This window comes from Muntiacus reevesi, chromosome 2 (assembly GCF_963930625.1).
Source record: "Muntiacus reevesi chromosome 2, mMunRee1.1, whole genome shotgun sequence".
In the NCBI taxonomy this organism is placed as follows: Eukaryota; Metazoa; Chordata; class Mammalia; order Artiodactyla; family Cervidae; genus Muntiacus; species Muntiacus reevesi.
In genome coordinates this window covers 90,786,978-90,847,925 of record NC_089250.1, presented here as the reverse complement: position 1 = coordinate 90,847,925, position 60,948 = coordinate 90,786,978, and the positions used below count along the sequence as shown (strand labels likewise).

The window sequence follows — 60,948 nt, the reverse complement described above, 5'->3', positions numbered from 1 at the left end:
GGGCGGGGGCTGGGTCTTGCCTCAGGTAGCCAAGCCGAAGGGGACCTTTGAGACCTCGGCTGCCAAAGACGTCTTGGGGACCCCACGGGGCTCTGCCAGCCCCAGGGCACCGCGTCCAGCTGGGGCCCGGGCCCAAGGCTGACGCCCCGTCCCTTGGGGCAGCTGCTTCTTCCGCCTGGCCTCTGTCTGAGGTGGGTCAGGGACTGTGCCACTGTGTCTGGCTCGGATCGGATGCCATCCTCCTCCGGTGTCTGCCTCCCGTTTTCTGTCCGTCAGTCGCTGTGTCTCCCTCCCTCTCTCTGTCTCTGTGTGTGTGTGTGTGTGTGTGTGGTGTTGGATCACAGGGTGGGAAGCTGTGTGTGTGTGTGTGTGTGTGTGTGTGTGTGTGTGTGTGTCTGGTGTTGGATCACAGGGTGGGAAGCTGTGTGTGTGTGTGTGTGTGTGTGTGTGGTGTTGGATCACAGTGCGGGAAACTGCGTTGCCTAGAACAGAGTTTAGTTATAAATGAAGGAGATGTAGAGCCAGAATGGGCTTCCCAGGTGGTGCTAGCAGTAAAGAACCTGTCTGCCAACGCAGGGGATGAAGGAGATGTGGGTTTGATACCTGGGTTGGGAAGATCCCCTGGAGAACGACATGACAACCTACTTCAGTATGCTTGCCTCGAGGATGCTACAGTAAGCGGAGCCTGGCGGGCTACAGCCCATGGGGTCACAAACAGTCAGACAGGACTGAATCAACGTGGCACAGAAGCATGCACACGGAGGCAGAGTATGAAGGATCTTGATTCTGGGCAGAAAGTTAATATCTCATTGTGGATTCTTAGGCAGAGAAGCAGCAGCAAGGCAGTCACAGCCTTGTGAGAGAAGAACAGGTAAGACAGAGGGTTAAATTTAGAGGCGGTTTGTAAGTGGGCAGTGACAGCAATGGTGAAAGTCATATAACGTCCACTTGTAAACTCCTTGACTCCAGACTCCACAAAACCGGGTCCTACTTTGCACGTATTATGGGAAGCACTTGAAGACAACAAGGACTTGGTGCTTACCAAGCTAGTGGAGGACGGAATTGCTATTGCCTTTCCAAGAGCATTAGTGCCTGTGCAGACACAGGTTCCTTCACTTTCGAGGGAAAGGTTCTGCAACAAAAGGGATCCATTGAAAAGCAAGGAAATATTGTCACTCAGAGATTCTCCTATCATCAACCAAGTAACATTAGGATGAGGCCCACCCCTGGAATAAGAACAGATATGACCGGAAAGCCGTCAAGCCGTAGCCTATCTTCCAGCCAACAGGGCCTTTGGCCAGCCAGCCAGCCAGTCAGTCAGTCAGTCAGCGGCCATGGCGGGTAGCAGCGTGCCACCTTTTGGATCGCCACGGCCATAGCCCCTCTGCGGGAGGATGACCGGGGCCCCGACTCCCAACGCAGACCTGGGTTGCCTCCAAGAGGCCGGAGGCCCACTCCGCATTCGGATTGCAAGAAATGAGATGACCGTCCGGTATGTCCACATAAACACCTATACATGAATGCTAATAGCAGTTTTACTCAGAGTAGCCCCAAACCAGAAAAAAACCAGATGTGTTTCAATGGGTAAATATTGAAACAAACTGTGGTACAACCAATACTATTGAATAGTACTAGACAATGAAAATGAAACTCCCAGTGATGCATTCAACAATTTAGGTAAGTCTCCAGAAAATGACGGTGAAAAAAATCCAATCTAGAAAACATCCTATGTTGTTCAAGTGCATTTCTATCGCATTCTTGAAGTGATCAGTTATAGAAATGCAGGCGAGTTAATTGTTAACGAGGAGCTGGGAGTGGGACGGAAGTAGGTGTTGCTATGTTAGTGCTTGCGAAGGTGCTCTGTGGTGACGGATTATATCAATGTTAATAGTCCAGCTGTGATGTTACACTACAGTTCTGGCTTAGGTGACCAATCTTATTTCCTACCTCAGAGAGAAAACAGAATCTACTGGTCTAAGATCCTGCAGGCTCCCCATCATCCAATTTGTAAGTCCATCTCTACAGACACTGCTGGTTCTCCTCCTCCCGTGGCATGGCAGGAGCTTTCCACCTGTACTGTGCCTGACTGTCTCTTTAGGGAGCTGGATCCACTGACCCAGACTTTCTCACTGCTCTACCTTTATCATTTCCTTCCTGTAGCAAACAAACATTCTCAACGTGGCCTCATCAGTGGTGCCCCAGTGTCTTGAAAAAGACATTTCAAACCTCCACCCATGGCATACAGGATTCACCAGAAACTAAACTATTCCTTTCTACTCCCATCTCTTATCACTACTGTCCTTGATCTAGTTCTTCACTTGTAACCAATAATTTACATTCTTTGAATGGAACTTGCACTGTGTTTTTCTTTCCTTTATATAATGACTCTGTATATCTCATTTCTTCTCTCTTGAAGGCCTTGGCCGTGACTCTCCCCTGGAACACATTACCTTTCTTCCATCTCAAGACTCCTATTATAAGACTCTCCCTAATTCTCCCCTTCCTATTGATCCATTCTGGGCGAGGCAGGCCTCATTTATGTTCTCAAATCATATTTAGGGTTTGTTTCATTGTTCCCCAAACATCTTTTACGTGTTTTTCTCCCCTACCCCACCGTGAGATCTTTGAACATAAGGACTCTGACCTGTCTGTCTCTATATTCACAAGTCTTAGCATGATGTAAACCTTCAAGAACTCATTTATTCAACATACATTATGGTAATGTCTGCTGAGTAAATAAATGAATGAAAGCTTTGGTAAAATTTCATCCAAATACAGGTAATAAAAAAACCCAGAGAGTTCCTAATATTGGCTTCACTTAAAAACCCAACCACAAGACTTTAAACAAGAGAACATTAAGAACTACTGTCCAAGTTTTCTATTCCAGGATGCTCCCAGGAGATGGAGGCGACTCCTGAGATGATGCTAGCTCTATTGCCTCTGCTGCAGTATGATGACTTCATCATATTTAAGTGGATTTTCTGCAACAAAGCCTCATACTCAACCTAGCAACTTCCTTACAACTCTCCTTTGAGCCACAGTTTTTAAATTACTGAAATAAAGGATAAAATACCTGTTATAATATATTCTTGAGGTGAGAATAGGCCTCCTGTGGGGTCAATTTCAGTTCCACTATCAAGCGATCTATCTTACTGATCACTAAAACCAGATGGATGTTTTCAAGCCAGGCTTGCTGCAGAACTGGCTGTGTCTGATTAAAACTGAAAAGAAAACGTAAAGTTCATGATTTAAATTAAAGCACATTAGAAAATCCTGATTAACAAGTAGTTTATTTTCATGCTCCTTTATCACATACAACTCAGACCATGCCAATCAGACACAGGTATTCATTAGACTATGTTATGAATATAGAAGCAAAGAACTGCAGGCAGGAAATTGTTCTTGCCTTTATGGAACAGACAATTTATTTAAGAAGGATAAATTAAAAAATTGTGTATAACATAGAAGCAAAGAACTGCAGGCAGGAAATTGTTCTTGCCTTTATGGAACAGGCAATTTATTTAAGAAGGATAAATTAAAAAATTGTGTATAAGATAGTTAGAGTTTTGTGAAATTAAACACACACAAGAACACACAGAGTTTGTTGAATAATCATTTAAAAAAAAACCCACTCATGCTGTAACACACAGGTGGAAAAACAGAGTATGTCCCCAGAAGCTCCTTGTGTACACTTTCCTGATCATAAACCACTTCTTAGCATTAACCACTATTTAGCTACTCTGAAGTCACGTCTGTTAATTTAACCTGTCAGGACACCCAGCACACTACACAGACTAAGGTTTAGCTTCTCTAGATGCAGGACCTGTGTGCTTACAGTCAGTCAGAGAAGTTACAGAATAAGTACAGCACGTCTTTCTGGAATGATCAGATTTTCTCCATTTCTACAAGAAAACCTCATTTCATTGTGCTCTGCTTTACTGTGCATCATAGATGTTGCTTTTTTTCCTTTTTTTTTTTTTAAACAAACTGAAGGTTTGTGCAACTCTACATCAAGCAAGTCTATTGGCGTTCCAATAGCATTTGTTCACTTTTTGTTGTTCTGTCAGATTTCCATAATTCTCATGATACTTTACAGTTTTCATAATTAATACAGTTGTTGTGATCTGCCATCAGTGATCTTTGATGTTACTATTACAACTCAATGAAGGGTCAGAAATGGTTAAGTATTTTTTGGCAATAGAGTATTGTTTTAATCAAGGTATGTACATTTTTGTAGACATAATGTTATGGCATACTTAAGAGACTTCAGTATATATAAACATAACTTGGTTCACTGGGGAACCAAACAAATTCACGTGACCAGCTTTACTGCAATATTCACTTTACCACAGTGGCTCAGGACCAAACCTGAAATATCTCCGAGGTATGCCTGAAATGTAAGCATTTTACTCTTCCTTTTAAAAATCATTAAAACAAACAATGGTACGATAAGAAGTAGGACACAAAGGTGACAACATTTTTAAAGAAAAACCATAAGGTTTCAAAAAAAATTATTTTAAAACTGAGATTAGAAAGCCACTCTGAGCTTCACGCTGATCAGAGCTGTATGTTCACTCCGGCCTTAGGGAGAACTGTTTGAACTTTGGTGGGAAAGGTAAGAAAGTGCAGATGAAGAATCTGGAAGAGGAAGAGAGGGGAGGAAGGGAGAGAGTGTGTGTGTAAGGGTGAGGGGGCCCACAGACTGAGGAACCAACAGAAGAGACTTTCCCACATAGGGGAGAAGTAGCTCAGAATTTCCCTGTCAGCAATCCCTCACAGTTGAGAGTCTCTTTCACTGGAGGAAAGCCCCCAGGTCCCCCTACATGCCTCTCTCATTTCCACTGAGTCCGTCTCCCAGAGAATACCACAGACATGTCAAAGTACCTGAAAGTCATTCTCTCTAATATCCCTTCAGAACTCGGGTGACTTAACTCCACCACAGACTGGGAACACTATGGAACGTGAAATGGAAAACAAGCTTTCTGGTGTCACAGAAACGTCTAAAGTGCCACATCATCATTGATGGTCAGTGCCCCCTCTCCCCCTGCCTTCTCTTAACTAGTTAAACATTTCCAGGCTACCTGCGGGCAGACGCCTTCCACAGCGTCCACTATGATGATGCACCCGTCACAGATGTGAACAGCCATGGACACTTCTGAGGAGAAACCCACGTGGCCTGGAGAGTCTATTAGGTTAATCAGGTACTCCTCATTGCCTGAAATGAGATTTGAAAACACATATCGAGTAGTGCAGGTATGCAACCCTCCTCCTCAGGCAATTGAGAGCAGGAGAGCTTCTAAGAAATGACTGAAGAAAAGCTCTGTCACATAAAACAGAAGCTAGGAGGTTCTCGAAATCATTCAGCATTTTCATAGCCCAACCCTTCATTTCATTTTAGCTTTCATGCTAAAGCTCCCAAAAGGGAAGACATTTACCCAAGGTCACAAAAGCAGTCACAAGTCAGAAACGTACCCAGGTCTATCTATCAGCTTAGTCACTTCTTGTAAAGGTCACAGGTGCCTCTAGACTTTGAAACTGGGGAAACAACACTTGTCTGTTCATGTGGCTCAGAATCAGAATCAGAAACCCTGGAGCAAGAAAAGACTGATGTTCACTGCCTGGAACCCATGTAAATGTCCAAAGCCTCTACAGTCTACTTGGAAATTCTCTATGTTCATATGACCCTAGACAGAAAGTCAGAGATCAAGGACCAACTATGTTTCACTCAATTTCACACTGCTAATATGTGCCATCATCGTAAAGTGCAGGGCCTGCTGTCAGAGTCACTGAAAGAGGAATAGTGGTACACTTTTGTCTGAGGCTTACACACAAATACACACAATTGAAGATGAGAGGCTTGAACATGCTTAAAAGTCAACAGCACCAGGACACAGGAAGTAAGTCCAGAGCACAAGCCTTTCACAGTGACTGCAGGCAAGCAAAGATACTAACTATATTACACTGTGAAGGGTAGTAGCAAATAGCTGAGAGAATTTTCCTTTTTTCTGTAAAACAGAATGGACAAATGTCTGCTGAGATTGTGGGGGAGGGACTGAGAGGTGGACTCGAAGAGAAAAGAGGATTTAAGAGAGCTCCAGTGGGAGAGAATGAGCAGGGTCTGACAGAGGACACACGGAAGCCTGCCAGTAGCCCAACGACCAGCCGAGAGCCCAGTCCAAAATGTGTGGGGAAATGTGTGGGGAAAATGTGTGGAGTCAGCTCTACCAAGGGTTAGAGTTCTACTGGGAGGACAGGAGGCCAAGACAGCAGATACACTGAGGGCCTCAGCGAGACTGTCAGGAAAAGACAAGTCTGGATAGTAGGAGGCAGAGATGAAATGAAGGATGCCGGTGGGGTGCAAGAGACTGAAGGTCTTCCTGAAGTCAAGTGGGTCCCTCGTTACACAGGTGAGAGAGCTGGAAAAGTAAAGATCGTGGAGAAGGGAGTATTTAGATGGGAAATATCAGAGGACCCGTAAGGGGTGATATTAAAATGCAGAAAGCAGCCATGTTAGTGGGTGGGTGAAGTAGAGGGGTACACATCACTACTGTTGAGAAGCCAAGCTCAAGCTGTTGGAAAAGGTCACTTTTCAGACACAGGAAAAGCCACCTTGGTGGATTTGAGTAAAAAGGAAAATGATGAACCAGTTGCCAAAGTCACTAATGAATGGCAAGCGGGGACTGTAACTGGAAGCTGAGGTGGTGAGAAGGAGTGGAGAATAACTGGATACACTAAGAGTCTCGAAGGAGATGGAGTTTTAAAGCAACGGTGGAAGAACTAAACTCTAAACCAGAACCAGGGCACAAGGAGAAGGGTGATCCCATGTTCTCACCCAGGGACAGACAGAGTACGACAGAATAAACAGCACTCACTCAAAAGGAGGACAAGAGAGCAATGACTAGAAAACAGTCAGGCAGGGGGAGGAGGGAAAACTGAGGATGGAGGGACACATGTTTACCTTGGGAAGTTTTCAGAGAAAGGTGTGGGCAGGAAGGGAATAGTGAGGGTTTGAGTGCAAGTATGAGAAACACAGGGACAAGATGACTGAGAGGCTAGATCACGTGACCTCCATTTTGGGCAGTGACCAAAGACAACAGAGATGGGGGTGATGCCACAAGAGATGCCCTTAAGGAGCCAGAGCAACCCCTGGTGGACAGCAGAGAATTTCACTGAAGGGGGAATCAGTGGTGGCCTGGACTGAATGACTTTTGAGAGACTCCTGGTTCAAATAAACAGGCTGGAAATGTATTAATAATTACTTGGTTCCCAGGACCCCTGAAGTAGGAAATGGCTACCCACTCCATTATTCTTTCCTGGAAAATCTCATGGACAGAGGAGCCTGGAGTGTTACAATCCATGGGATCACAGAGAGTCGGACACAACTGAGCACGCATTCATTATGCACGACTACTGCCACATGCTAACTACTCTGTCTCTGGGAAGGTCTCTTAATCTCTCTGAACTCCACTTTGCACACATGTAAAATGAGGAGAATCTCCATTTCCCAGTATTGCCATGAGGGTTAAACAAAATCACGCAGATGAGACATGCAGCTCAGAATCAAACCATGGTGCACCCATCTTCTCAGATCTTGCATCATCTAAAAGCTTCACAAAGTAAAGCATTCATTATCTTTAGAGGAAAAAAATCTGACCTTTAGTCAAACTAGGCACAATGGAATCCCATCCTCCAAGCCTGGTCCCAAGGGAAAAGGACAGTGATCAGAAACACGAGTGAATGCATATGTGTCTGGAAGCGACAGTAGCTACTGGTATGTGCTGGCCTCGTGTGCATCTGGATGGCGTGAGTCAAGTGTCCCCAGGGCTCAGGCTTTGAGATGAAGACCAGAGGGCCACAGAGCTGAGACCCTCTACTCGCCCATAACCGCAGACCCCTATGGAGGTGTTCGCCTGGTGGCACAGATGGTAAAGAATCTGCCTGCAATGTGGGAGACGCAGGTTTGATCCCCAGGTCAGGAAGATCCCCTAGAGGAAGAAATGGCAACCCACAAAAGTATTCTTGCCTGCAGAATTCCCATGAACAGAGGGGCCTGGCAGGCTACAGTCCATGGGGTCACAAGGAGTCAGACACAACTTAGCGACTAACACTTTCACTTCCTGGAGGTGTTTACAGAGGGGTGAACTTACAAGTGGACCTGTCTGCAGACAGCCTCCACATTTGGAGCACATCTAAGCTACAGTATGGCTGCCTCTTGGGTAAATACCCCCTGAACCAGGCTGTCAACTAGCACATATGCCTGAAGTACAAACTGAAAGGCTGTTAGTGAAAGCCCACTACAGTTTGCTCTATACTGTACTTTACCATTTTTTAATAATTGCCAGTTTTTTAAAAAACTAGATTAGTTTACCAAAAATCTTGATGCCTTTTCTTGAAAACAAAACAAAACAAAACAGAAAAATACAGGGCATCTGTCAGTTGGAGCTAAAAACCACTAGCCACCACCCAGGTAGAGGGGTGTTTCACGGGTGGACTGAGTCTACTCTCTGGCTCACAGCAGTCCCATCCAGACTGCCTCATTCATGTAGAGGTGCTGACGCCAGCACCACACCAAGAACTAATGATACAATACTTAATAATCAAGTGAAACTCCTGTTGGAATAAGTAGTTAACTCTTTGGGCGGGGGGGGGGGGCGGGGGCGGTGGTGGTGGTGGTGGGGATTTAAGTTAGATACCTACCTCACAACTTGCAAATACACACATACACATGCACAGTTATGACAGGATTCAATGTGAAAAAACAGAATAACTGGGGGTAAAACTAGAGCAATTTTTATTTCAATCTTGTGTTTTACTGTAAATTTTCTACAAGTAAAGCTTGTACATTTTTAAAAAATTTGTAAAAAGATGAATCAGAATGAAACCTTCATTTGAGAAGTTCTGTGATAGCAATTATTTGTTCACAGGTATAAAGAATGGCTACAGAGTAGAAGTGACAATAGGCCTTTTGAGACTATTCAAAGAACAGTCCATGAACTTTTAAACTCTTCAAGTTCATAAAAATAAGGAGAGATAGGAAAAAAACTGACCACAGAGCCATTTGCTGGATCACAGAATTAGGATATACTCTTTAAAATATGAGAGGTAGTTTTTTAAAAATTAAGGCGTTACTTTAAATACATTGGGAATTCATGTACCTAAGAGCTTCAAAACTGATTTAGTTCAAAACCGTTTTAAAGACTGACCTCAGAGAGAAGAGTCAGGCCCCAGACAGCACAACCCTTGGTGTTAGTGTCAGAGACAAGACACTGAAGGATAAACCACAGGCCAGGCCGTCAGGGAGATGAAATACATCTTTATTACTTTCTTCTACTTATCAAAATTCACATGCTGTGTAAAATTTCCAAACAGTACAAAATAAATATTTTGAAAACTGTGAGTTTTCACATAATCCAGCCCCTGATAATTATGGTTAAGGTTTTGGTATACAGCCTTCCAGACACCTTCATCTACATACTTAATATATTCTTATCATCAAAACACATTTGTGTCTTATAAGTATTTACTTTGCAACTTGCTTTTTGTCTCTGACTTTATCTTTTCTATATAATCACACAGTTGTTGGAACAGCTGCACAGCACTTCACAGCATGCATGTGTCAGTCTACTTAACGATTTTCCAAAGACAGACACTAAAGCATTCTTTTCATTGATACAGACATTAGGGTGAATATCAATGAACATCTATCTCACATGCTCGTATGACTATGTCTGTCGGACAAACTCCTAAAAGTATTACTGTCAGAGTGGCATCCTAATCTGCGGATTAAAGCTACAGTGACCATGGCAACGCAGAGTCAAGTAAATAAGACTCCAGAGCTAACAGGCAAGCCAGAAGACAGAACGAGGACCCAGTGAGGAAATGGGATCATAAGACTGAGCCAGGACCCTGTGACTCCAGACGTTCCCAGAGAAGATATCGCCACAAGCACCTGGGTGGACAGGGGCAGGTGTGAACTGCAAGTGCTTCTGCCCTCAAGCCAGTCAGAGGTCCCCATCTGCACCCAAGTCTGGACAGCCTGACTCTGATCTGAAAATTGATCATCTGGAAAGGCCAGAACGAAGTTTGTGGAAGGTAAAGCAAAAAAACCTGAGGCGTGAAACTGATTTGGAAAGAGAAACGAAGACACAAAAGATAGGAAACCACTGTTCTGTAGAACGCAGACCGACGTACCTTCCACGTAATGCAGGGAGATGGCACTGGATTTCATAGTGATCCGTCGGACCTGTTCGTCTTCTTTGCTGTCCATGTACCTCAACTGCAAAATCGCAACCTTAACGTTAAAACGAACTGATGTGGACTTTTGTTTTAAAAATTAAAATTTTTAGGCTTATTATTGCTGTGAAGTTGTTCATTAGGTCCCACTATTATCACTTTTTAAATCTCTGCAGCATTTTTCTTGCCTAGTATCATGTATTTCTTTCTCCTTTCCTTTTTCCTTGATCAGTTTCTAGATATTTATCAGTTGTAATGCAAGATAATCATACAATGTCTACATTGCTAGTAATTCTTTTTAAATTAACAGACTTTCTTTTTAGAGCAATTTTAAGTTTCTAGAATAATTGGAAAGTAAAGAGGTTCCTAAGTACTTCTACACACAGTTCCCTCCCTGTTATTTACATCTTACATTGTGTGCAGTCCTGGTACATGTTATAATCAATGAACCAATATCAAAACATTACTATCAATTAAGGTCTATAGTTTACATTAGGATTCACTCTTTAAATGTATAATGACGTGTCCATCATTATTGTATCATATTTGTTAGTTGTATGAATCTTTAGAAGAACAAATTTGGCTTGATATTTTCTACTTCATTAATTTATGCCTTATTATTTCATCTATTTATAGTAGAGTTATTGTACTTGTTCTAACTTCTCAAGTAGAAAAAATAAAAGCACTTTATTACTTTATTCCACCCAGTTTTTTAAGCCTCCTCTAGACAGTATCTTGGGCCAATTTCCCAGGGACCCAACCTGCCTCAAAGGCCCCAATCTTCCTTTACTATCTCAGGTCTACTTTTCAAATTCAATTTTGCTTCTCCATCTCCTCTTCTCTGTATTACCAATCACTGGATAAATCCTGCTGACTATATCTTAAATTCACTGAAGGAAGGAATATCTTTATTTTTCTACTACAAATAAATCATTCTAAGTCCTTTTAATTCACAGCTAGAAACAAAGGTCTCTTTCATTTCATTTCCTAAAACACGATTTTGCTCACGACCCTCATATTTCAGAAGCCTTCTTTTGGTACTCAGGTTAGCCTTCAAGATCGTCATAATCTGATACAGTTTTTTTTACCAGCACAGTTTTCTTTCTCAGTAATTGCTAGGCAAATGTTCCACTCAAATCAAGTGCAACCCACAAATTAGACTTTATCCACATTATTTCCTGCTGTGAAGCATCTATTCCACCTGTGAAATCTTCCACAATTGTGCGAGGTTATCATCTGACTTGCTGCAAAAACTCATTCTTGCACTTATATAATGGACTGCCAGTCTCTTAGATGCATGAACTATGCTCTGAACTTTTGGGATCTTTATGAACACAACAAATGCTTCATCACATTGTAGATTTACTAATACTTACTGAAATGCAAGTATATATCAAATATAATAACATACCTTGCCTGCCAGGTGGCTGGAGAATATTACATTGCTAGATACAAGACAGGCAGCCAGAGTAGTTTTTCCTGTTCAAGTAACAATATTAATTTAAATAGACTTCTTTTCTTAAAGGGGGAGGTAGGTAGATTGCATCCACATATTTAACACTTAACCATAAGAACTGCTTTACCAAGTACTTCCTATTTACCTACAGTACGTGAAAGAAGACACAATGAGCATTTTAACTAAGCTTTTGAACAATGCACTGTCTGGAAGGGCAAAGATACTAGAACTCCACAGTGCTATAATCTGTATCTCCAACCCTGTGGATCAACCTTACTTTAAAAGCTGTCCAATAACTTTTTTTTTTTATTGTGGCATACTTTACACAGGGGCTTCCCTCGTGGTTCAGTGGTAAAGAGTCTGCCTGCCAATGCAGGAGATGTGAGTTCAATCCCTGGGGGGGTGAGGAAGATCCTCGGGAGAAGGAAATGGCAATCCACTTCAGTATTACTGCCTGGAGAATCCCAAGAACAGAGGAGCCTGGCGGGCTACAGTCTAGGGGTTGCCGAGTCAGATCGGCTGAGTGACTAAACAACAACCCTTATCCTAGTGCCTTGCTGGCAGGAAGGGGTCTTTAAGATACAGCATAGCCTATCTCTTCACTTTTATCTCCTCCTCCCTCACTTTCAGGATGGTATATAGGTTTTATTTTACACTCCCACCTCCTATCATTTTGCTGTGACTGGGTGAACAAAAAGCAGTTTGAAACCAAGAGCAGGCTTAGCAGAAGGCGATGCTGTGGCATGAAAGCAATGTTTGTCGAGAGCTAAGCACCATGGATCAGCCCACCTTGTCCTCTTATGTCCCAGCCCCTGTCACATACATTTCTTTCTCCCCTTCTGACACTATTCCCACTTGAAATGAGTGTCCCCATCTGCCATCTTGAATCACCCTTCAGGGTTCATCTCTAACACTAATTATGCTATAAAGCCTTTTCTTAACCCACTCCTAGCTTCCTGACTCCCCAGCTCTCTCAACCCTTATCATCTGCTTTGTGCCTGTCTCACTTTGTGTTGCCTCAACCCCCAAATCACCTCTACAGTTGAGGGGGTGCCCAGTTCATAAATTTCTACCATCTGACATAGAGCGCAAAGAACCCTGAACTTAGAACACAGGTTCTGAGAATAAGACTACAGACGTGTTATATTAGAAAGCCATTTTTAAAATACTTGATAGTTTAACAAAAGCTCAACTTCTCATTTAAAAACCAACACTGTATACTATCTAGAAGAACACCAATCCCTAGTTGGCCGTGTTCTACCACATCAAACTTCTAAAAGAAATAAGACTTGCACCTTAGCATCACTCCAGTGACACGTGTGGAGACACACCCCGTTAATTACTGAAAACAAGCTATTTAGAAAGGGCTCCGACGCACAGAGTCGGACACGACTGAAGCGACTTAGCAGCAGCAGCAGCAGCTTACCAAGGTCTACGTGAGCCAAAACACAGATATCCCGAAAGTTAGCAATGTTTTTTTGGAGCTGAATCATCTTATGCAAACTATTGAGCACCACGGTCACTTATTTCCTGTGACTAAACATTAAAGACGTATTACAAATGACTAAAGATCGGGACAATAAAAAAGGGTTTTTAATACTGGGAACTGACAAGATTTCTCAAGTTTCTTCAAGTAAAAATTCAACGAACTGCTTATTAAAGTCAGATACCCACCCAGACATAAGTCCAATTTGAGCACTTCAGCAACTAATGTACTACGACTGTGGATTTTAGCCATCCTTCCGGATCTGCGATGAATCACAGAGCTCCTTAGGGCTCGGTGCTCAGTGACATCGGGAACTCTGCCCTGTACTCTCGGCTGGGGTGAATTTCTCCAGGTCAGTGATGACGTATCTCAACGGTCGTAAGCAGGAGAGAAGATGCTGACACCTCTCCTTCCGCTCCTCGATCTTTTTCCAAGTCCCTCCTCCTGTCATTCCCGCTTGCTTTCACTGGAGGGGAAACATTCACTTGATGACTGCTACGAAGCCCGAATAAAGATTTGGGTCACGTGCTTGTTTGCTGAGCAAGTGCAATGAACGTCTTTCATTTCTTCCCACATTGGGGAAAAGAAAAAATAAACCCTCATCTCCACCTTCCCCTCTTCACCACTCCCTTCTTCTTTTGAGGATTCCGGGTCCACACTGAAAAGCAGTCGGGCGCGAGCGGACACTTAAGCTCGGTGGCAGCCGCTCCCAGCCCGGGTTCGCCGCCCGCGGCGCCCCGGCACCGCCTGGAGCTGCCAGAGGAGGACGCCCAGCGCCCTGCGGGCCCGCACTCACCGGCTCCCGCCGCCCAACCAGTCCCGCTCGCACCCAGGAGCCGACCACACCACGCAACTCGTAGGCGCCCACAACTAGGCGTCTCCCAAATGCCGGCGCGCCGGGGGCGGGGCTAGCGACGCACGACCTTTGACCCGCGCGCGTCTCTGTCGCCGCCGGAAGCCGGCGCCGCGTGCGTCGCCTGGGCTCCCGCGGTTGCCTTGACTACGGAGGGCGCGGTGGAACGGCGGAAGCTGCGCGTTTGTAGGAGCCGAGGAGCCGGGAGCATGAGGACATGGTGTCTGTGTCAGATTTGTACTTGCGGGTAAGGAACGGCCGGTGTGGCGGCGGCCGGGCTCGGAAGTGAGCTGGGGCCGCGTAGGGGACGAAGCCCTCAAAGTGGCCTCCCGGCGGAGGTGCGGGGACGCGGGCGCAGCGACGTCCGCACTTATCCCTGGGGATAATATAATTGCTTGTTTTTAAATTAGTAAGTTAACACTAGCGCCGGGTATTTGCAAGATGTCTTATACTTTAAAAATAGTTCACATTCCATATCTGATTGTCTCAAACAATGGGAATATTGCATATAGATTATATACTTTACAGGTAGGACAATTGAGATCCATTGGCTGAAGAAATTGTGCGGTTACATGGCTGCTAATTTAGTTGGAGACATGGACTGAAGTACAGACTTCCTACCGACACGCAGGCCAATGCGCTAGAAAACCTGTGTGGGGGTTGCCCCCTCCCCACATCTCCCTCTAGCCTACGCCTCTGGCTTAGTTCAGCTTCACAGTTTTATGTCTGCCCGTGTCCTCTCTGTGAGGCAATCAGAAGTAACGCCATGGCAGGCAGCTTAGATTAAGAGCAGGCCTTCCTACTTCTGGGTGGTAAGATTATCAGGCCACCTGGATACAACCAATCAGCTTTCGCTTAAACACTGACCGCTGTTTGCCAATTAGGAAATTAGGAATGGGGCTGAACCGCCCCCCCCCCTCCCCGGAAAGTCCCGCGTGCGTGAAAGTTTTGACCAATGAAATTGCTTTGCAAACTTGTAACCAATCCACTTAAACCAACTACCAATGGCGTGTGCTCACCCTATAAATTTGTGTAACAGCTTGGGCTCAGGGCTCTCTGACCCTGCACCGTTGCGTTGGTTGCGGCAGGAGCCCTGACTTGAGTCAGCAATAAACTTCCCTTTTTGCGTGTTGCATTGTCTTGGAGGCCTTCTCTCTTCCCGCTCGGGATTCGGACATTGGGCATAACACTCTCATTACTTGCTATTTGCGGGTTGAGGACCACATTTTGCTTGGCTTCTTCAGCTCTTGGCATCCCTCTTGTGTCCTGACACGGGGTGAGAACAGCAATGTTTGTGTTCTGTGACTCTGCTTTGGTCGCAGAGAGTCAGACACAACTGAGCAACTGAGCGATAACATGAGGCCCCCACTTGCCAAGCTTTTTCACCTTTCCGTTTTGCTTCAAATGCTGCACAGCCGTAGAATGGTTGACGTTGAGTTCTTCAGGAACGTCTCGTGTAGTTGTAAGAGAGTCAGCTTTGATAGGGCTCTCAAGTGGTCCTCGTCAACTTGTAACGGCTGGCCACTGTACTTCTCATCTTCAAGGCTCTCATCTCCTTTGCAACGCTTCTTGAACCACCATTGAACTGTATTAGCAGTTCCTGGGCCAAATGAGTTGTTATAAGTTGTCTCCACTGCTTTATAGCCCATTATTTACTCAACAGGAAAATCACTTGAATTTGCTTTTTGTCTAACATCATTTCCTTAGTCTAAAATAATTGTAAAATAAACAGCAAGTAATAAGTCATTAGCAAAAAAACAAAGTGAAAATGTGCATTAAGATGATGTGTGTGTGTATATATATATTCATAACCATAATTTTTTTAAGATAAATAAGATAAACATAACCACATTTATTTAAGAATGTATTCTAATACCAAATGGCAAATTTTAACAGTGAAAAACTTGAATTACTTTTGTGTGTGTGTGTGTAGTGGAGTTTTATTACAGTGAAGAGGGGCAGAGAAAGCTTCTGACATAGACATCATAAGGGGGCGGAGATTGCCTCCTTGCAAGTCTTTAGCAAGGGAGCTATATACTTTTTCAATTAGTTATTACAATAAATCAGAAGAATGTCTCAAGGTTGTAAAAATTTTACCAGACCCACTCTCACAATTTACATTTTAAGATAACAGGATTAGAACTTAACAATAGGAAGATCTTACCAGACCCACTTCCATAATATATATTTTAAGATAACAGGATTAGTCAGAAGGTTTTCAGGAAGAAGAAACTGTCCTCAAGCAGCTATATATATGTTGTTATATAATTTTTAGTACAGAGTCTAAGCCGAGTTGTGTTGTTGCTTAGTCATCAGTTCAGGGCTTAAAGAAAAAAGTTTTTATGTGACTAAGGCTAAGGAATGTAGAGAGAGAAAAAAAAAAAAGACATTTGTCCATTCCTCTTCCTTGAGAATTGCAGACCCCTCTCTCCTCCTCAGGCACCCTGGACTTCTTAGCAACCTGCCTAAGAATTGACTCTCATCCCCCCTTTTCTTTTAGGAGCATTGTGTTGCCAGGGGAAAGGGGCGTCATTTTTGTTCCATAACTACTTCTGCTGTGATGGGGCACTGTCCCTAAATTGTTGAGGCAGCATATTCCCCTAACCCTCATATTGAAGGTCTCTGATCCAGGGGCCCCAAATAATAGTTGATGGAGGCTGTGGCACTCTAGGAGCCTGGACAACCATTTGTAACTTAAAAGCTTTCACAAGGTTAGAAACAAATGCAGGTACACAGTTAGAGATGCAGAGAGCAAGCAGTAAAAACAGAACAGTTAGAATGATTATGATTAAGACAGTTTTCCACCATGGGGGGCTAGTTAACATTTCCCAAAGTGAGGCGACTGAGGCTTCAGGAGAATCCATAGCCTGAATCATCTTGTTCATCTGTTTAGTAAAGTGAGTAACATTAGTGCTCATATCTGGTGTAGAGTACATCATTAGAAATGCTGGGCTGGAAGAAGCACAAGCTGGAATCAAGATTGCCAGGAGAAATATCAATAACCTCAGATATGCAGGTGACACCACCCTTATGGCAGAAAGTGAAGAGGAACTAAATAGCCTCTTGATGAAAGGGAAAGAGGAGAGTGAAAAAGTTGGCTTAAAGCGCAACATTCAGAAAATTAAGATCATGGCCTCTGGTCCCATCACTTCATGGCAAATAGATGGGGAAACAGTGGAAACAGTGGCTGACTTTATTTTTCTGGGCTCCAAAAGAACTGCAGATGGTGATTGCAGCCATGAAATTTAAAAAGTTATGACCATGCTAGACAGCATATTAAAAAGCAGAGACATTACTTTGCCAACAAAGGTCCGTCTAGTCAAGGCTTTGCTTTTCCCAGTAGTTATGTATGGATGTGAGATTTGGACTATAAAGAAAGCTGAGTGCCGAAGAATTGATGCTTTTAAACTGTGGTGTTGGAGAAGACTCTTGAGAATCCCTTGGACTGCAAGGAGAGCCAACCAGTCCATCCTAAAGGAAATCAATCCTGAATATTCATTGGAACAACTGATGTTGAAGCTGAAGCTCCAATCCTTTGGCCACCTGGTGCGAAGGGCTGAATCATTGCAAAAGACCCTGATGCCAAGAAAGATTGAAGGCAGGAGGAGAAGGGGACGACTGAATGAGATGGTTGAATGGCATCACTGACTCAATGGACATGAGTTTGAGCAAGCTCCAGGAGTTGGTGATGGACAGGGAAGCCTGGCGTGCTGCAATCCTTGGGGTCGAGAAGAGTCAGACACAACTCAGTGACTGAACTCAACTGAACTGATAAGCCCATTGGAAGAGACCATTTCTCTCTGCACTAACCAGTGCATCAGTTTTTTGTTTGTTTGTTTGTTTTTAACCTCCCTGTTTACAGTGATAATAAGGTATTCCATGTTTATATGTTTTTTTTAAATTTTTAATTGAAGAATGGTTGCTTTACAGAATTTTGTGGTTTTCTGTCATACATCAACAAGAATCAGCCATAGGTTAATTCATACTTTTCAAATACTCTTATAAAGTCTAGAAGCAAGATAAGTTACATAAGGGTTGATTGACAGGGCTGCTGGAGTGTGTAGCCTGAAGAAGAGAAGGGCGAGGGGAGGGGTGTGAGGGCAGATGATCGAAAGGCGAGGAGAGGGCAGTGCATTTGTTGGGTGTTGCTCCAGAAGACAGAACAGGAGCCTAGACATTTCATCCTGTGTGTGAAAGGCCTTTAACTCTGAGAACTTCCAGTGGAGAGGAGTTTATGCCAGCAGATGTGACTTCCTGACAACCCCTGAGCAAACCATCCTCAAAGGTCGCTCCCTTTTTCTTTTTTCTTTTTGTATCTGATGGCACAGCCCTGCCTCCTACATCGGAGTGGGTCTGACTAGAAGGGGCCGACTCCTAGAAACAAGTTTATCCATTTCAAGGGGCAGGTGCTACGGGAATAGAAGTGGTGTCCAGTCCTGGGGGGAGGTCTTGTCTAGCAGGTAGGTGTCCGAAGAGGACAGCAGTGGACAGCTGTTGACTTAGGTGTGGGGCTGCCCACATGATATAGAAAGGGGATTAGGGCACCTGAAGCTAGGAGCTCCAGAGCACTTGGCATGCAGCATGCACAGGACCAGTGCACTCTTGGTACGGCCTCTGAGTGGCTTCCAGGAGAGAGAAGGGGAAGGGAATGGCGGGATGGGAGACGAGGTCGTCAACCGGAGATGGAGGCGTGAGCAGGAGTCATGGTACCAAAGTTGGGGGGCGGCAGAGAAGGCGGGCACAACGTGACAGGACCAAGCAAGGTGCCCCACCCCCCGGGCGAGCCCCCAGCAAACACACAGGCGTGTGCCCTCACACCTGTCCTCTGGTGGAACTCGCATCTGACACTGTGACTGATAGTCACCGTTGGACCTTCCGTCCGGCCTGAATCGCCAGCGTTGAGCCTGGCCCTTCCTCTTGGACCGCAGTTCCCCATGGAGGTGTATTTTCCTACTTTCATGGAGAAAAGCTCGGTTTCTTACTGAGGTCGTCTGCGTATCTCTCTGTTAGAGTGTTCTGAGCTGTGGTATCTGTTGCTCTTTCCCTCTCTTTTCCGGCTGTTTGCCCTGTAGAGGAGGAGCGTGGGTGCCTGAGAGAGGTTCCACGCTGTTGTGTGTGACTGTGTGGGGACACGGGCTGCTGCATGTCGGTTCATAAGCTCAGAGTAGCTGGGGACCCAGCATTCCCAGTGGAGGAGGCAATGGCAACCCACTCCAGTATTCTTGGCTGGGAAATCCGTGGATAGAGGAGTCTGGCAGGCTCCAGTCCAGGGGGTCACAGAGAGTCCGACACGACTGACTGGCTAAACCTCAGCAGCAGGGTTCCCAGAGAAAGCGTGATAGGCCTTCTCTTCTCTCGCTGAACGAGAGAACTCGGACAAACTTTCCACCAGGGAGGGACAGGGGACCAACCACCGTCTTCTCCAGCCTCGTTGTTCTTGTTCACTCACTCAGTCGTGTCCGACTCTTTGCAGCCCTGTGGACTGCAGCACGCCAGGCTTCTCTGTCCTTCACTATCTCCCGGAGCTTGCGAAAACTCATGTCCTTTGAGTCAGTGATGCCACCCAAACATCTCATCCTCTGTCATCACCTTCTTTTCTGGACCTCAGTCTTTCCCAGCAGCATGGTCTTTTCCAATGAGTTGGCTCTTCGCATCAGGTGGCCAGAATACTGGAGCTTCAGCATCAGTCCTTCCAGTGAATATTCAGGGTTGATTTCCTTTAAGATTGACTGGTTTGATCTCCTTGCTGTCCATGTTAATACTAGCTGTTTCTTGGCTGGAACAGACTGAGATCCTTGCCGTGGCCAGGTGTTAACATGTCTGTGGTGTCCTGTCCACCTTTCACTCAGGAGGAGGTTGCTGAGAAGCGAAAGCGTGCAAGATGAAGGCACGTGGAGAAGTTGGCAGCGGCGCAGAGCCAGGCACCTGTGGAGCCCACCCAAGATGCAGGCGCCCTTGAAATGAGTCCACAGGGAGAAGAGCCAAGAGGTAGAGCTTTTCTCAGTAGCTTCCCCATCCTCGGTGATACGGATGGGATTTTTGCCAAAGTTGGAGCACTCATCCTTCTGCTCTTGGGCTTTTAGCTTTGAAGGTAGCTTTCATCAGTATACTTCTATCCTTGGTGTTTCCTCGCTCAGTCTCAGCTAACAACAGTGTCTTCCTTGTCGTCTCTCTTTCTCAGCAGCTCCTGGATGCAGAGAGCATCTGGGCACTCATGGTCCTTCTGTTTTTGGCAGGTGATGAGCAGGAGGTGGAAAGTGAGACCCCCAAACCCGTGCCCTCGGAAGGAAGCGAGCAGGGGTCTTTTATCACCTTCGCTCGAGTGCTCAGTGGTGTGGTGTGAAGAGGAAAGAGAATTTTTGTCCTGGGACCCAAATACAGTCCTCTTGAGTTTTTGCAGCAGGTCAGAACAGGAAGTAAAACATTGGTATACTGTTTCGTGGTTCTGCTTTCTTGTTAGACTAGTGATTACCTTCTTGGTAGATGCGTTTGATCTCTAGGGAGGCACATTTGAGTGAATCTGTATACTTCCTTTTGTGTCACTTTGGTACCATTTAATAAACCTGTCTCAAGTAATAGCATTTAGGAAGTTAGACTAGTACAAGAAGCAAGTTTTCAAACCTTACTTACTTAATTCATAAGGCTTTTCTAGAAATTCAAAGCTAGAGGAAAGAACTGAGAAGGAAAGATGGTCATGGTGGAGCCAGGATGATGCCAGGTGTTCAAGACATAAAAACCCAAAACCCAGGTGGCACGAGCCAAAAGCATGGGCGGTGAGCAGGTGATAGGCAACGGTTTCTTGGCAGGCAGATCCCAGACATTGACCACGAGGGTCTGACAGTCGGTGAACAGCCAGCATCTAGGTATGTCTGGACCAAAGGGGAAAGAAGAAACCACAAGCTAGAGCTCTAGAGCTAGAACTTTGCTGTGTGAGTGTTGTGTGTCTTCTCGTCAGAGTCCCTGAAGTTTCACAGCACGCTGTCTCCCACATTAACAGCCCAGCCTAGAATAGTGACTGTTTGGCCCTTATATGACATTTTTATGACATCTAACTACTCTTCAAAGTTATTCATTTTCCTGTGTTACTCAGCACTAGCACCAGCCCTGTCAAATGCTCAAAGGACATTATAAGATTGTAATTGACATGACAATATAATAATGTTAAAGCTATTTTAAGTGATAATAGTAACAATGAGTGTTGAAATAATAGCACAGTGGTTCTGGTGTCCAACACAGTTCATATAAATACTGGCAAAGAGTACGGGGATTTTCGTGTGTTAATATCGTGCTACCAGGTCACAGCAGAATTTATATTAGCCATAAAGTTTATGATTATGTGGAATTATTGACAGGTTTTATGTATATGGAAGTCTCTAGTTCAGAATTTACTCATAAACTGAGACTTGTCTTTATATCATACCGTTTCAGATCTGAACGTTTCAGGTTTACATGAAATGTGACTGCCCTATCTTACTTATGAATCAAAGTAATTTTTTAGGTATTAACCCAAACCTGTTTTCCTTTGACGTCTCCTAACTTAGCTTCTGTTCTTTTTTCTTTTTTGCCCAGGTGCCATTAGGCTTCTCAGTTCCATTAGAGGACCTTTTCCCACTCCCCCACGTGGTGTGCCGTACGTTGGAAAACCTATACCTTCTGATGGGAAGGAAACTGGAAGAAACGTGCTAGGTAGGGTGGTGCCGTGTGTCACATCTGTGCTCTGTTCCGAGACACGGCCTGACATGTCACCCAAAGCACGTGAGATCTCTGAGGGAACTGACTTGGATCTCATTCTTGTTTTTTTGTTTGTTTATTTATTTTGGGCCTTGTCCTCCGGTTTTAACCTAGTGCAGCTCAGTGATCAGCATGTGCAGCAGTGTTCTGCTGCGCTTAGTCGCTCAGTCATGTCTGACTCTCTGTGACCCCGTGGACTGGAGCCCACCACGCTCCTCTATGCACGGGGATTCTCCAGGCAAGAGTACTGGAGTGGGTTGCCATACCCTCCTCCAGGGGTTCTTCCTAACCCAGGGATTGAACCCAGGTCTCCCTCATTGCAGGAGGATTCTTTACTGTCTAAGCCAGCAGAGAAGCCCAAGAATACTGGCGTATGCAGCCTATCCCTTCTCCAGGGGATCTTCCCGACTCAGGAATGGAACTGAGGTCTTCTGCATTGCAGGCAGATTTTTTTTTACCAGCTGAGCTACCAGGGAAGCCTGTGTACAGCAGTAACTTGCTGTAAATTATGTTAGAAAAGGAAAAAAAAAGTAACTGCTTAAGAAATCTGTGAATAAGCTGAGGTTTCATTCATTTGGGGATGAGAAAGAATTTCTGCTCACAGTAAAGTCGGTTCAGATGAAAAAGACACTTCTGGTTCTGAAGTATCAGAAACTATTCTGATATAAGGGTCTGTCTTCTTCCAGGATTTTTTAATCCATTGAATGTTGTTTTATATTATAAATCCATACATACTGTTCCTCATCTCCATAATGTTCATTACTTCTTTGCCGACTTCACTTTTAAAGGTCCTCAGTGCAACCTTGAAGACTCAGATGAAGGAATTTCCCTTGGATCGTCATAGTCACTCTGAGTGTGATATGGAATGCTGGGTCCTGTTCTGAACCCTTGGAGTCCTTGTTAGATGTAGAGCTATTTACGGGGGGACTCCTTGGGCTCCAGCTTCTTTTCATGTTTTATAGAAATGGTCTAAACTGCTGGTCTGGAGCTGCTGGATTTTGTCCACTTTAGTCCAAGAAATTTGTGTTTTGATGCTCCCTTTCAGAAATACATTATTAAAACTTTTTTTTTCATTGCTCTTTTTGGGGGCATGAATTTGTAGCCTCTCCTCAGTGTTACCCATTCTTTTCACCTCCTTTGGAAAATGCTGTTGAACCCTAACAGTTGACATGACTTACGAGCTTCCATAACCAGCAAAACATTTTTTATCAGGAAGGACATGGGAAGATGAATAGAAAGCACTCTGTTTTTGTTTATAAGCCTTCCTTGTGATTCCTGTATTCCTCACACTCAATTACTTTTGTTTCTTAAATGGAAGGTGAGGTGGAAGATCTCTAACACAACGTTCAAGAGAAAAGAGAAGTACTCAATAAGTGTTCAGTGCGTTGTTTCTGTCGTATCCCCTCCAGTTAAGGGTCGTTGTTTGTGCTCTCTCCCCAGCAGAGGTCATGACGTGCAGTAGTTCTGGTTTCCTTCTGCCTATTTCTAGATTGCCGTGTGCTGCTCAGCCCTGAGGTCAGCTGTGTTATGAGCAGGGAGACCATCTCTCTCTCATCTGCCTCCTAAGGCAGCCGTAACCCTGCTATCTGCAGAAGACCTACCACACATTCAAGCTTTCTTCATCTTGGAGAAGAGAGAAATACCTCATTCTCTTTTACTGATCTTTTGAAGTTATTTGGGAGCAGTGGTAAGAGCTAGGGTGTTGGTAAAGGTGCCCATTGGTTAAGCATTTGTTTACCAAATTCAGTTGTTAAAAAAATAAGATGGACACATAACTTTGGGACAAAATGAATTAAACAGAAAAGTGAGATATATTTTGTAGAAGCATTAGGATTGTATTTAACTGCCAGTGATCAAAAACCAACTACACAGTCTTCAGTTTCCCTCAGTGGGAAGATTAGGGTAGAGGATGGACGGTTGAGGACTGGTGCTGTGACTGTCTTATGTCATCAGGGAGCAGGGTCCCTTTCTTCACCTGTTCGCAGTCCTAGGCATGGCACTTTGTCCCCATGGAACCAAGATGGCATCTGCATCGACATTGCTGGCAGGAAGAGGGCACACGGGCCAAAGGCCTTCTCACAGCACTGATGTTTCATTTATTTTTGTGGTCATTAGTTTATTTATTTTGGATGATTTGGTTGATGTTACTTTAAAACCCTTTGGCAGTGACCACCCCATATATGGTCTATTAGACAGATATCTAAAATATCTCTTACTAAGAAGTGCTCATAAATAGAGGCTTTATACATCTCTCCTAAATATCAGTTGTCATGTGTGTTCTGATTATTCCATTATGCCAGCTTTCACCTCTCTCAGTAGGGAAATAGCAACTAAGATATGTTTGGGGTGAAAAGGTCTGGTTTGCTTTGTGGAGTGATGAGGAAGTTCAGCGGTTTGGATGTGGGAAGTGTGGGCAGGTGTGAAGCGGAGCTGGTGTTCAGCCACCAGCCACTGGTACCAGTCTTAATGTATGGAAACACCACAACCTGAGGTTGGAATAAGCAGGCACTGCTCCCTGGCCCCCACTGCCTGGCACCTTTTTTCCCCCTGAACTTCCCCATAATCCAGAGCTAAAGGCTTAAATCTGGCACATCTGGGGTCCCTGTTGAGCAAGCACTGGTATTTTTATTTGGGAAAAAATGCCCTGTTAGTGACCAATGTATTATATATATCCTTGCTTCTTTGTGATTTTGTCATGTGGTCACACCTAGCTGCAGTGAAAGCCAAAGATTGAGTCTCTACAAGTAAGGCAGGGGATATGGGATGGTGAATGGTTTTTGCAGAGCCTGTCCACACTCTCAATCACATTTCCTTCACATTTGCCTGGTGTTGCCTAAAGCCCCTTCATTACGGTTCTGTTTCTTTACATTAGGGAGGAAGATAGTCTGCCAGAATGATTATAAATGCAACATTGAAGGGATTGGAATCCAGCCAGCCACTTCAGCTTACCTTCTAAATTGAAGCATACAGAAATTGTTTTCTGTCTATTAACCTAGATCTATTCGAGCCCTGTGCTTGACTATAAAGCATGAGTTTACCAAAATTCTGCTCATAGTTCTGCCACTAACTAGTATATGGCCTCAGACCAATTGTATAACCTTTCTGGTCCCCAGCTTTCCAAAATAATTTGGACTAGAGTAATTTTTACTAACAACCTTATTGTAAAAACAGAGCAGCTACTTTGATTTTTTTTCTAAGACTGTTACAGACTTTCAGAGCTTCTTTTATTATATTTATAATATATCCTAAACTTTAAGGGTAGAACACTAAACAGCATTGTATGGATACATTTTATTACTGTAGCTATAAAATATAAACAAAATGTTATGTACATCGTGTTTCTAAGATACCTACAAACTAATGTAAAAATAAAATACACACAAAATTCCAGTTTATAATTGCCATTATATTATGGCAGGTTGACATTTCAGTGAGGATAGAGTGAGATAAAAATGCTTAGTACTTTGTCATGAAAATTGTCCCTGGATTATGTCAGTATACCACTGACTGAAAAAAAGTCCTAGACTAGATCATCTCCAAGGTCCCCTCTAGCTTTAACTTTTTAGGCTTGTGTTTTTTAAAGAAAAATCTACATCAGTTATTAGGACATTTCTCTTCCTAGTATTCGTTAGAGGAACAGTAAACTTTTGATATGGTTACCAGGTTGGGTTGAGAACCCGCTTCAATGGCTCCATCAGAACACCTTGAACTAGTTACCAGTTTGTAAGGCAAATTTCACTTGTTCATTGATTTAAAAACTGGAGTGTATGTAGCAGTAGTAGCAGTTTCATAGGCCAGGTTTTTAATACAACCTTTCAGAGTGAGGAGTAAATTTAAGGCGGGACTGGGGTGTGTTAAGAGGTGAGAAGCAAACAGAACAAGAGAAAGTGGATTGCCAACAAGGGTGATAAATGCTGGGGTTCTAGCTATAGTTTCTAGAATGAGTTGACTGAAACTGGGTATGCCAGCATAGTTGTTGTTTACTGAAAAGTTTTCCTGTCATGGGGATGAGCAGGGAGCGGAGGGGGTAGGGGGAGAGTGGGATGGGGTGGGGTGGAAATGAAAAGAAGAAGCTGAATGGCTGAACATGGTTGAATTAATCTACATGTTCTAGTTATCTGTTACTGCAAAACAAACCACCCAAAACCTAGTGGCTTAAGCAAAGGTAGTCTTAAATTTTTCATAAATCTGCAATTCAGGCAGGTTTGGTGGGACAGCTTGTTTCCATGCCGCACCGTGTCAGCTGAAGTGCTCAAAGCCTGGGCACTGAAATCACTTGAAGGTGCTCGTCACTCACGTGTCTGCTGACTGATGCTGTCTGTTGGCTGGGACCTTGTGTGGATGTGGCACTAGCGCTGGAACGTGTGACCTTTCCACGTGGCTACTTGACTTCCTTGCAGCACACCAATAGGGTTCTGCAGCTGAGCATCCCAGGAGGAAACTGCATCAGCCTCTGTGGCCTAGCCCTTAACGCCTTCAGCCTCATTTTTGCCACATTTTCTTCATTAAGAGGTAAGAGTCACTAAGCCTGGCCCAGACTCACAGGGAGGGAACTAACTCCACTTTCAATGAGAGATACGTCAGAGAATTGGAGGACATGTTTTAAGATGACCACACCATGGATCAAAGGTGATTTCTTCTTTCTTTTTATATTGTTGCAGGCCTGTGGCTGGCACATACTACAGAGACAGCAATGTTTATAGTGATCAGGCATGCCTGTTAACTTCATCTTTTTTGTTCTTGTTAACTTAGAGAAAAAGGTGCAGTTCTTATTTTAATAAGAAAATCATAGAGTGGTATGACTGATACCCATGTGCTTTTTATCCAAAATGATACCGAGTCAGATTTATCAGCTGCAGATGAAAATTTTTGTTGGAGAAGGAAATGAAAACATTATATGGCTTTCTTGAGCAAGTCAGTGTATAGAGTCAAAGTCTAAAGTAAAGTTCTTTTACTGGCACTTGAAAAATGCAGATTTCACACTTGAACTCAGTTATAACTCACTTGGATTACTTACACCATCTTATAAGTGTGGTTAGATTTTATGGCCTGGAAATAGTCAATTGAAAGTTGAAAATCATTTAACTCCAACCTGAGGTTTGAAAAGTTGATAGAGATGGGACTGCAGAGACCTACCAGGTTGAAGACACATAGTCTTTTGTTCAGTTCTCTGCTGAGAGTATCTCTAAAAACAGACATTTGCTCCAGGCTCCTATTAAAATGTGAGGGGAAATTGAATTAGGATTCCAAATCTTTAGCTTTCTCTCGTGCACTTTTAAATCTCTTCCATGTGGTTAACTCTTTAACATTTCAGGGGCATATTCCAAGAGGAAACATGACAGTTCTCTTTTTTCAACATAAAGAAAATAAATATTAATTAGCCTTTTTCTGAAATAGTTTTAGTTTTGCCATGGTTGTTTGCTGGGTTAGTAGGAAGTCAGTATGCATTGAATGGGGAGAGAGTGTTTGTATCCTTACTCATGTGGGGTGACTGAAGAGTCAGAAACCTTTGAAGAGTTTTATTAGCAGATTTGATTTGATTGTTTCAAGGGAAAGCTCAACATTTGGTGACTCTTAAGCCTTTGTAGTACTTTTGTAAACTTTAAATTCACTTACTAGTGGATTTCTTTTAAATATACTTATTATCAGCATTTCCACTTGGAAAGAATAACCAGCAGCCTTACTATTCATTTCTTAGTATTAATAGTTTCAGCTGATTTTTAATAACTTTTGTTTTATAGATGGTAATTTATTCTCCAATTTTGTAATAGTTGTCTTATTTCTTTTTATTTTTATATTGCCTATAAAGGTATGATAAATAATAATAGTTATGGCTGCTCATCTGTCTTGTTCCTTCCTGACTTTAATGAAATATTCCTAGTATGTTAGTTACAGGTTTGCTGATGCCCAAAGATTCATATTTTTTAATTATGCTAGGAAAGTTCTGCGATTTTTGAAAATCAGGAATAAATACTTAAATCTTACTGATGCATTCTCAGCATCTGAAGACAGGCTTATAGAGCTTTCCTCCTTGCTATAATTGATGTCATAAATTATATTTAGTTATTTCCTGATTATTAAGATGTCCTTGTGTATCTGGAAGAAAATAATACTTGAGCATTGCGTATTTTCTTCATACACTGTTCTGTTCAGTTTTCCAGTATTTCATCCAGACTTTTCTTGTATGATTAATAAAATTGCCATTATTTTCTTTGTGTCATGGTGATTCCAAAATGGGAAACTTCCATCTTTTCTCCCCTCTAGGACTATACTGTTCAGTTGTTAGCCATTTGCCACATGCCATTAAAGAGTAGAATCAGATAACATTAAGAAAACTTACTTCATCAGATGCACCAGTCACATTTCAAGAACTCAGTAACCACATGTTGCTAATGGCTACCATTTTGGACAGTGTCATTCTGGAGAAATTTCTATAGAATGTGATAATCATCTTTTCTTTGAAAGTTTTCAAATAGTTCACTGGTAAATCATCTTGGCAGGGCACATAAAAAGTCTGATTCTTTCAATCCAGTAGAATGTCTTTCTCATAATCAGTTCTGTGTTTGTGTTTTATTTCTTCACTGTATAAGTTTAAGTTTTTTTTTTAAAGTTTTCAGCATACTGTGGGTCACAACAGAGATCTGTTTGAGAAGGGCAGAGAAGCCAAGTAAGAATTCTCTCACATAGGGATAGCCACCAGTCTTTTTAAAAAAATCTCTACATGTGTATACTTAGGTTTTAAATTGTGATGAAAATGTAGTTCCACAAAATTTACCTTCTTAGTGATTTTTAAATGTAAAATGGTAATTTTTTTTTTTTTCTCTGTGCTGCACAGAGTGCAGGATCTCAGTTTCCTGCTGAGGGATCGAATCTGTGCCCCCAGCAGGGGAAGTGCACATTCTTAACCACTGGACCACAATGGAAATCCCTGTCGTATATTTTCAATTAAAAAAATCGCATTTTCTGTACAGTTTTATAGCCTGTTTATTTTTCTCTTTGAGATAATCTCTTCTCAGAACATTTATAACTTTTCCCCTTTTGTTTCAGTACATTTCCTGTAACTCTTAGAACAATGTTGAAGAGTAGTGTAAGAGTAGTGTCTAATTTCTTTTAAGGTAGAGGAATTCCTGTAAACATTTTAGTGTTTGCATGAGATTGGATTTGGATAGTCTATATGATGAAAATAAAGTATCCTCTTGTTTCTGCTTACTAGATAAATTTTTAAATGTGGGTTGATGTTGAGATTTATCAAGCAGTGTTTTCCACATCTTTCAGGTGATAGATATTTCTCTCTTTTGATCCACTTATATTGTGAATTACTTTAACATGTTTTCTGATATCAAACCAGCTTTATATTCCTGGGATAAACTATTTGATGAGTGTATTTCAGTATGTTAATAGAACAATGAATTCAATTTTTTGGTAGTTTGTTCTGTAAAATGTTTATAGTGTTTGTAAGTTTGCCCAGTCTATAGTTATAAGTTATAGATATAAGTCTGATACTTATATCAGCTTCATACTAAGATATATGAAGTAATAACAAATTAGGGGATATTTTCATTGTTTCTTGTTTTGCAGAACAGTTTTATCAGCACAAGAATTTTTTGGCCCTTAGATTTGATTAAACCTCATGAAAGCAACTTATACCTGCTTCGGCACAGATTTGATCCCTCACCAGGAAACTAAGATCCTACACTCTGTGCAGCACAGCAAAAAAAAAAAAAAAAAAAATTACCAATTTACATTTAAAAGAAATTTATACCTGGTTGGTTGTCAGGTTGTCATTCGATAATTTATCAATTGTTGCCATCTCTTTCTGTTTTATTTAGAAGAGTTGGTTCATCTTTTTTTCTTTCTTTTCCAAGTGAAAGTATTCATAGCCTGAATCTTACTGATAACTTTGGCTGGATTTCTTTAGTTTTATATGCAGCATTCTTTTTATTATTACATTTTTATGTGTCCTCTAATTCAGCACTTTTCAACCTGTGTACTGCAGTTGCACTTAATAAATGTCACAGGCTGTTACTCCTTTTAGCCTCGAGGCAGCTGAGCAGGTTATGGGATGGCTGGAGCCCTCTTGTCTGTTACCTCTGATGGAATTGTTACAATATGGTTTAGTAAAATGCTCTTTTTCAGATGTGTCTGTCCAATCTACATTTTTACTCACTGGAATAACTGGCTAAAACTGCATAACATCTTTTTTTTTTAAGGTCTGTTGGTCTGAAAAAAAAGTCAAACTGTTGGTTTGGGTGAGCTCTATTTTATGACTTCTTAATTAATTAATTTTTACAGTAGGTCCTTGTTGGTTATTTTAAATAAGTAGGGACCTCCCTGGTGGATCCATGGCTGAGAATCTACCTTCCCATGCAGGGTACACGGGTTCAATCCTTGGATGGGGAACTAAGATTCCACAGGGCAACTAAGCCCATGTGTCACAAATTGGAGAGAACCCCCTGAATGCTGCAACTAGAGAAAGCCCACAAGACTCAGAATAATAATAATAATTAATAAATGTAGCAACATGTCTGTTTTGTGACTTTAAGGTCTAAATGAAATGAAGTGGAACCCATCCAACATAATAACAATAAATAAATAAATAGAGCAACATGACTATTTTGTGACTTTTAAGGTCTAAATGGCATGAAGTAAAAATAATAATAATAATAATAATAACAAATAAATAGAGCAACATGCCTATTTGTAATTTTTAAGGTCTAAATGAAATGAAGATTCCCAATAATAATAATAATAATATAGCAATGTATCTATTTTGTGACTTTTCAAGTCTAAGTGAAATGAAGTAAAAAAAAAAAAAAACCAACAAAATAATAAGAAATAAATACAGCAACATGTCTATTTGTAATGTTTAAGGTCTAAATGAAATTAAGTGAGGATCCCCAATAATAATAAAGAAATACAGCAATGTCTATTTTTGTGACTTTCAAGGTCTAAATGAAATGAAGTGAAAACCCAAAGTCCCTGGGCCAAAAGATCTAAAAGGGAAGCTGCGGGTCTTTCACAGGAGGAACTGGCTGTTTAGTCCCTCAAAGAAGGGTTTTGTTTGTGGAGGAGAAGCAGAGGGCAGGGCCATTTCCCTCCGTCTCATCGGTCACCTTCAGGCTCTAAGGAAACAGGTCAGGCCTGGCCTCCGGGCAGAAGCGGGAGGGGAGGCGGAACAGCTGGCCTGGCAGAGAGTGCTGAGGTCACTTGCTTCAGGCCAGGAGGACGGGGCCAGCCTGCAGCCAGCTCGGGCTGAAGACAGCAGGGCACAGACAGCTCTTGTGACTGCGTGGGGTGGAGTGCCAGAGTGCATGGCCAGCCTCGGGGCTGGGTCAGCTGCCCTCGGCCACCTCGCTCACCCTGAGGCTGCTTGCCCAGGGCTGGGCACCCCACCGGGACCCGGCACTCCCGTCCATCAAGCCCCCCTCGCTGAGACCCCAGCACACCAGCTCTCCAGGCCGACCATCCTGGGCCACTGCCTGTCACTGTTTCAGTTGGCTCTGGTATACCCCCTGTCCCCTAAGTCACTATCTAAGTCCTGAATCCAGGCCCCAACCAAAGAGGATCTGCTCTCTCGAAGCCTCCGGAGTGCGTGTCCACTCACTCCTGTCCTCCCTGTCTGCAGCGGTTGGTGGGGTGGTGGGGGAGAGGGTAGGGGTCTGTACTGAGGCTGAGCCCAAGCAGGTCACCCTTGGTCAGGGCCCTCACAACTGGGCATGCATTTGTGTACAGCGGGGACATCTCTAACGGTGTGAAACTAAATTGACCCACAGTGGACTGCAAATAAGATACGAGCAACATCCCCCAGAGCCTGACCCATCAAACTGGACACCAGAGGCCCTGAACATCCTGGAGCTTCCCATGGGCGCTGCATCTGAGAAGTTAAAAAGAAAAGTACAATTCTTCAGGGGCCCTTGCTTCCTGAGGTTAGGCACCATTCCTTATTCTTTCCTGTGTTAATTCGTTCAACAAACAAATCCTCAAGCTCTTCTCATGTGTCACAGCTGTTCTAGTAACCTACTGCCGTGTAACCATCAGCACCAAGACAGTGACAAAGGCTTTGCTGGGGATGACTCAAAACTAGAAGTGAAAGAAGACTGACCAATTCAACTACATTAAAACAAAACAAAAAAAAACTTCTGTGTGGCAATAAATACACTCATAAGTCAAATGAAAGACATTTGGGGAAAACATGCAACTCATGTCACAGAAAAAGAACTAATCTCTCTAATAGTTGAGTTCTAAGAAATCAGGGAAACAGTAGAGAAAGGACATTTAAAAACACAAATGGGTGCTGGCTTCGGCAGCACATATACTAAAATTGGAACGATACAGAGAAGACTAGCATGGCCCCTGCACAAGGATGACACACAAATTCATGAAACGTTCCATATTTTTAAGACCCAGAGGAATCGGGTGGAGAGGGAGGTGGGAGGAGGGATCGGGATGGAGAATACATGTAAAACCATGGCTGATTCATGTCAATGTATGACAAAACCCTCTTCAATATTGTAAAGTAATTAGCTTCCAACTAATAAATGAAAAAAAACAAAAAACCACAAATGGCCCTGAGGTTCATAAAAAAAAAATCAAGCCCACTTAAACCAAGAGAGAAATTCTAATTATAAGCACCCTGTGATACCATTTCTCTTCTAGCAGACTGACACAAATTCAAAAGCTGGCAACTGGCCTCCTCTGTCAAGGCCACAGGGGAGCAGGCAGGCTTGTCCAGTGCCGGGGTCCAGCCTCGGCAGGATCCAGGGGGCACCCTCAGGATGAACGGCCTCGGCGAGAGAGAGAGGAGACACGTGAGACTAGCCTTGATAGGGCCAAGTCTGCGGGGGGGGGCGGGGGGGGGGGAGAGAATGACCAGACCGGGGTGTTTGCAGGGTCTAGCAGAGTCTGGCTGCATAACATCTTTTGAATAGGTGAAAGTGAAGTTGTTCTGTCATGTCTGACTCTGCAACCCCATGGACAGTGGAGCCTGCAGCAGTCTCCACTGTCCATGGGATTTTCTAGGCAAGAGTACTGGAGTGGGTTGCCATTTCCTTCTCCAGGGAATCTTCCTGACCCAGGGATCGACCCAGATCTCCCGCATTGTAGACGACACTTTACCGTCTGAGCCACCAGGAAAGTCCTGAATAGGTAGCTGAATACAACTTCATAACCTAAACATTGACTGTTAATTAGCCTGCTACTACTCTAGACATCATATGAGAACAAACGAGTATGTGAAGGGTATCCATCTCCAAATACTATATTTCTCTTTTACTCTTACATGGCAGTTATAGAGACTAGCTTGTCAGAGGAAATAAAGGAACAGATAATTGAAATGATTTTTGCTGAAGTTTTTCAGTAAAGAAGGCAAGCTGTGGGTAGTCTGAAGGAATGGTTGGATGAAAGCAAAGGGGGAGAGAGAGAGTGTGTGTGAGAGAGAGATACAGTTCGATGATAGTTGTTTTTCAGAGTGAAAAAGAGGTCGTGAAAGTGGAAAGATGAGGGATGCAGTGACATGTTCAGTGGTGAGTGGTATGTAGAATATAACCTCTCCAACTCAACAGTGTGAAAGACCTGGTTGACTAAGAGGAAGGAAGACTTGGAAAATTTCAAAGCATGTGATAACTTATGGAGAAGCCACAGTGAACTTTTGCTAGCTGTTAGATCACAGGATTGTACCCTCTCCAGTATTCTTGCCTGGAGAACCCCATGGACAGAGGAGTCTGGCAGGCTACAGTCCTGTCTGAGTGGCTACAGTCCACTCAGTCCACGACTGAGTGACTGAACAACCACAACATAGGATTCTACCCTGACTAGATGGGGCTGCTAGGTGGTTTGGGGAGAAGTGGAGATGGGATGTTTAGTGAGGATTGCTCAGGTGTGGCAGTAGAAATTTGCCCTGAGTCTAGTGCCCGTCAGGAAGGGACTGTAGACTTCTTAGACATTTCGGAGCTGTCCCAGGTGTAAACCTGGAGGAAATACCCCTGAGACCTAGTTGGCAGGGAAGGGGCGAGCTCACCTATCACTGCGCCACCTCAACAGACTCAGCTCATCAGCTTGTCGCGGTATCCTCATTTCTATATCATTTTGGCCCTACCTGCCAAGCGTATTTCAGATACAGTTATGGAAAAAGTGAACAATTGTATTTAGAACTTACACATAATAGTAAATGTACTGCAAGTCATATTCCACTTCAGATGATATTGGAAACATACTTGTGAGCTGAATCTGCATAATTTTCATGCCAACACTGGGGAGGCCAGGGAAGTCAGAGCTTGGAAGTTAGCTAAGCTGCCAAGAAACTAACAAATCAAATGTTAGATATAGGAAGTAGGAAAGAGTAGGTGGTAATGGATGAAGCAAAGGTCAAGTTTAAAAAACTGATGGTGAGGCCTTGGACTTCTTAATGTTTTCAATGCCTGCCAGAATGGGGAAATAATTTGACTTCTGTAAATGGCTTATGCAGTTTAGGAAGGTATCTGTGAAGAGTCACACAGTAGTCTGGTTGACAAGGCCAAACTCAGTTTTGTCCAGCTGATGGCTGGCTGTCAGGATACACTCATATACCCCTGAATTGATACCCTCCATTGGCATACAACTTGGCATATGTATCAAGAGTTTTAAAAAGATAATTACACCTTGAAAAATCATCATATTCTTTGACCCAAAAGTGCTACCTTTATGAATTGATTTGGAGGGAAATTATTAATATTGTATACAAAGATTTGGCTATGAAGATATTTATTATAGTCTTGGGAGAGAGGGTAAATGGTTTAATAGTATTTTTAAATTTTTTTTTTCCAAAAAGGAAGTATTTGTAAAGACTCTTGAAATAGTTTGAAGTGATTTTGAGTGGTAACAGTCACTGTGGATTTTGAGTGGTGGCAGTAATTATAAAGGCTCAACATCTCTTGGTTTTTTCAGAAAAGACAAACTGTGGTTGAGAGGAAGGTGTGATGTTGGAGGGAGAAATATGTTTCTAGTGTGACTTAACTGTGGCAGACTCATTAGATGTGAATGTAATCAAGGAAATGCATATATTTTTCAATCATGATAGCTGTTAGAATGGTGAAATTCCTAAAATCTGGCAATACCCTATGTTGTAGGGATGAGGCCTTGGAAACATTTATAACCTTCTGATGTAATTTGTACATTGGTACAACCACTTTGAAGAACAGGTGACAGCAAGACACCTGTTTTTTTTTTTTTTTTTCCATTTATTTTTATTAGTTGGAGGCTAATTACTTTACAATATTGTAGTGGTTTTTGTCATACATTGACATGCATCAGCCATGGTTTTACATGTATTCCCCATCCCGATCCCCCCTCCCACCTCTCTCTCCAACTGATCCCTCTGGGTCTTCCCAGTGCACCAGGCCCGAGCACTTGTCTCATGCATCCAACCTGGGCTGGTGATCTGTTTCACCCTAGATAATATACATGTTTCGATGCTGTTCTTTCGAAACATCCCACCCTCGCCTTCTCCCACAGAGTCCAAAAGTCTGTTCTGTGCATCTGTGTCTCTTTTTCTGTTTTGCATATAGGGTTATCATTACCATCTTTCTAAATTCCATATATATGTGTTAGTATACTGTAATGTTCTTTATCTTTCTGGCATACTTTACTCTGTATAATGGGCTCCAGTTTCATCCATCTCATTAGAACTGATTCAAATGAATTCTTTTTAATGGCTGAGTAATATTCCATGGTGTATATGTACCATAGCTTCCTTATCCATTCGTCTGCTGATGGGCATCTAGGTTGCTTCCATGTCCTGGCTATTATAAACAGTGCTGCGATGAACATTGGGGTGCCCGAAGACACCTGTTTTATTTTTCTTTTTACCTTCTTTACACCTTAAATATAATTTCATTTGATTTTTTAAAAGATCAGAAGAGAAGACAGTGTTAATGTCTTTCTTTGACACCATTGGTGCTATTTTATAGAATTTATGCTATTGAGTGGAGATGTATGAAATATATGGATTAGAAATAGGATCTTCTAGTTAAAATTCCAGCTGAGCAACTCTTCAGCTTTGTAGCCTTGGGCAAGGTACTTAACCCCTCTGATCCTTCATTTCATCTTGCAGATGAAGGTAATGGAAAGCAGCAGGAGGATGCCCCTTATTTTGTTACAAAAAAAATCAAAAGGCAAAATGTTAATTAAGTAACATGGTTATTTACCATTGATTTCCATGGGAAACATTATCACTAGCTAATTGACTGCCAGTAGTCACACATATTAAAAAAATAAATAAAGTGAAGCATATAATTATGAAGATTAAAGAACACTTTTCTAATTTAGCATGTCACTCATTAATTAATAAACGCAGCTCTTTTGATGTAATTGAAAAAATTCAGGCTGGCCACCATAAACATTCTTTTGTTCTTGTGAAGGCTGTTTGAAAAAATCCTCCAAAAATGTGTGTAGAAAAGAAATCAGATGCTTTGGCTCCTGTGGTGGTTTAAGTCACTCAGTCATGTCTGACTCTGCGACCCCATAGACTGTAGCCCGCCAGGCTCCTCTGTTCGTGGGATTTTCCAGGGAAGAATACTAGAGTTGGTTGCCATTTCCTTCTCCAGGAGATCTTTCCAACCTAGGGATCGAACCCTGGCCTCCTGCATTGCAGGCAGATTCTTTACTGACTGAGCCACCAGGGAAGCTTTGGTTCCTACTGAAATTATTTCTCTGATTCTCCCTCTCATCCTTCGTTATTCAGAGTTAACAGAGAATCAGAACTTTCAGTAACTTCCTCAAGAGAAAGCTTGAAGTAGAGATGGCAGAAGGAATTAGTTTCCCGGAGAAGCAAGGCAGAAAGGGTGAATCCTTGAAACTTCAGAATTGCCACCATGGATGTCAAGAATGCTATTGCATTTGGGTCAGAGCCTGACTCCAGAAGTGGTGTTTTAGAGGAGGAGGAGTGGCTGAGGCAGAGGCATGGGCTTGCAAGTTGGGGGAGGTAGAGACGTTCTCCTGAGAAGCATGTGTACCAGCATGAACACAGAGTGAAGACATAGACCGTGGTAGCATCCCGTGTTCTTCCCTGAGAGGCCACATCATGTGCCTCAACAAAGCCGTGAGCTGTTTGGGGTAGATTCAGAGTTAACGTTTAATTTTATTCCCCCCACAAGAAGGAGGGTGTTGTGTGTGTGTGTACACATTCAGTCATGTTCAACTCTTTTATGGGCCCATGGACTATAACCCGCCAGGCTCCTCTGTCCATGAGATTTCCCAAGCAAGAATGCTGAACCAAATTGCCATTCGCTTCTCCAGGGTATCTTCCCGACCCAGGGATTGAGTCCACAACTCCTGCATTGGCAGGTGGATTCTTTACCTCTGAGCCACTTGGGGAGCCCTTTTCAAGAAGGTATTAACTATAAATTGGGTATATATTCTTCTGAAATGTTATTCTGAAAATAATAGTGATTACTAAATATAAAGCACTTCACAAAAAAGCAGAATAGTTTGTTTTCTTAAAAGGAAATATATTAATTTTCTTAAACTGTCATTTGTAAGGTACATCCTTAGCTGGATCTCTAGAATTGTATTAAGAGCAGTAGGGGCTGAAAGCAGCTATGTTCTGCCCTGGAATAAAATATACTGTGGTCTTTTGAAAAGTACTTGTCCTTTTTCCAGTCCTATAGCATGGGGAGGAAGGTCAGTTCACCTTTTCCTAGGGAAGTAAGCCCCTTTCTCCGTCATTGGTGGACACTTAGCTTATACTATCCTAATACCTCACACAAGCTCTAATTTGGGCATAAGGCACTGACTGCAGATACCTTACTGACTGGGCCTCATGAGTCTCTACATTCAATGAATATTGGTTGAATGAATCAATTCATCAGATAGGAAGATCACTGAGCTTAGTTGAAAGAACACATGAGCAGCCAGAGCTACTTAGTGTTGATCATTTATTTCTCCAAAGTTTAAAATGTTCTCAAGTACAAAAGAAAGAGTGTGGAAAACTTTCCTTTAGAAGTGAACAGATTTGCTTTTCGTCTTAAATACTCTGTGGTTTCCTAGATGAGAGCAGACTCCTTGCTTGGTCTGAGCATTTCTCATTTAAAAGTGTGTCAGGTTAGTGACATTTTCATGCGATAAGGTGGTCCGGGGCCCCAGCGCCAGGGTGTTGTCATCACTGGAGATTCTTCCTTTGGCTCATGTAGACACTGATACGAATTGCTTCTTCCTCCATTCCGTGTATCCCAGGTGTTCTGGGAGATTCACAGGGTAAATTCTGGGCTACAAGAGACTTTTTGGTGTTGGAGAAGCAGAGATATCTGAGTCTTTTTTGGTTCTTTCCTGTGTGCCTTGGTCCAGGCAAAAGAAGAGCATTGTCCTAGGCTTTGTAAAGGCCAAAATTGCCCCCCCCCTCCAGGGGCCATTTGAGGCCCCTTTCCAGTGTCCTGACTAAGAGAGTTCCCTAGATAAGGCCCCTAAGCCAGTTCCCTAACTCAGCCCCCATAGCTGAGAACTGGTTTGTTCCCACTTGCTGCATCATATTCTCAGATGTGTGGTGTTTAGGGACCACACGTGATACTTTTCCTCTTTTCTTTTCATTTAATTCTCTAATCTTGTATCACATACTTTTGGCAGTTATACTCTTTCTTACATTGTTCTTGGACTGTCTCATGTCACATAGCTCCTATGTGCCCAGCTAAGCTCTGGCATGGACCAGATTACCCACTGGCCAAATATTCCAGCGTTTTGTTTTGTTTTCCAGCTGCATAGCTGTTCTGCCCTCAGTTTCTCAAACCTTCCCCCCAAACCCTGAGTTTCACTACCTCTTTTGTCATGGTTAAATTTCTACAAATACTGTACTTGTCTGATTCCAGGCTCTTGTTTTCTATCCTCAGTCTATATTGTTTGGTTTTGATGATTTTAGTCAATTCTTTCTTAATCTGATTTTATCACTTTTTGTTTTAATACTTTTTTTCCCCTTGGCTCTTCGTGAACATTTATTTTTCCATATGAACTTGAGATCATTTTATTTCATCCCAGTAAATTAAATATCTGTATTGAAACATTTTTATTTATTTACAGAAGTAAATTGTGATCACCTGCTTTTACTGTAAAACTTAGTAAGTATTGAAAAAACTAGGTGAATTACCATCCTAGGGGTAATTACTGTAGGTGTTTAGAATATACAGTATAATGTACATTTTTCCAAACTTCAGTCCATGCATAAGCTTTTTTCCTACATATATATGTCTTATAGTAAGAAATAATTTTATATGTGTGAACTGATACATTCATTTGGGAAGAACTGACATCCTTAACATGTTAAGTCATTTCTAGTGATGGGGAGCTTAGGAACAGGCTGTGACTTAAACCCAGCTCTGTATTGTTCTGGCCTCCTAACTTAAGTATGACCGAATCATTTTAAACCATTAAATTGTACCAGTACCACTCTGGGGAGAAGTTATTCCTATTTTCAAATGAGTGCCTCTGTTGTGGGCCCCGGGTCTGGCTATCTCAAACTGAGTCCACTGGCCAGCATCCAGAATGACTGATTCTGCCCCAGCCAGGGTCTTGCCTGGAATGAAGATGCCTGCCGTGGGCTTTCTTACTGTAGGTATTTGTGAGGCCCAGAGTCTCTTATTTTCAACTGTGGAGAGACCAGTTGCTCCCTGAGTGGCATATATTAATTCTAGGATGCCTGGGTGCCCTTTAATTTAGCTCCATTTTTCACACTTTTCTGGCATTTCGATGAAACCTTTTCCTGAGTTGACATAGCCTTTCCCTAATTTTTCCCTTTCTTTGGACATTTCACTTGAGATTTGGAGGTTTAGGGACTCAGGGAAGAGAGGAGGGGCTATCAGTATCTCTGATAAGCCTTCTTTGTCAGGATCCAAAGTTTCTTAAAAAAAAAAAAAAGGAGTTGTTTTTTTTTTAAAACATGTAGTAAACAGTCATTTGCTCTGAAAAGACAAATCTTTATTTTCTTAATTTTATAGGCTCATCATTCTTTCACATATGTGGATTTCATACTATGTTTTGGTTCTATATTAACATGTTATCCAGTAGGTTAGATTTCTCACGCTGAGTGCTTACATTTAATCTTCCAAATTATTTCTAGGCCCTTCACAGCTTTGATCCCAAGCTAGCCAATAAGGCAGACTCTTACATGAGCAAAGGCACTCGGTAATGCCAGCTGAGACCTCTGCAAGTGGACCACTTTCATGGGAACTTCCAGACCTGAAGGGCACATCCATAGAAAATAACCTTGAGTCAGATGATCTCTTACAGTAAGCCTTTCCTTCTCTCTTACTGGTTTTCCAGGAACTTTCCTAATTGCCCCTAAATTTGGCTTTCCTACCTCTTTTAGTTGCTTTGCTGTTCTCAACACCCTCTCTGCCCCCACTCCCACCCCCATCTGTGGATTTCTCTGGATGACATTCAGAAAACCAGAGTTCCAGAGGCCACTTGACAAATAGGAACTCCATCCCTCTAGACATCCCTTCTCTAACTACCAGGAGCTTTCAAAAAGCCGTTCTCATCCTGATTGTATATACAAGGACCAGCTGCGCATGGCTGTGCCTTAATCGAGGTGTGGAATGGTTTTCTTGGACTTGTACCAACTCAGCAGCATTGCCAGTTTCACTGAAAGCGCAGGGGAAGATCATCCTTTATACCAGCCTAGATTTCTGGGCAGGGGTGGAGTGGGCTAAGTCTGCTCTCTGAAGCCATCCTAGGATGATGGAAAGCCATGTGCAGCTATCGGGTTATTCCTCCTCCAGCAAGGGTGGCGCTTCACCTAGGTGACCACCAGGGGGCAGCCTTTCCCACGGATTTTCACCTCATCCGCGAACAGAGGAACAAAGACGGGTTTCTGTGTGTTGAGCGTGTGAGTGAGCCTGTGCTCCACGCCAGATCTCCCATGTAAAATCTGTAGCCTCTACGTCTGTATAAAGAGTATTAAGCAGTCAGGTGAAGGGCATCTGAGTGCTGAGTAGGTTCTGTGCTTTGCTGGACTGAGTTTGTCAACACAAATAGGATTCTGTGCAGGCGCTGTGAACTGCCCCTTCTTGCCCAGGTCAGAGTCTTGCAGACATGAAGGCATGCATTTTTTATCATCAGAGGTTGAGATGTCTGAATCATTAAGATACGGAAATTGAAATCAGTTTAGCTCCTTGTGTGAACCCGAAGATTGATTCCAAGCAGTCGTTTAAATTTATTTTGACCCTTTCTTTCTTTCTCCTGCCACTCCCCCACTCTCTTCCAAATACTAAAGGGATTGTTTCGGTTGTATATATTTTTTCCCTTCGGTTTCCTCTTCACCTTGGAAACTGAGTTATGACTCTTTGGATTGTTTCTAGTTGAAAAAAACATTATTATGAAAATCTGTGCCGGTCAGTGGGCAGTGAAGCAGCATGTAAAATAGCACTAATATCCTGATCTCCCTCCTTCTACTGTGCAATTAGAAGCACATTGTCACCAGTTTTGCTTTATGTTTCCCAGATGACTGTTTGTTAATTTACAGCAGTTCAGCATGTAATTGCATTGATGATCATATTTCAAAGGGTTTGGCTCTATTGGTTCAAGTGCAGAATTGAAGTAAGGGTTATTATTCCTTCACTGCTGTATCTAAATCCATCTTATTTGACTCTGTGATGGCTGGAAGAAATCAGATATGCTTTGAAAATCAAAGGCAAACCCCTCTCCCCCGGGGGTGGGAGTAGGGTAATGAGAGGAAACTTTTCTTTTAGTTCTTTACAGATGTGGCAGTTAGATTTATTGTATAATGGTTGTTTTTCTTCAGTACCACAAGCCTTCAATTTTTCTAAAATGAGAATTGTGAAATTTCGTTTTTTAAATAGTCTACTTAATCAATGTCATTATGTTTTGCATATCTTTTGTTAACTACTACCCATAGAGATGTCACATACAGAAATGTAGTTGAAAGGTAATATATCGAACTAAATTTCACCAACATTGACTTAGCACCTACTGCATGCCAGGTGTCCAGTGACTCAGTTTCATATACGTTTTCTTACTTAAATCTCACAGCAAACTCGAGTGGTAAATGTATTATCTTCAGTTTGCACATGAGAAAACCGAGAGTGAGGTGGTTTTTTACACCATCCCAGCCATCCTTTATAGGAGGCAGATGCTGTGTCCTAGATGGTAGGGTAGCTGAGATTGCTCAGAATACTTCTGTTACAGGGTCTCCTCACTTCCTGTGAGTGTTAAAATGAAAATATGCTATAATGATTTTGGGTGTTCTGCTCATGGTCCCTGAATTTCATGGTTCATGTAGTCTGGTTTCTTCTTCCTATAAAAAGGGAAACTGGGAACCCAAGATTCAAGGCAAGATTGGGTCTTCTGTAAGCTTGTAAAGGGAGAGTTAAAACTAGAATTCAGGGAAGGAGAGGAGGAGAAATAGCTTGGCTCCTCTCAAAAGGGAGGAGAGAGAAGCTGAACAGTGAGACTGTGTCAGCTGTACCCAGTTTGGAAAAGAGAGACCACACAGAGCTGAAGCGGTGAGACACCCCCTTCCCCTTCCACAAGGAGAAGTGTTTTCTCTGGCCCCTTGTTCCTCCTCGCCTGGGAGCCTAGACTTGTTCTGTGTCCAGGCCTCAGAAACCCTTTGCTGTCTGCTTCCCCCACCTCAAACCCTGGGCTTTAGTTCTCACCACTCCTGAGTCCATCAGAACTTTACAAATTTTTCTTTTCAGATACAACTGACATTGAACAGTGTTTGTATTGCAGGTGTACAAAACACATGGATTTGATACATTTGTATGTTGCTGTATGATTGCCACAGTAGTGTTAGCTCACACCCCTATCATGTCACATAATTACTGTGTCTTTTTTGTTGCTGTTGTCATTGTGTTAAGTCGCTTCAATCATGTCCGACTCTTTGTGATCCTGTGGACTCTTACCCACCCCCCCACCCCCCGCCCGCCCCCAGCTTCCTCTGACCATGGGATTCTCCAGGCAAGAATATGGGAGTGGGTTGCCATGCCCTTCTCTAGGGGGTCTTCCCGACCCAGGAATAGAACCCGCATATTTTGTCTCCTGCATTCACATGGGGGGTTCTTTTTTGTGGTGGGAACAATTAAGATCTACTCTATTGGTAACTTTGAAGTTTATTATGCAACCTGTTGTCTGTAATCACCTTGCTGTGGTTTAGATCCTAGGACTGACTACCTGCTACTTGTAAATTTGTACCTTTAAATACCACCTCCCCAATTTCCCTGGTTACCAGTCTGTTCTGTTTCTCTGAGTTTGGCTTTTTTATATTCCATGTATATGTGATATCATTCCATGTTTGTCTTCCTCCGATTTATCTAACTGTAATACTCTTTAAGGTTCATTCGTATTGCTGCAAAAGGCAAGATTTCCTTCTTCTCACAGCTGAATTGTGTGTGTGTGTGTGTGTGTGTGTGTGTGTGTGTGTGTGTGTGTGTGTGTGTGGCAACTTCTCTATTCATTCATCTGTTGATGGACACTTAGATTATTTCCATATCTTGGCTACTCTGAATAATGCCACCATAAACACAGGGGTGCGGGCTTCTCTTCGATAGCCTGTTTTCATTTCTTTTGGATGTACACCCAGAAGTGGGAATTGCTGGATCATACATACATACATACATACTATTTTTACCTTTTTGAGGAGCATCCATACTGTTTGCCATAGTGGCTACACCGGTTACATTCCCACCAACAGTGAATAGATCAGGATTTTTATGACCCTGTGTTTCAGCACCTGCTATTTCTTCTCCTAACATGTTCCTTTCCCTTTATTGCCTGATCAACTTGGAATCTAGACCTGGCACACAGGTACCTTCCTTGAAGCCTCCCCAGCTGCTCCAGGCAGAGACATCTGGCTCCTTGCTTCCAGTTCCTTGTATTAATATGTTAAACGTTAAAGCATTTCTTCCATCCCACCAGTGGTGTTTTCAGATGGTGTTTCTGAGCTCCTGGGCCGAGGATCATCCTTCTTTGGGCATCTCTGGTGTTGAGCCCAGTCCCATTACACCCTCAGCGCACTTCACTGGGACACTTGTAAGTGAAGTGTGAGTGAGTAGACAGGTGGCTGTGTGCTCCCCTCCCAGCCGGACCTTCTGAGCACAGAGATGAAATGGAATTCTGAGCAGGAGGAAAAGAAAGCCTGTGGAAGTTCTAGGAGATATTATTACAGTTATTCACCAGTTTGTTGGCATTTTGGCTTTTAGATTCCATATGGGAAAATTGAGGGCCTACAGGTCAGGAATGGGGAGTGGAAGACCTGAGTACTAAGAACTTGAACTTCCAGCCCGCGACCACCAGTCGTGTGCTCCTGGGCTGCCTGCCGCCTTGCGGTTCCTGATGTTCAATGTGTTCACCAGGAGTTAGTTTCTCCCAAGGACCTGCATTAATTTAGAGGTGTAGAACTTGGAGCAGACATCTAGGCTGGGTGTCGTGACATAAGTGTGGCCGTCTGTCTTATATGTGCAGGTATGTTAATCTACCAGAGGCGAGATACCTTAGGGCTGTTCATGCCTGAAATCTCATGGCTATAGGAGTTTGTAAGTAATATAACATCAGTCTTCTCAGGACTTTAAAAAAAGATCTTCATATTTTGAGTACCTTTGAGTGTTTTCTGGATTTGTTTGGCCCATAAAAGTCTTAATTTTCTACATAAATCTAATATATTCAAAGATTTTTTCATAATGAATTTGGAAGGATTTCCCTTTACGAGGTTAGACAAGTTTATAACTGAACCTAGTATGTTAAACCTATGTTAAAACACGGAGTTGTCTTTAAAAAATAAAAAGCCTGAACAGGTAGAGGGTGTTAGCTTGCTGATATAGATGATTTGGATATACTAACTTTCAATAATATAAAAATATTTCCCAAACTCACAGTATTATGACCAAATTTAAATTTATTTTAAAATGTAACACATCTGGAGCTTTGTTCTTTGCAAAAATTGTAGAAAGAATATTTTTTGTCTGTCTGATTTTGTTTTCCATTTTTTTCTGTACGCCTCATTGATTTTCAGATTCTGAAAGGAAGATGATCACTTGAACCAATTAGCTCCATTTTCCTCTGTTAGTAAAGCAGCTGTTTTTGTAAGTAGGGAGACCTCACTGCCTGGCTTGCTCAGACTTCCTGGCTTATGCCTGTTGTCTTGTCTTGAAGATGTTACTAATAGCACCCCCTTTCACTTTTGAAAATGCTAGCTTGGGTAATGAATTCTGTTGTCACTCTAGTTATGACTGATATGCTTTGTCCTTGATTGTTTTGTTTTATGCTTGATTTTAATGCTTCTGTAGTGTGTATTTTATTGCACTTTCATCTGTTTTTAGATTCTCTAATGTTTTAGAAGGCATTTCCTATTATATTTTTAATTCTGTTAATGGCTGGCCTCTATGTTTTTCAAAGCACTCTTTGAACTCATGAGTCAACACTGAAATGTTGTGTGTCCCACCACATAAATAAGACTTAGACTGTAAATTCTCTCAGGATGGCACCTGGCCCTTTTGTCTCTGACAGTATCCAGGAGTATGCTTTGAACTGAGTAAGTGCTCAAGAAATACTTGTGGAATGAGTCTTAGGAGACCCTTTGGCCTGACAGAAGGAAGGATGAGTTTTGATCTTGTCTGGGAATAGTGTCCTTCAGGTAAAGGGGCTGGGGCTGAGGATCCAGTCAGTTCCACAGTACCACTGCCCAAACTCAGTTGTCGAAGAGATCCCGTTTGTCTTGTTTTCTTACCTGGAGACTCTCAAGGAAGTTTTCAGTAAACTTTTTAAATTAAAGTCCTTTCTGGAAGGTTACAGGGCTTCCCTGGTGGCTCAGATGGTAAAGAATCCACCTGTAATGCAGGAAACCCAGGTTCCACCCCTGGATCAGGAAAATCCCCTGGAGAAGGAAATGGCAACCACTCCAGTATTCTTGCCTGGGAAATCCCACCTGCCGGCTACAGTCTGTAGGGTCGCCAAGAGTCGGACACCACTGAGCAACTGATACTTTCACTTTCTTCCCAGAAGGTTACACTCCTGCTAACTAAAGGCAGAGGAGTTTTTCAGAGTGGCGACAGAGGGAGAGCGGCTTGGTTCAGCCACTGTGGCCCCAGCGGTGTCGGCGACTGCACTGTGTCTAAGGTTACAAAGTGACGGGGTGGGGGTGGGGGTGCGGCAGCCAGGTTAGGTGGGAGAGACCAAGTGGGATGGGAGCTGGGGAGCCGTGCAGGCTCACAAAAGAGATTTTTGTGAGCACATCCAGTTGGTCAAACCACATGTATTTCTAAGGAGTAAGTTTGGCTTCTTGATTTGAAAACTAGGTGTGTTTAGTAATAGTTAATCATGTATGAGCCACAAGAGGGAAGAATGCCCTTTTTTAGAATTTGAGTTGCAAAATATGCCTTGTACTTTATCATAATAGGCAGTTTACAACACTAGGAAAAAATTAGCCTTTTTAAAGGCTTTGCCAAATTTTACTCTAGTTAAGTGCCTGCCTCCAAATTTAGGAAGAATGTAGACAGCTTAACTGAGCTTATATGTAATAATGCTGTAGACATTCATGACTAAAAAGTTGATATTTAGAAAGTATAGCAATCTTTGAGTTTATATTCAGGGTATGAGGGTTGCTCATCTACAAAGCTGGAAGTGATCTAACTGGGTATAAATAAAGAAGGCTCTGGGTAAATGCAGTGCAAATAGAATTCTCTGAGTCCTAAGTTGGTAGGTAGCTGCTTAGCATATGACGGTTAATGCACAATAAATACGGGTGAATATGTGTTTTTTCCCTCTAGCAAGTATATTTGATCATGAAGTTCACTCTTCAGTTCTTAAGTTCTAATAATTTCACAAACCATAGCATAATCCTAGGGTGTGTTTATTAAAAAAATATACACACACACACAAACACATGATTTGTTTTCTGTCTTCAAAATTCCACCCTTTCTTTGTTGGCAAAGTTAGCTGGTATGTTTTATTTTGATTTCATTCATTTGGATTTCAAAAGTAATACACGTCTATAAAAAATCCAGGCAGAACAGAAATGTCAAAAATTAGTAGTTTCCTCTCTGCAGCCTCTTCTCTGATATAATTGTTGAAAACCAACTAGCATGTGTCCTTCCGAAGGTTTTCTTTGCACCGTGCACAGGCACGCACGTGTTTTTGCATCTTTCATCTGTCCTCTAAAATTGTTGGTGAACATCACTGGTTTAGTGCAATTCAGCACCTGTGCAGTGAGCTCTCACTCACAGTGTCAAGAGGCACTGCACTATGAGTGTGTAGTTTCCTTTGACACATTTCAGGTTCATTACCATTGCTAACCCCCTGACAGTTCACGTGGGGGCTTCCTCACTATGCTGTTGTGAAACCCTAATAAGGTAATGCTTATTAAAGTACTTGGTTAAGCATGAAGCACTTTGTTTAGTCAGCACCATGATTGCTAATAATTATTTATGAATAATTCTAGAAGGACCAAATGGTACATCTGCTTATATTTGAATTATTTCACTAGGTCCTGTACATTCCTGCACCTGATCTTTCTTACTGTATTTGTTACTTTAAGATGCAGTGTGCCTAACTTTCTTTGCCTTTATATATATCCCATGAGATGAATCTTCAGCAGTCCTTTTCTTCCATGTTCTTGACTGTATCTTGCCCATATATTTCTGGATGGATGAGAGTGGTACCGTAAATTTTATTCAGTTAGCATGCATGTGTTAAGAGTCTGAGGTTTTTTAGGTTTTGTATCCCCTGTCTACTGTCATCATGATTATTTTCTCACCAGCTACTTAGTTACAGCCAGAGATGTTAATTTGACCACGAGTATAAAGCTCTTCTTTGTCAGAACAACTTCACCCAGCTCTTGAAAAGTTACTTTCAGATTTGATCACAGAATTTCCAGACGTCCCCCAATAAAGTGAGCATGATGGCTTTGAGTGAAAAACCGTGGCACTTGACCAAAACCTCTCAGTTTGTTTCTAATCCTGGCAGATGCAGTGTAATTTGATTAGAGTTGACCGACCTGAAATGATCCCAGGGAGATGCAGAACTGGGTCTGGATTAGTCTCACTATTTTCTGCCTTTGTTCCAAGATTTAAGGCAATCACTGAAATGAATGAGTTTGGGGTTTCATGTTCAAATCCATTTTTAATATCACCACCTTACATTTTTTAACACTGTATGCATTTCATGATGCTTTTATCTACAGTATTTGATCTGTCCAGTCAGCTTTCAGCTTCTATATTTCACAGGCCAGTAATGGTAAGGTTGGAAGTAGTAGTGACTTTGAAAACTTTGAAATTATTTCCCGGTGTTCCAGATAGGCTACATTTGAACATGAAACTTTAAACTTTCTTTTCTGTAACAGAAAACTTTATTGCTTGGAGTAATCTTAGACATTAGCAGCTCAGTTCTTATGTTGTTATTCTTTTCTATAACAAATATATATAACTTACTGAGATGTAGATAATAAGTAATATGCTTAGGGAAAGCTGTGGCTGCAGCCAAGGAGAAAAGAGGGGCAAAGAAAACTGTCACTTTTCCTTAAGTACTTAAGGTGAAGGGAATGCAGTTTTAATAATTTTCATGGTATATAACCCTTCTTTTTTTTTAATCAATGAGCATGTGAACTCATGGATGGAAATGTGAACTCATATGGAAAAAGTCATGGAAGATCAGAGCCTAGAATAATAGCTGTACAGAATATATTTTGAGGACTTCAGTGAGGTTTCAGTTTTGACATAGAGTCCCTTTTTAAAATGTTCCACAGACATCAAAGGTAATTTGTGCATGCACGCACACACACATACATATACCCTTGTACCCCTATTAAATCAATATTATCGCTTATTTCACTTGGGACATGAGAATGATACTATTTGAGACAGAAGTAAACCCTCTTCCCTGATTCTACTTGCTGGCCCCTTGTTACACCATAGAGATGATCTCATCACCAAGATGGCAAAGAAATTTCCAATAACTCTAAACTGTTCCCTCCTCATTTTGTGAAGACTCTAGAACAGAAAACATGTGCTATTACAGTTCATCACTCAGAAAACTAACATGGTCACTTCCTCTCTTGGAGTGAATGTAGAAGATGCCAGTGGATATAGAGAAATAGAAGACAATTCAAAAGAAAAAGACCAGTTTGTCAGGAGTGAACAGGGCTGTTTGACCTAAAAAAACTTAGAAAAATGAACTGTCCAAGTAAGGTTAGGAAACTACTACATTGATAAAACCAGAGTCAACAGTCACCAAAAATAAAGGATCTGAGACAAGGAAAAATTACTGGAAATTAAAAACATAGCCATAGAATTTTAAAACAAAGCAATGAGGAGCAGATTCAGTACTGAAGAAACCTGAATCAGTGAATGAAAAGAAAGCTAAAAAAAGTTTAGTGGAACCAAAAAGAAAAAAGGTTAAAATCCTCAGTGAAAAGAGTGAAAACGTGGAAAATAAACACAATTCAGTGTAAATAGTGTATACTTATGTGTATATGTGTCTATGCTCGAAAGAAATAATACAAAGTTTTCTGTGGACTTGAGTCCTTGTAGTGAAAAGACTCCCTTAGTAATAGGCATGGTTGTGGGAAAAAGAAGACTCCTAGAAATATGTCAGACAAAAATCTGAATTTCAAGAATAAAGAAAATATTATAGAAAATCCAGATAGCTTAAAGCAGAACACCCACTTAAAAAATAAAGAAAAGAAAATGAAGTTAGCATCAAGCTTCTCTTTCTGTCTCCAGAACTCTGAGAGAGAGGAAAATGTGATTCATGACTTCTGGAACCTTCTGGGCTCGTCTGTTTCCCCCATCAGAATGTAAGGTGGATTCACTAGGTAGACATGAAACATTGTGTTCTATGTAGATATCAAATTTTAAAATTAGATTCTAGGTCACAAGTAAATCTTAATGCTGTGTGTGCTAAGTCGCTTCAGTCATGTCAGACTCTCTGCGACCCCATGGATTGTACCGCCAGGCTCCTCTGTCCATGGGGATTCTCCAGGCAAGAATCCTGGAGTGGGTTGCCATTCCCTTCTCCAGGGGATCTTCCCGAACCAGGAATCAAACCCTTGTCTCTCAAGTCTCCTGCGTTGGCAGGAAGGTTCTTTACCACTAGTGCCACCTGGGAAGCCCAAAATTTTAGTGAAGCCATCCTAATAGAAACTGCACAGGCTGTTATAAAATAAACTAAAACTTGAAATTAGTAGTAAAAAGTTACTCAAAAAAGTTCTCACGAGTTTGATATTAAAATACAATTTAAGTCACTTTTGGAACAAAGTAGAAATTAAATTTGCACCTGTAGGATATAGGTAATCCCTTGATTTAAAACATTTGCATTTTATCTTATCCAAATAGCCTTAGTGGAACTGATACCCATTTCACAGTATTTTTTTTCACTATTAAAAAAAAAATGAAACTTGAACTCCAAATACATGTCACAGCATTTGTTCCTTTCCTCACCTGCAGATGCCTCCTCTGTAGAAGAGCACTACAGTAGCTCCGATCCTTATCATCCCCCTGCTAACTTCCTTTGAAAGGTGATGTATAATAGACAACATGTATGACATCACTCTTAAAAATAGGTCAAAAATAGCTTATGTAAGAAGGTGAAATAGAACATCCAAAGTGGTATGGTGATCTCTGTTTCAAGTTCAGGGAAATGACAACCAGCGTAACTCTAGACATTAACTAAAGTCACTCCAGGCTGTGGTTTCAGTGAGGCCTCAGGAGTGGTGCTGGAAAAACTACCTAAGCAAGCGGCCGTGCTACTGACATTGGTGCGCATCACCCTGAGGGGTCAGTTCGGGGGTTAGACTTGCAAGTAAGAACATAATGAGCCTTAATCATCAAAGATTCAAGGACCCTGAGGGTTACAGACTGTTTCTACAGGAACTCATGCAAACTGGAAGCTCCAAAAAGTCATTTCTAGAAAGTTCAGGTCTAGAAAATCTAGGGTAAGTTCTGTAGGAAACAGAAAAGGCAAACAGCTTACAAGAACTAGTTGTTAAATTTGCAGGAATTTTGCTAACTGTTATATCCAAGCATCTTTAAAAATTAAATTATATATTTTTAGTTCATTTTCTCCTCTTTTTATTCAGGGGGATAAGCATTATAGTGAGTTAAGCAAAGCAGTGGCACATAGAGAAAAGTTGATAGTCTTGCTCTTTCTCCTGATAAACACCCCATTTTTGTATAGTATGTATTGCACATGCAAGCAAAAAAATGCATGCATATGTCACTGTTAAGCCCATCTGGGTTGTTATGTTGGCTTACCTGTGGAGTAGAGGTGTAATTTTAATTTTTATCATTGAAAATAGGTGACCTAATATTCTAATTCAGAGTAGTGGGGAAGGGTATGTACACATACACACACGCACACCCCATTACTGAGAACTCCATGTCTTCTCCATGTCTTCTGCTTGGCATCCAGATAGATTTCTTTCCACTCACTGAGCCACCTGGGAAACCCATTTCTGTGGGTACCAGGAGTATTTATCCTTGAGAATCCTGGATGTCTCAGCTGCGGGTCTTCTCATAGTAATGTAGTAGTCAGTGCTTTCCAAGATAGATGTCTATGATGATGACTTCCCTAACAGTGTCAAAGATGAAACATTTAGATTAAAAGTAATGATGAGCACCGATTATAATGATAGCTGTTAAGAGTGGGTTGCTTTGCTGAGCACCTGTTCTAGCTGCCTCACATTTCTCCTCACCTCTGAGGTCCTGGAGTGCCCCCACCCCCCTGGAAAGGTGAGCCCTTCAGTAATAATAAGTACTGTTCAGTGTTCTGCTCTTAGACTCCTAAGATAACCTGACAGTGTTCTGGGCGACTTCCCACTGCTCTGCACTTTTTAGGGAATTCTGTTCTTGGTTTTGTTTTATTATCGCCTTCAGTAGCGTCCAGAAAAATGCAGCCAGCCAGCTAGAGAACACAAGGGCCTATTGTAAACCCAGCAATAATATTCAGAATGACTGAAAATTCAGTGCTTCAGAACCACAGAATACATTTTGCTGGCCCATCCTTTGAACCTTTGTTATTCCATTTCTTTCAACTCCTTCCATTAGGTTTGGGCCTGGTGGGTGCAGTTTATCACCAGTCCTGTTCTTCTCGGCTGGCTTCTGCTGTGGTCAGTGGAGCAGTTGAGTGACACACCCAGTAGAGCAGGGCCAGGACCAGGGGTGGGTAATGATGGTGGTACCCTGAGCCGTGGTGTGACACCACATCCTTTTTTTTTTCCGTTTATTTTTATTAGTTGAAGGCTAATTACTTTACAATATTGTAGTGGTTTTTGCCATACATTGACATGAATCAGCCATGGATTTACATGTGTTCCCCATCCCGATCCCCCCTCCCACCTCCCTCCCCATCCCATCCCTCTGGGTCTTGCCAGTGCACCAGCCCTGAGCACTTGTCTCATGCATCCAGCCTGGGCTGGTGATCTGTTTCACCCTTGATAGTATACTTGTTTCAATGCTGTTCTCTCTGAACATCCCCCCTTCGCCTTCTCCCACAGAGTCCCAAAGTCTGGTCTGTACATCTGTGTCTCTTCTTCTGTTTTGCATATAGGGTTATCATTACCATCTTTTAAGATTCCATATATATGCATTAGTATACTGTATTGGTCTTTATCTTTCTGGCTTACTTCACTCTGTATAATGGGCTCCAGTTTCATCCATCTCATTAGAACTGATTCAAATGAATTCTTTTTAATGGCTGAGTAATAGTCCATGGTGTATATGTACCATAGCTTCCTTATCCATTCGTCTGCTGATGGGCATCTAGGTTGCTTCCATGTCCTGGTTATTATAAACAGTGCTGCGATGAACATTGGGGTGCACATGTCTCTTTCAGATCTAGTTTCCTTGGTGTGTATGCCCAGGAGTGGCATTGCTGGGTCATATGGCAGTTCTATTTCCAGTTTTTTAAGGAATCTCCACACTGTTCTCCATAGTAGCTGTACTAGTTTGCATTCCCAGCAACAGTGTAAGAGGGTTCCCTTTTCTCCACACCCTCTCCAGCATTTATTGCTTGTAGACTTTGGATAGCAGCCATCCTGACTGGCGTGTAATGGTACCTCATTATGGTTTTGATTTGCATTTCTCTGATAATGAGTGATGTTGAGCATCTTTTCATGTGTTTGTTAGTCATCTGTATGTCTTCTTTGGAGAAATGTCTGTTTAGTTCTTTGGCCCATTTTTTGATTGGGTCATTTATGTTTCTGGAATTGAGCTGCAGGAGTTGCTTGTATATTTTTGAGATTAATCCTTTGTCTGTTGCTTCATTTGCTATTATTTTCTCCCATTCTGAAGGCAGTCTTTTCACCTTGTTTATCGTTTCCTTTGTTGTGCAAAAGCTTTTAAGTTTCATTAGGTCCCATTTGTTTATTTTTGCTTTTATTTCCAATATTCTGGGAGGTGGGTCATAGAGGATCCTGATGTGATTTATGTCATAGAGTGTTTTGCCTATGTTCTCATCTAGGAGTTTTATAGTCTCTGGTCTTACATTTAGATCTTTAATCCATTTTGAGTTTATTTTTGTGTATGGTGTTAGAAGTTGTTCTAGTTTCATTCTTTTACAAGTGGTTGACCAGTTTTCCCAGCACCACTTGTTAAAGAGGTTGTCTTTTTTCCATTGTATATCCTTGCCTCCTTTGTCAAAGATAAGGGTGACACCACATCCTAAGGAGTTAGGTATTCCCCACCTTTCCTGCTAAAATTGGCTTCCCTGGTGGCTCAGCGGGTAAAGAATCTGCCTGCAATTCAGGAGACTCAGGTTCAGTCACTGGGCTGGGAAGATTCCCCTGGAGAAGGGCAGAGCAACCCACTCCAGTATTCTTGCCAGGAGAATCCCATGAACAGAGGAGCCTGGTGGGCTATAGTCCGTGGGGTCACAAAGAGTTGGATACGACTGAGTGACTGACACTTTCACTTTCACTCCCCCCACCCCTACACGCTGCAAAATAAAGAGATGAACTGAGCAAAGAAGCAAGTGAGAGAGCTGCCTGCTTTAAAAAAAAAATAGATTTCACTGCCATATTTATTTTTATCCCATGTGCTTGAAAAATTAAGCAGATATACCCTGGCATATGTAAAGTGCTATATGAGTTACTAAAGAAAACAAAGTTTAGCTCTTCAGGGCAAAATTTTTATAGTATATGATTATCCACTTTTCTTTCTCCCCGCATTGGAGAAATCGATCATTTGAATACTTAACATACAGTCAAAGGGCTTCTGTAGTACAATTCCCTGGACGAGCCTTCACTTAGCTTTGCCGTCTGCCCTGCAAACCTGCATCTCAGCGACTGTCAGCACCGTTGCCCCTTTCCTGCTGGGCGACCCCTTTTACCTGCAGCCTCCTCACTGTGTCCCCATCCCATGCCCTTTACAGACGCCCCATGCCAGAGAGGCTCTGGCCCTGATGGAAGGGTAGATGCCCAGGCTTTCCCCTGGCTTGTTGGTCTGCTGCTGCCTCCACAGGCTGACTGCTCTGGTGACTAAGCCAGACTTCAGACCACATTTTGGCCCCTCATGCTTCATGACTATAGAACATGGTTCACAGACATCCTCTCCTGCCATTTCTGGCCGGACTGCGGTTTGTCCTTACCCTTCCTCACAGAACAGTACTTCACATGTAGGTGACTGTTGTGGGCACCTTTTACTTTATGAGCTGGTTCCCAGGCTGCATGAAGGAAACCTAAGTCTGAACTAGCAGCTACCTCAGACTGTCAGCTTGCAGCAAACCTGTTTTCAACCACACTCCATAGACCTTTTTCACACAAATGACTGCCTGAAGTTGTACCAGTGTGGGCAGCTTATTTTTTGACCTGAATATAGTACTTTGTTAAATTTATATATGGAGCACATATATAGGAGTTTTTAGAGGGGACTTCCTCCTGGCACAGTGGATAAGAATCTGCCTGGCAGTGCAGGGGACACAGGTTTGATCCTTGGTCCAGGAAGATCCCACATGCCACGGAGCATCCAAGCCCGTGCTCCACCACTGCTGAGCCCGCGTGCCTAGAGCCTGTGGGCTGCAACTGCTGAATACTATGCGCCTACAGCTTGTGCTCGGCAACAAGAGAAGCCACAACACTGAGAAGCCTGTGACCCACAACTGGAGGGTAGACACACACTTGCTGAAACTAGAGAAAGTCTGTGTGCAGCAATTAAGATCCAAGTGCAGCCAAAAATAAGTTAAAAAAAAATTAAGATGCTTTTAGGGAGTTTTCTGGAAACAGAAGTGTTGCAGGAGATGTGATAGCTAGCTTTCAAAAGTATTTAAAGGCTTGTTTTATTCCACAGAGCACAACTAGAGGCAGTGGTGTTGTATTAATAACAAGGAATACGATTTTTAAAAATTATTCATTTTTAGATCTTTGGCTGTGTCACTCAGCATCCTGGGGTCTTAGTTCCCTGACCAAGGATCGAACCTGTGCCCCCAGTGGTGCAAGTGCAGGGGCTCAGGTACTGGAGTCTTTAGGAACTACATCTCACCCACTCCACCCTGCTGCACTGTGGTCCTGCACCCTGTTGTAACCAGCTCTACGGGGATAGAGTGATCCATCGCCTCTTTGTCCCCACCAGTTCTTCCTCCTCCTCTCTTCTTTACCAGATTCATCATTTTTACTTTTCCTGCACTGAAGGACAGGCAATCTGAATGAGATTTCAGGGATTTTGGAAAGGAGCAGAAATATCATGGGTATTGGTGCTAGAAAAATGCAGTTTTTTTTCATCTTCTGTGGAATCCACTCATGAAGCGTGCCATAGAGGAAAAACCCTGTCCTGGGAGTCAGAAAAACTGGACTCTTTTTGGAACTGCCAGAAACTGATGTGAGATCAGTCTCTCCCATCTGTACCCCTCAAATTTCCCGCCTCTGAAAGGGAGGAGCTCTGGGGAGTGCTGAGGTGTGCGTGCTCAGACGCTCAGTTGTGTCTGACTCTGCGACATCATGGACTGTAGTCTGCCTGGTCCTCTGTCCATGGGATTCTCCCAGCAAAAATACTGGACTGGGTTGCCATTCCCTTCTCCAGGGGATCTTCCTGACCCAGGGATTGAACCTGCGTCTCCTGCATTGGCAGGCAGGTTCTTTACCACCGTGCCACCTGGGAAGCCCAAGAACTTGCTGAAGTAGAAATTTGATGTTTCTGTCTTTAATTTAGGGACAGTGATGTTTTACAAGCAAGCTGTAAACATTGTGTGCAAACATTAGATGCTTCTAGAGCAGATTTTATCCTCCATGAAGCAATGACCTGCTTGGTACATGGTCCTCCATCGAGGAAGCTGGTCGCTTTCCCATCTCCCTGAGGGCTTTTCCTGCAGCCTGGGGAGCTCAGTACTGTCACCGCCCCCTTCGCTTCTGCTCCTGAGTCAAACACTGCGTGTCATTTTCCTACTGTAGAATAGTAACTCAGATAGTTGAAGTACCAAGGATCAGCTTCAGCATGGGCTGCTTCACCTTCCAGGATTCAGATGAGGGGCATAGGAAGGTATTAGTGGGAAGGGCCCTTGAAAACGACTGAGACCTCCTGGAAGGAAACTGCTCCTAAAGAACAAGAAAGCAGATGTGACAGGACAGTCCAGTAGCTAAGGGAGGAATGTCATGACACCTACCACTGGATTTGCCTTGTGGTGCCACCCTGTTGCTCCCGTGACGGAGACCTCTGAAAGTAGAAATAAAACCCGGAAGAGTTGGCTCTAAGACATTGGGTCACTAGCGTTGTCTACCCTCTAAAGGCATATGGCATTCAAAGGAAGCATTGCCCCTACATCGGAGACCCCTCAGAGTTTCTGCACCGTGAGAACACAAGTGCCTGAGTGTCTGTGGCAGGTGTGGGTTCATGAGCCCGTGAGGACCAGCCCCTGGGATTCCCAGAGAAGGTGATGGTCAGGAAGGTGAAGATCCTGTATGAACTGGTGGGGACCAGGGCACCAGTGCAATTTGGGTATTGGTCATCCAGCTCCACCTAGTCGGCACAGTCTGGGAAGTCTTGAGTCAATGGTTCCCATTAGGCTCTATTGTGAAAACTGCTTTATAGATGCTGAGTTGTCATGGCGGAATTCTTTCGTTTGCCACAGGTCTCACTGGAGACAGAGCTCATTCATAAATCAGAAGGACACCTGTGTCTGTTTGAGAAAACAGAGCCAAGTGCCTTGGTAGAGGCAAGGAGGGCCGCCCAGCACACCTTTCCTGTGGGACTCCTATTTGGGGTCAGTTAGAAATTATCATCTTACCTTACCTTTCTGGGATATTTGCTGAAGAGACTAATATACACAAGGCCGCCCTGGATCATATTATGGAAATAGTCAACTGGAAACAACTTTCACATACTTTGCTTACTTTTCATAGCACTAACTCTGTTTTTCTTAGCGCCCAAGGAACATTTCTGATGATGGGAGCTGAGATTACTTTACTCTAATGGTCCTTAGTTTTCAGCAGTGGTAGCTGGTAAAAATGGAATGAGACACTTGGAAATTCTTGGATGTTGTGTTGAATGATTTTTATATATAAATAAAGGCAGTCTTAGAGAATTATGTGATGTTTGCTGGGAATTGCGCCCCCCCTGCCCCCCCACCCCAGTGAAATATGTACAGATGTGAGAGCTGAACCATAAAGAAGACTGGGCTCTGAAGAATTGATGCTTTCAAACTGTGGTGTTGGAGAAGGCTCTTAAAATTCCCTTGGACATTAAGGAGATCAAACCAGTCAATCCTAAAGGAAATCAACCCGGAATATTCACTGGAAGGGCTGATGGTGACGCTGAAGCTCCAATACTCTGGCCACCTGATGCGAAGAGCCGAGTCATTGGGAAAGACCCTGATGCTGGGAAAGGTTGAGGACAGGAGGTGAAGGGGGCGACAGAGGATCAGATGGTTGGATGGCATCACTGACTCAACAAACATGAGTTTGAGCAAACTCTGGGAGATAGTGGACTACAGGGAAGTATGGTGTGCTGCGGTCCATGGGCTAGCAAAGAGTTGGACACAAGGTAGAGTCTGACAAGAACAAATGAAACAGACCAAAACCCAAAGAATAGTTTTCTAAACCATTTATATTATCTTCCAGTGGATGTTTCCACCCCCCCCCCCCCCGCCCCCCAGTGGATGTTTTAAAAGGACCAACCTCTGAGTGAGGAACCAAAGAGTATGAACAACAGAGGGTAGCCATTCTCCTCTGGATGCACTTACTTGAATAAAGAAGTGATTTGCTCAAGGGCAGACATGTTCAGAAGAATCTATGTAAGGACATTGAAGTGAATGATACCTGTCGTTAGTCCTCGGATGATGTGCAGAGAAAGGACACAGTAAACAAGACAAACCATCCGCTCACTCTTCCTGCCAGTTCTTTTTGAAAGGCTCTAAAAAAGGTTTATCTTTGTTAGCTGCAGCTAATGGCATCTCTGAAAGACTCAGAAGCACCTTAAATACCCATATAACTTGTGCCAAATTACACCCTTAAGTAACTTTATTAATGCATAGTAGCAATATAGAAAATAATGCAAATCTAAACTGAATATAGGCCAGCTTTGATAGCATCCAGACCCGGAAATGGAACACTGCCTGAGTGCAGAAGCCACGTGCGTTTCCAGTCACTGTTACCTGCACCCTCCCCCCCAAAGAGCAGCAACTGTCCTGGCTTCTAACATAGGTTAATTTTACATGTTTTTAAGCTTTGTACAAGCTGAGTTATAGAGAATGCATTTGGGCTGGGCTTTTTGTATTCATTCACTCTGAATGTGAGATTCATCCATGTCATTGCACGTGGTTATAGTCTGTTCGTTCTAGAAGCTGTATTGTGTGACTGCCACCGTTTTTCTGCTCTTGTTTTGGCAGACATTGTAGTTTATTTCTGGTATTGAGCTGTTAGGAGTACTGTTGCTTTGAATATTCATGTGCATGTTTTCTGCTGAACATTTGTACATGTCTGTTGGAAGAGAAGTTGCTGTGATAGGGCAGGTGTACACTGAGGCTTGGTGAGTGAACACATTTATGCTCCACCAGGAGGGTCTGCAAGTTTCAGTTGCTCCATCTCTCTGCCAACACTTGTTTTTGTTCTTATTTGAGCCACTCTGATGTCTATGGAGTAGTAGTTGGTTTCCCTGATGACCAGGGACATTAAACTCCTTTTTAATTATTAACTATTGATTCTTGCTCATTTGTGAACTGTCATTGTCTTTAACTGCATTTTTTTTTTAGGATTATCTGCCTTTTTGTAGTGATTTGTAGGCATTCTTTATATCTTCTGAGTAAAATCCTGCTTTAATTATTTTCACTTGTTTTTTTAACTGAGTCTACACTAACCCAACTCTTGAGTATAGAGTCCTTTGTTCTTTATAGGGCATTTTGATTTCTTTACAATACCAGTAGGTTCATCCATGTTGCTGTAAATGGCATTATTTTGGCTGAGTAATATTCCATTGTGTATATGTACCACATCTTCTTTATCCATTCCTCTGTCAATGGACATTTAGGTTGCTTCCATGTCTTGGCTGTTGTAAATACTGCTGCAGTGAACATTGGAGTGCGTGTGTTTTTTCCAAATTATGATTTTCTCTGGGTATATGCCCAGGACTAGGATTGCTGGGTCATATGGTAGTTCTATTTTTATTTTTTTAAGGAACCTCCATACTATACCAGTTTACATACTCACCAACAGTGTAGGAGGGTTCCCTTTTCCCCACACCCTCGCTGGTATTTATTGTTTGTAGACTTTTTGATGATAGCCATTCTGACTGGTGTTAAGTGATACCTCATTGTAGTTTTGATTTGTATTCTCTAATAATTAGTGATGTTGAGGATGTTTTCATGTGCTTTTTGGCCATCTGTATGTCTTCTTTGAAGAAATGTCTAGATCTCCTGGCTGTTTTTTCATGGGGTTATTTGGGTTTTCTGATATTGAGCTGCATGAGCTATTTCTATGTGTAGGAGATTAATCCCTCATCAGTTGCTTCATTTGCACATCTTTTCTCCCATTCTGAGGGTTCTCTTTTTGCTATGTTTATGGTTTCCTTTGCTATACAAAAGCTTTTAAGTTTAATTAGATCCCTTTTATTTTTGTTTTTATTTTCACTACTCTAGGAGGTAGATCAGAAAATATCTTGCTGCAATCTATGTCAAAGAGTGTTCTGCCTATGTTTTCCTCTAAGAGTTTTATAGTGCCCGGCCTTACATTTAAGTCTTTAATCCATTTCGAGTTTTTATGTATGGTGTTGGAGAAGGAAATGGCAACCCACTCCCATATCCTTGCCTGGAGAATCCCATGGACAGAGGAGCCTGGCAGGCTACAGTCCATAGGGTTGCAAAGAGTCAGACACAACTAAAGCGACTTAGCACATGGTGTTAGGGAATATTCTGACTTGGTTCTTTTACGTGTAGTTGTCCAGTTTTCCCAGCACCTCTTATAGAAGAGACTGTTTTTTCTCCATTGTATATTCTTACCTCCTTTGTCATAGGTTAAGGACCACAGGTGCGTGGTTTGTCTCGGCTTTATGTCTTGTTCCATTGATCTACATTATGTTTTTGTGCCATACTATCCTGTTTCTTTTTTTTTTTAATTATTATTTTTATTATAAGTTTTATTGGACTATAGTTGTATTACAGTGTTGTGTTTGTTAGTACCATACTGTTTTGATTACTGTAGCTTTGTTGTACTACTATTAACATTTAATAAAAAGTTCAATCAAAAATTCTTACTTCATTGATCTTTGAAGTGATCAGGCCACAATAACAGAACCACTTTGAAAGCTGCTCCTTACAGAGAAGTATGGATTCACTGGAAAAAGTATTGGCTTGGATTAAAATAACCTGTATTCGCTTAAAATTTCATTAACATTCTGGCATTGTTATCTTTTCACCTTAGGAATTACATTTCTTCAGTAAGTTCTGACATCAAGTAACTTGTACCTGTGCCATGCCACAGTAACTGTGCCGCGTCAAGACTTAGACACGTGGCAATGGTCTCAAAAACCTCCAGCTCCAAGGTTCAGGGATTGGAATAAATTATCAGCAATAATGTGACTGAGTTTTAAAAATGTTTTAGGAGTGTTTATAATATTAAATGAGAGAAATTTGTGGAATCTTGGTTGGCTTCATCTCTGCCTCCTTCGTAGTGCTCAGCACAGACCTATAAACATAATTATCAGTAGAAATTTGTTGACATAAATCTTAACAACCTCAGGAATTCTGTGAAATATTCCTTCACTAGCTATTTTGAGCCCTACTCTCAAATTAATAATGACATCAGGG

At 42.4% G+C, this 60,948-nt stretch overlaps 2 long non-coding RNA genes and 1 other non-coding gene across 4 annotated transcripts; 2 read left to right on the top strand and 1 right to left on the bottom strand.

Moving 5' to 3' along the window:
• Window positions 1–3,489: 3,489 nt before the first annotated feature.
• On the bottom strand, window positions 3,490–14,089 carry LOC136158077 (uncharacterized). Of its 2 annotated transcripts, XR_010661315.1 has the most exons (4): window positions 13,972–14,089; window positions 13,364–13,641; window positions 10,192–10,276; window positions 3,490–5,215 (listed from the first exon to the last, which is right to left on the bottom strand). It is a non-coding gene; the product is annotated as an uncharacterized lncRNA (long non-coding RNA). The 2 variants fall into 2 exon arrangements; XR_010661314.1 differs by having other exon boundaries at window positions 13,364–14,062.
• Window positions 14,090–14,142: 53 nt separating this feature from the next.
• Window positions 14,143–25,760, top strand: LOC136158075 (uncharacterized). The gene is made up of 4 exons (XR_010661313.1): window positions 14,143–14,275; window positions 19,878–20,016; window positions 20,265–20,431; window positions 21,598–25,760. It is a non-coding gene; the product is annotated as an uncharacterized lncRNA (long non-coding RNA).
• Window positions 25,761–32,050: 6,290 nt separating this feature from the next.
• On the top strand, window positions 32,051–32,157 carry LOC136162017 (U6 spliceosomal RNA). The gene has a single exon (XR_010661869.1). It is a non-coding gene; the product is annotated as a U6 spliceosomal RNA (small nuclear RNA).
• The last annotated feature ends 28,791 nt before the right edge of the window (window positions 32,158–60,948 follow it).